Genomic DNA, 72,089 nt, shown 5'->3' on the forward strand with positions numbered 1-72,089 from the left:
TCCACTCTGCACTAATGAGATATGGGAAACATGTAAGGTGTCTAGGCACTAGGGGTGCCCTCCTTCCTCTATGTGCTTGTTTCCATGCTTCCCTCTCTTACAAACGCCTTGCCTTTGCCACTGTCCACAAGTCCACCCACTTGGTCATAATCTTTGCATTGAGAATGCAAAAGTTATCGACCACTCGGGATAGATTCATATCCATGTTAAGTAGTTTCCCCTTTCCACTTGTCAAGTGTGAAGTCATCCTTGGATCTTCCTCGTCTGACCACATGCGAGGCATTGAGGGATCGTCTTGTGCCAAATACTCTAATATGTAAACAAATGCCTCTTCAACAATCCACCCTTTGGCCATACATGCCTCTGGTTGACACCGTAGCCGCACAAAATCTTTGAGAGTCTTTAAACACCTCTCTAAGAATAACATTTATCGTGCGTGCACTACTCCACATATAGCTATCTAATCCACCACGTGAACCAAGAGGTGAATTTGACCATGAAGGAGTAATCAAGGAAATGCATCTTCAATGGCACACACAGTTTCTATTGCAAGTGTTTGAGCAGCAAGGATAGCATCTATTTCGATTTCCTTGGAGCTCACAAATCTCCAAGAAAACACACAAGGATCCACTAAGCGCTATTTGAAATTATTGTGTACATAAAAAAGGTGTAGTTGAGTGGAGTCTTGTGGTGTACCTTACTAGCTCTCCTAGTTTGAAAATAGCATCCCTGACTTTCTTGTCCCGGCATATACACATACTCACCGACAGAATGAACTACATTGTAAATCAAGGAAAGGGAAGTGAGTGATAGTCATACACACAATCTATAGATAGAATAGGGAGTATGAAGATTACCTGAAGCATCTTGTGTCAATCATGGGACTTCAACCCATACAATTGAATACTTCCACCCTTCTTCTCTTTTGTGAAGCTCCCTTTAGCGACCTCATGTATCCTGTTGGTGTGCGAATAGAGGTGATGGTACCCTTCACCTTGTCTAATTCTTCTTTTGCTAGCATCCATGGTGCTTTAGGAAGCACAATCTTTCCATTTGGGGCACGCCGTGGAGTAGCAAAGGCAGGGAGACGTTTTAAAAGCCTCAAATCCTCCCTCGCACCCAAAGAGTCCTTCTTGCCAATAATGTGGTCCCATAGTGTTTGGGCTACATTTTTGAATATGTGCATAGAATCCAAGAGGTGTTGTATTTTAAGTCCTTCCAATATGGAAGCCTTACAAATATGGAAAACCTTGACATACCTTTTGGTGGAGGACACGGATCCGGATTGTTGTTGTGGTGTTCCTCCCAAATGGTTGCCCAATATGTGATCGTAAGCTTTAGAGGGGCCTTCCCATTTGTTGAAGCCTTGTGCTTGTTATGCCCTTGGGGTAAGAAACGATGGTTGTTTGGATAGATTACCTTGCGCAACGAATCCGGTCTCTCCGTCACCAATGATGGCCCGCAAGTAGGACATGCATTGTGCCCCAATGTGGACAACCATACATACATATCATATGGTTAGAGAGATGAGTGAACTAAAGTGAGCTAAAGGGAGAGAGGGAAAGAGAGAAAGAGAGATAGAGGACAGCGGGTTACCAAAAATCTCTCCAAGCCCAAGATAGCCGTGCATAGTCCACATAAGGATTCCCCTCACTTGGGCCTCTCTCCCCCCCTTTGCAAGTGAGACATCGACAATAGGAATGCCTCTCCATAACTCTTCCAACTCCTCGATGAGGGGCTCGAGGTAAATGTCAATATTTGACACTTTGTAGTCCCTAGCACAAGCAAGAAAAGAAGTATATTGCCCTTCTTGATTGTCTCCCATGGTGGAATATTGTAGTTGACGATCACCACACGCCAAGTGCTCCATGAAGTAGACTTAGTGCTAAAGGGGTTGACACCATCACTTTCTAATCCAAGCTTCAAGTGTCGAGGCTCCAACCCAAACTCTGGCCATTGAGTTTCGATGTGCCTCCATGCAGGTGAATCGGCAGGGACACGCATCATTCCATCCTTTGAGCGATGTTTTGCGTGCCACACGAGAAGCTCCACGATAGATCTGCTTTTAAACATGTGTTGAATGCGAGGATTAATGGAAAATGTCTCAATACCTTGCGGGGTAGGTATACCCCGCTCACTCATGTCTTGTATCGTGCCTCCCCGCACACGGGACATGAGGTAGCATGTGCATGCTCATTACGGTATAGCATGCAATCGTTGATGCACGCATGGATGTGCTCATACTCCATTCCAAGTGCAGTGACATACGATCTAGCTCGTCGATGATCTGAAGGCATGTGGTAATCTTCTGGCAACATTTTGTCCATCAAACTACAACAAACATGCGTATTAGTATAATTCCTAGAAGACGCCACCATAAAGAAAGAGGGAAAGAGTATATAAAAGCCACATTCCATACTTACAGAAGTAGCATTGACACTTGCATTACATTAACCGAATTTTTCTTGCAAGTTGAGTACTTCCAACAATGCTCGGAGCACCGAGTACCATGCACCGTCGTAAAGAGGTGTTCGGACACTCGTCATCAATCTATCCTCCGTTTCGGCAGCCCGTTTAGTGCAGGGCTTACAATCCTCCTCGCACACGTCGCTCTCAGGAGCTAGTAACTCATCACACATGTCAAACATGTGCTCATCCTCTACCTCAAAGTGCGACGAAGACGCCATAGGAGCTGCCAACGTAGAGCCAACGGGAGGATCACCATGCGGTGCACCAAAATCGCCCAGTCGCTCTTGCCTCTGTCGTTCGGCCTTGCGCGCCAGTGCACCACCATCGAACACATACCAATGGGACACCTCCTCAAGCGACGGGTGAGTCGCGCTATCATCTCTCCGAGCGCTTTTTCGAGGATGCCAAAGCTCTTCGTTCTCCACGTGCTCCAAAGCAATATGCCTCAAGCGCGATGAATTGCCCTTTTGCACTTGGTGCAAGGACAAGGTAGTTTTTCCTTGAGCCAACGATCTCACTCTAGGCCTCCAGGAGGACCACGATCATCCCATTCCATGTCTTGCACACGCAAAAGGTTGTTTATTTAGTCATGTGTCCTAAAAAATAAATAATTAGAAAAACACTTAATTCCATTAGAAAAATTACATATAGTTAAAGTCAAAGGGAATAAATGACAATGAGTGTTAAAATTATTTTTAACTAAAAGAGATTCTAAAAAATGTAATTAATAAACATCTAAAAGTACTACAAAATAAAGTATCCATAAAAAATTAAAAATCTTCATCAAAAAACTCAAAGGCTAAAAAATGAAATAATGTATAGCTAAGGGTAGAGGGGGTGGTTTGTATCTCTCCCCCCCCCCCCCCCCCCCCCCCCCCCCCCCCGTGCAACCTCAAATTTACATGTATCTATTTGAAATGATCGGCCGCGGTAATTGGCGCGGTAATATCCACGGTAATAACTGGCACCTATAAAAGAAAAGAAGACAGAGTATGCCGCGTTTTTGCAGCATACCCTACGTTCTTGCTCTCCACTATCGCTCCCAAGCTTCCCCTCCTCCATCCCCCCCTCCCCTACCCTCTCTCTCCTTCAACAAGCCCCCCCCCCCCCCGGCTCCCTTCCCCCTCTCTCCTTCTCCAAGCTTCTCAAGTTTCGTCAAAGAGGGTTTCGTCCAAGTTTCGGCAAGGGGGTATTCCGCCATCGTCTTTGGAAGCTCAACCTAATCGAAGCTCAACCTAAAAAGAGAGAATTAGATAGAGAGGGAGAGAAATGTTAGATAGCGAGAGAGAAATAGATAAAGAGAGTGAGAGAGAAAGAGGGAGAGAAATGTTAGATAGAGAGAGAGAGAGAGAGAGAGAGAGAGAGAGAGAGAGAGAGAGATAAAGAGAGTGAGAGAGAAAGGGGGATAGAGGTAGATAATGAGAGGGATATAAATGTTGATAGAGAGATAAAGAGAGAATGAGAGAAATAGGGAGAGAATTAATGAGAGGGTAGAGAGAGAGAGAGAGAGAGAGAGAGAGAGACGGAGAGATAGAGATAGGGATAGAAATAGAGAGAATGAGGGATAGATAGAGAGGGGGGGGGGGGGGGGGAGAGGCAAAGAGAGAGAGAGAGAGAGAGAGAGAGAGAGAGAGAGAGAGGGAGGGAGTTAAAGAGAGAGAGTAGATAGAAAGGGAGAGAAATAGATAAAGAGATACAGAGGAATAGAGAGAGATAAGGGGAGAGAGGGAGAGAGAGAGAGAGAGAGAGAGAGAGAGGGGGGGGAAAGAGGGAGAGAGAGAAAGAAGTTAAGGAGATGTTAGTGGTTGTATAGTGGACCCCTAGCCTGCAGACAATGAGACTATAGCAATTACTCCATCCAAGCCAAAAATGAACCCAAAAGCCATCCATGCTGCTACCGTTGGACCTTCCCACACTACAAACAAAGGTATTGTTGCACTTTTAAATGAAGTCCCTGCAAGCCATTCTGTTGTTTCCAGTGCTACTGCTAAAATGTGGCTCGTAAGCAAAATGGGTATTTGGAATGGACTACACCAAACACCACACGATAGAAGCAACCCAAAGGAGAATGGAGGTGGATGTGCATTGAGCCATGAAGTGTACATATGCCATTACACAAAGCAACAATAACATTTTTTATGCATCTTCATGTCTTTGTGTATATCTTTCGATTGCAAAATGTCCATAGAACACCAACAACATGGATTTGCAAACAAGACGGTGTGATAAATAGCTTCCTTGTAGGTGGATGGGGAGCCAAGGTGGTCAAGCACCATGGAGATAATATTGAGGCCTATGTAATTGGGGAGAAATTGCCCTATAGAAGGTGGAAGCACACTATGGGAGTATGGAAGGCACTCTACTTTGATATTGTTGCTCAAGAAATTGTTGACCTTCATTGAATGTGTCTCCACTTGACACTAGCGCCCTAGCCATCTTCACGAGTATCTCAATGTGAGATATATTTCCCAAGTTATACCTCTTTGTTGTTAATGACAAAGTTACTTTTTCTAGAAAAGAAAAAGGCTTTCTTTGTGAGGGAATTATGTTCTTGCAATGTAGCTTGTTTTATCAAAGAGAAATAGTGTTTTGTGTCTCAACTCTGTCCATATTTGTTCATTGTCAAGTTTTTTTGAAGCATCTCATTTTCTAATAAGTCTTTGAGAAAAAATGTTTGACTTGATTGAGTGAGAATGAAAACCACTTCAGATGGTGTTTTGTGTTGTTTTGACTAGTGAGATTTTTTTAGTTTATACCTTTTTTGTTATGTTTAAGGGGACTTTAAAAGTTGTTAAAGTGACTTTGGGTATATAAGTCACTTTTTAAGTTTTCGAAGTTCATATCTTTCACAAACCTCTAGTTCTAAGCTATATTGGCATCTTCCTCTCGCGAATCCCATGGCAACATCATGTGTGGGTCACATAGGACTCTAGAAAATGTTGGCCTTGTAGATCGAGCACGTGACTTGTTGAGTGTGTGTTCAAGGGCTCTATCTACATGTAGGCCACTATCAACTTATATGCAAAGGCCTTTCAAAGCTTTCTTGATTACATGGCAAAAGCTCCTGACTAAACAATATCCTTTACACATTTTTCACCTACGTAAATGCAATAATTCTAACATCAAATTGTAAATGCATGGATGCTAATACGACAGATATTGCAAGCAACTTTCCATTACAAGTTTCAGGCACTAACACAGTTGCTCCTTTACTCCTTCGAAAGAAGAGCCTATAGCAATTACTCATGCTTTTTCATCATCTTCAAGAGCCTTAATGGTACTTAGATATGGAACTTGTGTTTACATGTACAAAGTTGCAAAAAACATAGGAAATTCTTATACAGAAGAAATCAAGAACTCGGAAATCTTCCATGCTGCATTTGCAGTCTAATACAGTAATTTTGCTAATAAGGACGGTGGGTTGCGAAGACGAGCCAAATAAAAAAACCAAGTAAATCAAAACTCAGTAACACCACAAGATCCCCAAATAGAAGATATGCAAATGACCCATATGACCAGGAAAATTCAAAACATAGTACAACTGCTGGAGTGCCCCTCTTTAACTGCCTACAGATTTTGGTTTCTCCACTCATCAGCAAACTTTGAAGCATTTCAATCTCAGCATCCAAACCTTCAGTCCTTTCATGCAAAGCCAATAAATTTAAGCACTAGTAACGCAAACGGCCACGAGCAATAGAGGATCTGCAATCTCCAAGGCTGGACCACACAGGTCCAAATCACCAGATGGAAACCATTTGGTTGAGAGACGCAAAATTGCTCACACACACACCAAAGATCACATACATGTGAAACATCATTGTTTTTCAGTTTGAGAATACAGCAAGAGGAGCACATACTTTACAAAACCCAACAGTTTCAATCCAGTCTACGACAAACGAAATTTGTCAACTAACTAGCAGAAACAATATGAATTCAAAATTGGTAACACACTAGCACATCAAATAAACAGCAGGCCCTAGCAAAATCAACACACATGATCAGCAATGGGAGCAGAAAAAGCCAAACCAGCTGGGCATGAATCCGATAGTGTGAGAATTTGCCCAAGAAAGAAAAATCACTTCTGAATGCCCCTTCAGAGTAATGTACTGACAAATTATGAATACAAAGAAGCTTGATATCTGACAAATTCAAAGAGATGTGATACCTCAAATGGAAAGACGTTCCTTTGAACAAGCAAGCGCATTGCTGCCATTATCCAATGTTACTTACCTCTGACTACATTTCCTGCGAACTATCATCTATGGGGGGTTCATAGGACCTTAAAGCTTGCAGATCTTGAAAGTGGCTTACTCCCAAATCAAACGAGCCTGTTGATACTAAAGGTTGACTGTTTAGGCCATGAGAAGCAGAAGTCACCACCTGCATTAAATCCATCGTTGGCTTCACATCTTGCGAAATGTCTCCCAACCTGACCTCTCCATGAAACATGGAGTACATAGGGACACAGTCAAACCCTGCAACACCATTGAGACCATGTGCAAATGGTCCTTCAAGATGGTCCCTATCCATTGACATTGATCCAGTCTGGTAGCCAGCTGTTGTAGACGATAAACTCTGTAGACTTGTAGCTGCCGACAGCAGCTTGTCATGTGTCCACTCGAAATGATGCTGGTGCCCACCACTTGGTATGAGAGGTTGGGCAGTTGGTATATGACTACTTTGCAGGCCTTGATCTGTTATTATATTCGAATGAGTTGTAATATCTGCAACCATGCCCTGCGTAGAGGACAAGAATTGCATTGTTGACTGAAGAGAGAGAGCACGCCCAGAGTCCGAGACTCTTGGAAAACCCTGACCGACGGGTATAGCCTCAAGTCCTGTGTGCACTCCAGCCCCTGAGGAAGATGTCAAAGACAAGCTTGGACCCAGGGGATTGACAGATCCTTGGAAATACTGATGCGTCTTTGGGCCACTGCCCACATCAGAAGAACCAGGAATCATGCCTTTTGGACTTTGAGGGGAAAACAATGTTGACCTGTCATTTGGGTGGGAATAAAGACCTGTGAACAATGGCCGCTCTATTCCTGCACCTGCTGGAATCGAACACTCATATGCCGCTTGGTCCTCGAAACTTATCATCTTTTGCTGTTGCCAGTTTCCTTTCTGTTGGTGAGAAGGGTTTCCATCATCCCAGTGCGCTGACACACCTGGAATTCGCATCTGTGGGAGAAAAGATGACCTATCTGCAAATAGTTGGCCCAGCCTGCTGTTATCTGTTCACACAATTTCTCTTTTAAGCCTATCGAAAGGATAAGACACATTACATGCCAAAACCACTATGAATCTGCACAATCCCCCGCTTGAGGATTCCTTTCAATTAAAGTTACTGGAAGATTATATACCTTGAAAAGCAGGTAAGAACCTTGCACTAAAACCGAGAGGATCGGGCTGGGGCTTCCGACGCCGCTTGTTGTGCCCTTCAAGGCGATTTCGACAGCTTCGCTTACCTTCATCAAACGCATCTAAGCCATGAAACCTGTCAAAGCATTATCAAGGCAGCAGACATGACACATGCATCCATTAAACATGGCCCTCTTGAAAACACAAATATGTACATCCAAATTCAAACTAGCATGCCCCTAATGAACAAAATTCAGTAAAGAATGTGTTTGTGAGCATGCACACGTGTGCCATTCCATTCAAGATTAGGCACGGCCAAGTCTCCTTAGGAATGAGCAGCCGGTCTAACTCCCAGAAACTGTAAGGTATGAGCAGCCAATACAACTCAGGAAAGTGAATGACCTGCAAAATCGCGATGTCGCGTCCCTAACCTTGAAAAGATTTCCTCATACAAGAGATAGAGAGCGTGTGAAACCCAGTAAGGGGCTGACTTGATCTATGCCACCACAGGCTGTCCACCTACGCGCAACAACAAGATGCACCCCAAAGGATAGGGCCTGCGAGAGAGAGAGAGAGAGAGAGAGAGAGAGAGAGAGAGAGAGAGAGAGAGAGAGAGAGAGAGAGACACCAACTACTGACAATGTGGTAGTCTGCATGCTGAAATGGCAGGTGATGACCAGGCAGCCAAGAATGATGCACCAGCCAGTGATTGTGTGGCACTGTAGCAGCCTTGATGACATAGCCAAACAATGATGGTGTGACAGCAACTGTGAGGAGTGCAAGCTCTTCCCAATACAGATGCTTTTAAGCAGATTGCTATTGTTGTATCTGAGTTTCCTTTTTGATGGTTGCTTTTAGCAAGCAAGAGCCATAAAAGAAAGGACCTAGTACCCACTGCGCACGCACACAGTTTGGTTTTGGACACTCTGTCTTCAGAGAATTGTTGTAGCTCTTCTATTGTTCTCACTAGAGAAGCGATCAGTTGATCAAAACATTGATCCTTCGATTTTGACATGCCAACAACGAGGCAGATGGGTCCAAATGAACAAGATTGAGATGATAATGTTTAAAATTTACTGGATCCCACCTATATTGTTGGCTTAGTGCAAGAAGTTTAAAAAAATGCTATTGCATACAAGAGGTATGCACAATTTGTACAAGGAGCTCTATAGTAGGGTAAAAGTACCAGTGAGGAAACAGGCTTCAATCAAAGAATTAACCCTCCCGCAAAGAGCTAACCCTACCACAGTAGACATACGGGACCACATAGCTTCTTGGCTTAGAGCAGCTGCCGTGGAGCGCTCTGATTCGCAGGGATGCTGGGACAAACACCGCATGCCAGTGATTTTGAACTGGCCCATGAGCGGCCTTAACTTTTTGAGGGTAACAACATTACGCATCGAGATTCGTGAGTTCCAATCAAAAAAGTTGCATTTTTCACCGTCGGTAGAAACATTGACATCACTAGAAAGAGCATTCATCAGTGCATATTTTGCGCTTATTCATGCTGCAAATTGTGCTTCGTAGATCAAGCGCTGCTCAGCAGCATTTCGTTGACCTTAAACGGGGGTTTAAGGTCAACCAAAAAAAAAAAAAACCTCCTTCCACTCCAGTGCCACCCAATATCCCACAATGTCACTCTTCCATGGGACGAGTATTCCACAATATGGTCGATTAAACTCCTAAATTTGTAGCTGATTAAGTGCCTCGACCCCTATCTCAGCCATCAATCTAACCCCTCTATTGCCCAACTTCACCAATTTCTCAGATCCTCTCCTTTCATATGCCAGGGATTCTCTCCTTATTAACCCCCTTCAATAATTCTTTGCCCTAAACCTTTCAAATGAGGTGTCGAGGCAGTAGATTTGAGAGATTAGACAAAATCGAGCAATCACACAAAGATGGTTTTTTTTGTCATAAAAGTTGCCAGGCCAATTCAAAACGAATGTGAGAAACAAGGCTTTTATAGGTATGAAGTGGGTTTTGAGAAGCGTTTGAAACATTCGAAACGTGAGCGTAAAAAAAATCATATATGTAGGGATATTTATTGTACAAACGTTGAAATTCTTGGGAGTATGATGCACGTGACAAATTTCGACAACGCTTTCAACATTCAAACAAACACCAACATATTAATAGACCAGGCCACTCTCTCCACAAACCACCATATAGAAGTAAGAGTCAGATCCACAGATGAACAAAAATATAAAAACTCTCACCCACCCTCTCAAAATTATCACCACCATCCCTTGTGCCTAGCCCAGAGCAGCTTCCGGCAAGACTAGACACCGGAGAAGAAGCAATAGAACTGCCAAAACGCTAGCAAGAACAAAGGATTGTGGAAGCGTGAATTCTTGATTCTACTTATTTTCTCAATTCCATTGCAATTGGCAATGGTATTAAAGCTTGTGTTATCCTCTAAATCCTTGAGATTCCCCCCCCCCCCATGTCTGAGTGTGTGTTTGAGTGTTTAGCCCAAGGACATTTCTTTCACTTACATGACCTACCATTCCACGTCCGGCCACACGCTTGAGCATAGGAAATTCAAAGAATGTATATTTGGGGTTTGAATTGTGGTGCGCCTACAAGAGGGTAGTTTGCCTTGATATGAGGCCTTGCATGGATATCTGTAGTCATAACTTCATAGAAATGATAGATCCAAGGTTGATGTGTACATGCTGTACCGGTCGGAATCGTACATAATGTACGTTGTTGCGTACAAAAAAAAAAATAGGTATGTAAAAATATGTACCATTGGCAAAATACCTAATGTAATCAGATTTTTAGCATATTTACAGCCAACATCTTCAAAGACAAAACACATGTTACATTTAGAGGTTATCTACACCACTCAGCATATGTAGCATGTTCAAAACCGCTTTTAAACGACGCACCTCTTTATATTGTCAATATACCAGTAAACAATCACCACAACCATACTCCAAACATCATATGACATAACATGAACTGAAAATGATAGCAACAATAAACGGGTGACAGGCTCAACATAGAACAATAAGCAGCATACAAATGTCTGGTAATGTCTAATGGCAAGACTCAAAAACAAAAACAAGCGGCATGAACTTCCATCGTCTTTGTACAATTGCCAAGGCATCCTCTTGATTGCAGTTTACAAAATTGAAGCTAGATCGTACTACATAGACAACAAATTGCAACACAATCCCTAATATTACGTACTGCCTGGATACGTACGTATTGAATGTTGTTCCGTACATGAACAGTTTTTGTGCACTTAAAAATACTTACCATTGTAAAATAACCTAAACTATCTAGGATTTGAATTTTCTTTATAGAAGATTTTAAAAGCACAAGTTGCCTATTAAATGACCAACAAATATCATCTACAAAGTGTGTCTGTGTGTCACTTGTGACTTCCTCTACTCCCTGCTTGCCCTCACAAACACTGACAATAACCTTCTCAAAGTCTTCGAATTTTTAATAATTCCGTGGGTGGAGTTTCCAAAGGCTCATACAATCTGCAATTCGTATAAATAGGCTAGAAAACCCTCTCAAATCCACGGCGTCTATCACGAGGCTGTGGCAACCACTAACCTTAGTTGTTGGTTTCTTTTCCTTGATTTTTAGTTAATTTTTGGGACCCTCTTTTTGAGGTCACAAATGGCCCGACATTGTGCAACGACCGACGATCGAGAGTTTCACACGCAGTCGAGAAGGGCAGGTCACCACGAGCCAATCGGCATTGGAATCCGAGTAGTAAAAGGGTGAGTTCAAAGACATTTAGGCCCCTCGCTGCACTTATAAGTCGGTGGGTACTAGGAATTAACTCAAAAGAGGCAGATTGGACACATGCCGGCTCAAGGTGCACTTGTCAGGCTCATCCCAAGAGGGGGCGACCATTTTGAGAGAGGGGACTGATTTTTGACTACACATGTGGCTACAATGTGTGTGTGTGTGTGTGAGAGTAGTGGGTGCAATTGATCACATCTTTAATGGAAAGCTTGTCTTCTCCCTTGTCTCATGTAGCGCGACGATTTGCTCTCACGCATCTCTCTCCCCCCTTTGCACATATGGTAATGCCCCACTAGCTGGGCTTCTCAGTTGACCATGTACAGTTCTGGGGGTTTTATGCGCGTTTGCCAAGGCAAGAGTCTTCTGTACAGGAACCGGATTAGCTAATTGCTAATCCCCCACAAGTACGCACACTCCCATCACGAAGGATTGCAAAAACGGAGAGTTTTCTCGCATGAAAACTCGTCCGTTTCAAAGGGGAATTGTCCCATTGCATGCAGGAGCACCTGAGACACGCGTACACATGCTCGCTCTACCCAAAACGATCCAAAACAGATATTTACAGCCCACTGTGTTTTCTGTAGGTTTAGGGTTTCGCACCTAAACTAAAAGACATCGCCAAGGGAGCCTCGGGAAAGCCTTGGAATGCTTAAACAGGGCTTTGAGCACCTAACAGTGACAAAACAGGGAATTACAGCACGCTGAAATTGACCTGCAGCTCACTGGAAAGCTTCCAAATTGCAAGGGAGAGTGTCCTTGATATGTACTTTTGACCAGCATGGGTTTTTGCGCCGTTATGCTGGTGAAATTGGGTCAAAAACCTGCCATTACAACCATAGACAGGTTTGAACAGCTTGGTGTGAGTTAGGTGAAAGTGTTCGGAATCGTCCATTTGCAAGAAGAATAAAGAAATACCAAAAGGGGCGCCAATCTTTGGGGCCTACAAGGTGGTGTTGTCTGCTTGGGAGCGCTCTAGCTACCAGGCCGTGTTTTGTTTTTAAGTGTTGAATTCCAATCACAGGCTTATTCGTGGAGTTCCTTTGTGTCGTGGTGTTCAACTAAAGTTTGTCAAGTAAAGATTTGGGTGAAAGCTAAAGTCTACCGCCCTACGGGCCGATTTCATGGTTCCGTCGTTGGGGCAGAGTCACTTTTTCCTTAAAGAGTGAGCCTTGGTTGGTTTGCGGCGAAGACACAGAGCATAGGAACTCGGAATTACATTATGGCTGACAGAACAAACGACGCCAAGGAGGGTTCCTCTTCACAGGACATACAGGTTGTTCTTCCAGTGTTCAAGCACACTTTCAAAGTTATGTGGATCCAGAAAAATTTCATTTATGCCACTTGAGGGCTGTGATGTGTTATTGGGTATCCCATCATCCATGGTGTTACACCTTGCATGCTATGGTGGATACTTACAACAAAAAGATTACCCTTGTACATAGAGGAAAGACACATGTCCTTGACGTAAAGCGACACCGCAGATCAAGCCCCAAACCTCGCACATCTCACCTTCTCGCAACAGAACCTCCAGATGAGCCAGAGTTTGAAGATTCAGCCCGCTATTCGCAGATTTCAGCATCTGCATTTTCAGCGCATCGTCGTCGTGTCATCATCATCACCGTCATCACCGACATAGAGTCAGAATTCAACAGATACAAGATTTGCAGATTTCAGCCCCTTTTTCAGATTTCAGCCCGTCTCATCGCCGTCCTCGTCGTCAGCAAGTCCACTGCAATGTAGAGATTTGTGCAATCAATAGTAGACCGCTCTCGGAGGGTTTGACAACATTCTGGTGTCATATTCTTCTCACTCTATCTCTCAGTCTCAGCACCTTCATTCACAGTGTTCATCCACTTTGTTTGTCATCACTTGCACTCTCTCACTAAAGGAACGGAAGGCTCTCCCTTCCGTAAGTAAAAGGAACCCTTGAGCACAGTTCGGAGCACTCATCTTGAGCAAAGTTCAACATTCACATCCGTTGCACCTTACATTGGTATCAGAGCTTTGGCAGTGTTTTGTATCACTCAAGTAAAGAAGCACAAAAGAAATTTTGCTTGTTGCGGTCGCACGTAACCCAAGTCCACTTGGGCGTGTCGATTCCTAATCATGTTTTTGAAGAGTGACAGGAAACCCAAGAAAGAAGGGCTTGTCCAGCCTCCCCTTGTTTCTCTTTTCACTCATTGAGAGCGGACCGTGCACTAAGCGGCCGGCCAATTGACGTGAGGTGGGATAAAGCAACCTTGGTGTGAGCCCAAGGCCACCAAGGGGTGCGCCCACGGGAAAGAGAAGAGCTCGGGTAAGAGAAGATCCTTCTCTAAAACAAATTGCAAGCAAAAGAAGAACCTCAAGAACCCAAGTTCCTCGCGAACTAAAGAACCCAAGACTTCAATGTATGGTCATGGAAGTCGCGAAAAAGAATTTTCCCCACCAGGAGGTTTTTCCGACCCTCCCCGCTCCCCATCTACGCCAAGGATTGCATCAAATCCTATGGAGGCTTTGGTCAAGACAATGATGGACATGATGTTACAACAAGAAGCACAACGCGCTGCATTGGAGCGGGAGCGCGAAGAAAGAAAAGCAATCTTGGGTCGCGAGCACGAAGAAAAAAAAAGCAGAATTGGATCGCGAGCGCGAAGAAAGAAAAGCATAATTGGATCGCGGACGCGAAGAAAGAAAAGCAGAAAGAAAGGCCGACTTGGAGCGTGAGCACGAGCAAGCGCGCTTGGCGGCGGAAGAAAGAAGGGCAGCTATTGAGCTTGAGCGTGAGCAAGCACGCGAAGCCCAACGAGTAGCGGCTGAAGACAAACGAGCGTCCTTGGAGTTAGAGCGTGAAGCGCAAAGAGACCAATGCATGCAAGAGTTGGTCCTACAGGTACTACCTCAAAACCTGAGCCGGCCAAAGATGTTGGGGGTTCATCAAGTGGCGCAAGCCAAGATTCGGACTCCAACAACCCCGTCATTGAGAAGAGCACGTTTAGTAAGTATGACGGTAAGATCGATGCTAGTGTTATTCTTCTTGGTTGTATCAATTTAATGCTTATTTTGCAGAGTTGAAGTGGCTTCCAGAGCGCTCGCTACTGCTGTTCGCCCCCCCTTGCTGCGCCATCGCTAACCCCCCCCCCGCGCCAGCCCTTACGCGCTGCCCCACAGCCTGCCCGCTGCCCCCCCCCTTTTTTGCGCTACCCCACAGGCCGCCCGCTGCCTCCCTTTCGCGTTGCCCCCCCCCCCCCCCCCCCCTTTTCCCCGAAGCCTCTTGCAAATTGGCTCTTGCAGCACTGTCTTTTTTGGCAGTGCTTGGCGCGCTCGCTTGCCAGCAGACACAGATAGAGACACAACGCACACATGCACAGCCACCCTCTGAGCCTGAGGCTCCAACGAAGGGATGGCAGCAGGCCCGTGATAGACGGCGACACGAGCCACAACGTCAGCCTGGCACTCAGAGTGGTCCTCAGGCGCCTACTCAGCAACAGTGGGTTCCCACAGGGAACCAATTTGGTCCTCTTGAGCAAGATGAGGTCCCTGCTCCAACCCCCACCCCAGCTCACCCTCACACCCCCCCCCCCCCCCCCCCCCCCCCCCAAGAGTTCCCCCCCTCTTTCTCATCCTCCCCCCCGCCTCTTCCCCCCGCCCCTCTTCTCCACCGCTCCCCCCAGCTCCTTCTCCCCCCCATCCTGCTTCAGTTCCACAGTCGACCCAAGGGGCAGGGCCTTTTCCGACGGCTAGGAGATCTCTTGGCAACGCCTTTGCCACGAGTCTCTTAGCGAGAGAGGGACAGCCTTTCTTGCGACCCTCTCTACAGGTACAGACATCTCCCCTTGCAGCTATCCCTCGTGGTCTGACGAGCATTGACATCCGGAGCCAATGGGACTTCTTCGACTACGGCTTCACTCGTTTTCTTGGCGACCCCTCAGCAGACCATGAGGCAGCCTGCGTCAGGGTCCATGTTCTGTTCCTTGCCGCTAGGGGGACAGAGGCCTTGGACTCAGCAGTTGGCTTCTCCTTCCCCCTTTGTGGCAGGGACCAGACAGAGTGGACTCTCGACTCAGTGTTGGGATGGTTGTACACACAGGTCCTAGAGTTCTCTCACCACATGGGAGAACTAGGAGTTACAGACATGCTCCAGACTTTGTGACCATTGGCCAAGTTTGCGGTGACACCTCCAAACTCAGCAGGATGTAGACACATTGTGGTTTACTTCTTTGTCAATACACAGTGCTTGCCATGTTATGTATACATTCATGAGGACTCCTGGACAGAGGAGGTTGCTTTACGTACGGCTCACTCTGCTTGGACTTTGGGCCAGGCACTCGTTTGCAGTAACGCCTATCTAGAGGACGCTCGGATGCGGATTACTCCTCATCCAAGCCAGCCTCGAAGATAGCCCGTCTAGCTGCTGCGGCAGCATCTGTTCTCTCTCGCTCCCCATGAGGATCGTCTCATGTAACGTGCAGGGACTAGGTGGGCCCCAGTTTCAACGTCAACGGGGCCGACTACGTCAGGAACTTCAGCGCTGCCTTGTGGGAGGAGAGATTGATCTCCTTATGCTTCAGGAGCACCATCTGTGTGAGAGCCGCATTAGACGTTGTGGTCAGCTCTTGCGTGGACGATATGATACTTTTTGGTCAGCTACTTTTGGACCTGGAGGCATCCAAGGTGGGGTATGTATGACTATTGCGGACTCTTTGCAGTAGGCCATTATGGACAGAGGGATTATTGTGCCAGGCAGGGTTCAGTGGTTTACTATGCAGGTTCAGGGTGGCCTAGTGGGTTTCCTGAACATCTATGCGCCCAATGTGGCGAGTGCTCGTGCAGAGTTTTGGTCACAGATAGTTGAGTCTCTGTCACAAGCAGAACACTGGTGCATAGGAGGGGACTTCAACATGTTGGAGGACCCTTCTGAGGATTGGTGGTAGCCATGCTACTGTGCATGGAGTTGAGTTGGCAGCTTGGGAGAGGTTTTGTATGACTCTGAGGGTTTCGAATGTTTGGCAGCACTATGGTTTTGTGAGGCCCCCAGACAGCCTTGCCTTCGCTCGGTCGGACCGTAGAGTGGGAGGAGTGAATCTATTGCGGATAGATCGCTTCTACACTAGTGACCACTTCAGTGACTTGGGAGAGACAGTGAGCATTCTAGCAGAGACCTCCTTCTCGGACCATGCACCAATGATCCTCACAGTGGCAGACAGGCAGAGGAGTGGGAGCACGATGCTTCGCATCCCAGAGAGGGTCTTGTTGGACTCAGCACTCAAAGAGCGGGTAGAGGCTCTCTGGACAGAGAGCTTGGACAGGCAAGATTCTCTTGCTGACAGAGTGGCCTCAGGCCTAGCCCAGATTAGCCGCTTTTTTCTCCATGAGTCTCTGGCTTGCCGGGCTGCAGCGAGAGAGGAGAAGCAGCGTCTCAAACGGGGCATTGCTTTGTTATAGAGGATGCAGGAGCAGCATCCAGACAGTCCTTGGTTGGAGGAGCAGTTACACTAGGCTCGACAGGAGCTTGCTAGCACAGAGGAGAGGTGACATGAGTTTGCTTTCCACCGACAGGCATCTAAGTGGACCCAGGTGGGCGACAGAGTGACTGGTGCTTTCTTTGAGACAGAGGGACCTCGGCACTTGCATGCCAAGGTCAGTCAGTTGAGGAGGCCAGACGGGTCAGTTGCTTCTGAGCCCGAGGATATACGTACAGTTGCTACTGACTTTTAACGTGAGTTACTGTCTGCAGAATCCCAGTCAGAGCGTCAGGATGTGTGCAAGGAGCAGGTTTGGGCACAGATGCCTTGTCTTGTGATTGAGGAGATGCGTCAGAGGCTTGAGCTACCACTTCAGTAGTGCTTTTCAATACATTTTGCACACAGGAGTGATGCCTGATAGCATGAGGGAGGGTCTGATCTACCTCATTCCCAAGGAGGGTGGCTCCTTGGATGAGATTCGACAGTGACGCCCCATCACCATCCTCAACTCAGCCTACAAAATTCTTGCCAAGGCTCTAAGTTTGAGGATTCAACCACTTCTAGAGAGCCTTATACATGAGACTCAGACAGGTTTTGTCAGTATCCTTGACAACATCTTTACTTTTTGGGATGCTTCTGCCCTGGCACGGCTCCATGGTGAGGACCTCGTGATTCTTCTTCTCGATTTTGAGAAGGCATACGACAGAGTTGACTGAGACTTTCTAGAGGGCACTCTACGCAGGATGGGCTTCTCAGATGCTTGGATCAGAGGGGTGTCAGCTCTATACAGACAGGCTCATAGTCAGGTACTCTTGGCAGGAGGTAGAGGTGATCGCTTCATGCTTACACGCTCGGTCAGACAAGGCTGTCCTCTTGCTCCCTTCCTCTTTCTGTTCTATGCGGAGGCGATGAGCAGGTTTTTGGTGTCAGAGCAGGTTGGTCTACAGGGCTTAGCACTCCCTATTCGGGGAGATGAGCTAATGGACGCTGAGTTTGCCGACGACTTAGCCTTGTACTTCGATGGCCAGGAGGCCAACCTTCACAGGTGTGAGCAGGCTCTGGAGACCTTCTATTGTGCATCGGACGCACTGATCAACTGGAGAAAGACAATGGCTTTCTCGGTTGGTAGTGCTCTTATGCCCGATTGGATGCCGTGGATTCCCCCAAGGACTGCAGTTCGGTACTTGGGTTGTCATGTGGGTTTGGACTTGTCTCCGGAGCAGCAGATTGCCCCCCTTCTCCTGTCTATCAGGAGAAAGTTGTTACATTGGATCTCAACACGACTTTCTTTGGCTGGCAGAGTAGTAGTTGCCAACCAGGTGTTGTTGGCGACTATGTGGTACATCACTTCTTGTTGGATCTTCTCGAGTTCTTGTATCAGCCAGGTAGAGAGGCTGATCAGGAACTTCCTTTGGTCAGGACGTGACACTCAGATAACCCGAGCCGAGCCAGAGTGGCTTGGCAGGTCATCACTCTTCCTTGTTCACAGGGAGGGCTTGGGATCATTGATCCAACACAACAGAGCACAGCCCTTCTTGGGAAGTTCATCGTCAGAGGACTTCTTCCAGGTGAGGAGCCCTGGAAGGAGTTCTTGCTACAACAGCTTCGTGCTAGGGTGCCTCAGGCAGAAGGCCCTTGGCAACCTTCGACCAAATGGATCTTTACAGAGATGCGCAGAGTTGGTTTGAGCAGGAGACTGGAGGACCGCTTCGCTGTGAGTTTGCTTCGATCTTGGGAGCTCTTGCGGCGGGGCTTGGAGCTAAGACAACCTACGTGCACGGAGGAGCACCTACGGCAGCCCCTTGTCTGGAACCCCATGGTTAGCACTCAGAGGGGCCACTTGGCTGGTAGTCTGCCTCATGTTTCCTGGGGTCCCATGGCAGCGGGTCCAACGCGCTCTTTAGGTGACTGGCTAGAGTTCAAAGGTTTGTCAAAGGAGGTGCAGGGTCTCCAACTACAGGGCATGAGAGGGGTGCAGAGCATGTGCCAAGACATCTCAGAGTCAGTTCCAGCTGAGTGGCTCACGCCTCTCGAGCCAGTAGCACCCCGATCGATGGGAGCCTTCACACGACTGGAGGTTCTCATCTCAGTCAGGGCTTGCTCAGAGACTGTTCCATCCCTTTTCTTCGAGCTTCAGGGTGGGGGACGCCTTCAACGAGTTGCAGTAGAGGCCCCGCAGGTGGCAGAGTGCTGTTTTCAGAGGATCCGAGTAGTGGGCATCTGTGGGAGGACTTGTGTCATAGATCCTGACCCAACAGCTCTTGAGACTGGACACTGGAGGCTGTGGGCTTGGGAGTGTTGTCCACTGGCACAAGTACAGTGGGAGCCTGGTGAGTGGCTATGGAGGGATCCCTTCTCTTCTGCAGACCATCCAAGAGTCCCGTTCTTTCAGTACACAATTCGTCTGGGACGTTATATACCAGCAGCACACAGAGAGGCCCGCCCCGCTACAGCACCTCATTGGCAGGAGAAGGGTCTCACAGCTGAGTTCTTGGCAGCATTTTGGAAGAGGTTGTGGAACAGTCACCTTGTTTCAATGGTTGGTCGCACACAGAGCTACAACAGTTGGGAGCTGGCTAGTGCATAGTGGTCTCTCGACCGCATGTGCAACTTGTGACCATCTTGTGGAGAGTCAGCGTCACTATCTTTGGGACTGTCCCTCGGCCCAGCAGGTGTGGCTACGAGTTCTTCGCTTGATGCCTACTCTCTCCACGGCTCGACAATACACTTGGGAGCAGCGGCTTGGTCCACCCTCACGGGCCCGGCACTTCAGTTTGAGCTATCCTCCACCAGAAGGATGATGCAGGAGGGGCGACCTACACTTCAGCCTGCTACAGAGCTTACTCCACAGGAGTGGTGCAGTGAGAGAGAGGAGTGTTGGGAGCTCATCAATGGCCTGACACTCTGGTTCATCTGGCGGGCCCGTTGTTTCCGCATCTTTGAGGCTCACCCTGTGCCACCAGCAGAGACTGTACGCGATTTTTGGCTAGAGCTGATCCACATGACAACTGGAGGGACTACAGGGCAGCTCCGACCGCATGCAGGAGCGCAGAGAGGCTTTCCTTCGACTCTGGCGTCCTGGGCCTTTCTACACCATGGTCCAGGGTGTACTCCGATGGCACTACCGACCACCTGTGTGGCTTTTCCCTCCCCCTATTTCTTGATTTAGCCCCATTGTACATATGCTGGTTTTTTCATTGGGAGAGTCTCCCACCATGGTTGTTGTAGCCCTCACTTGAAGAGGTGGTTGTAGCCCTATGGGCACTTTCAATAACTAATAGAAGAATCTTTTTCTCGAAAAAAAAAATGCTTATTTTGCAACAACTAAGAAGACGGGGAATAGCAAGGTTTTGACGGCAGCCATGGACCCCAGTGATGCCATCAATTGGTACCACGCATGGTAAGAGGCACAGTTGGCCGCGCACCTAGAGGAAGCCGACAGAGATGCGCCCCTTTCCTTCAATTGGGCCGACTTCCAAGACAAGCTCAAGGCGCGGTTTATGCCTCCTGAGTACCTAGAACGATTGAAGGACGATTGGCGCAATCTCAAGCAAAATGGTTTGTCAGTTATGTCTTTCTCTAATCGTGTTTTGCAGCTCGGCACCCAATTACGCAAATCGAATGATGAGCGCAAAGAGGCTTTCATTTTCGGTTTGGACGACTATATCAAGTTTGATGTCCAAGTCCTCAATCCCGTAGATCTCAACAAGGCAGTAGCGATTGCTCTCGCATAGGAGATGAAGCACAATAAGGGAAAGCCTAAGGAGAACAAGACTTCGCAAAGTACCTCTCAGACTTCTCAGAACCCTCATAACGGTAAGAACAGTAAGAATGGTAACTCTTCTCACCAATCTTCCACTAGTCTCTCAGAAAAGAACTCTCCAAATGAACCTAAGGGTAAAGCAAACACAATTGCTAAACCTAAGCTCACTCCAGATGACAAAGCAGCACAAGGAATTTTAGGAGGATACAATCAAAAGAACAAAGCATTTATTCTAAGGAAGGTCGATGTAATCATTGTCACATCAAGGGTCACATAAAAAGAACATGTCCTAAGCTTGACTCTAATGAATCTAAAAAACCCACAGAACCCACCTCCTCTGTCAATGCAATAAAACACGAGTGTGACCCAAGTTTCTCATGATCCTCCCATTGATGAGTCTCTCATTAAGTGTTATGGTCATGTGAAGGGTCGGCGTTTTGTTATATTGTTTGACAGAGGCAGTATGCATGATGTGATTAGTGACTCTCTTGTCGAAAGAGCCCGCTTGGAGGTTAGCAAGACATCTCATTTCAAGGTGTCAGGCTTCGCTCCCGGTATGGACTCTCTCATCACGCAAGAGTGCCTTGATGTGTTGTTCACTGTTCAACAAGCGTCCTTTCGCAAGAAATTTGTAGCCTCTCCTCTTTCAGGATGTGATATGCTTTTCTGCATTCGATGGTTTCGTGAGCATAACCCTCTCATTCATTGGACAGCTAATACTTTCACTTTTAATGCCAAGAGTGACTCTCCTATTGTCATTCGTGGGGAGCAAGTTGTTCATTCTTCATCTCTCATTTCTAATGTGCAAGCGAAGATTGAAAAGAATCAAGAGAAGGAGACTCTCTCAGTCTTGTCTTCTCCAAAGCACGACACATATGATTTGCATGATAAAGATGTGATTGTTCACAAGGATGATGGTTTAGTTGATACTTTGTCTAGTGAAGCTAACCTCATTGCAAATTCGATCACGAAGAACTGATGTTGGCTCTCGAGTCGAGGTCCCAAGAACCCCCATAGAAAGTATTATGTGTGTGCATGATTAGTCAACACGCATTGTTCGAGTGTTTCATTCGTGATGGTTTCCTATATTTTAGTTACCGTCCTTATGTGATCCCTTTTCATAGGCATGACATATTGTACGTTGAACATGATTCACGCATGGATGAGCACTAATGTATGAAATGTTTGCATTTAAGAAATTCACATTCCATGTCTCTTCCTTGGCATGACACAGTATCCGAAAGAGCACAAGAAGGATTAAGCATTAAGCATAGGCATTTCCATTGTGACTTGCCACAGTTGATTGATTAAGATCAGAAAGACAAGTTTCGATTCCACTGTTTGCGTGCGTTTGATGAACGGTTTGGCACTCCGTCTATATGTTCATCTACATTGCATGCACAATCTTTAAAGAAGACTAGAATTTTTTCAGTCACTTTACATGGAATGGGTATGTTCATGTTTTTGTGTTGGAAGTGGTTTCAGGAATTTTCCTCCTCAGAGATTCTTGAAGAAGGTAAACGCATGACTATAGACGAAGTTGACGCATTGAAGGAGCCACAGATGACTTTGTGTCGCTTTCGGCTCGGCCCAAAGAAGCAAGCGTTGCAAACCTTTATGAAGTTCAAGTATCGCATGACCCACGCATCAAAGTGGGCCGACGAAGAGTCCTTTCCAATATTCCAAACGCTGTTGGCGATCTCCCTCGACACCATACAATTTGGTACCAATACCTCACTTTGAAAAGGAGAGGATGTCACGTGCACATCTAACCCTATGTGTACGTGGACAAGCTACTTCATGACAAGGGTTCATTTAGCCTAGCTTAGGAAGTGTTCTGGCACTTTTGTGAGTCTGTTCGCAGACCGTGCATGTCCAGGCACTTAGTAGACGCATATCCTCTGGTTGCACACACCCTGATCGTCAGATTACCGTCAAAACCCATCAGGAGCATTTTTACAGTGCACAGACCTATTTTCCCTATTTTAGCCATTTTTCACTTATTATTATTAAGTGACTTTGTTGGGAAACTGGGTAGGACAATTTGGCTAAGCAGATATATAAGAAAACCTAGCGCTAGCACTTTCTGGCAGAAGAGGCAGCAGACGCCATTTGAAGTGCACCTTCTCAGCAAGACCGGCAAGAGACCATAGCGTTTTCAACCAAGACGAAGAAGAAGAAGACTTGATCAGCCCTAGCGTTTTACACATTGCAAGATCTGCTAGCGTTTTTCAGCAACAAAACCAAATCTGTCGTAGCGTTTTTAGATCAGCCTCAAGCTCTAGCGTTTTGTAGATTTCACCCTTACGACATTGTGACATGGTCCTTGCGGTAGCAGATCTTCACCGCATCGGTTCCCCCGCGACAGATCAGCCCTAGCGTTAGCAATGTCCAATAGATCAAGCTTGACGTTTTTGCAACTTGCAGAGCCTTGAGCGTTTTGCAAATTCCCAACAATAAGCACCTCCATTCCATCAATGTTTTGCATTTCCAGAACTTAGACACCGCATGTCAGGTGCACGGAATTAAAATGGTGAAGATCTAGTTTTACACTTCCACAAAAATCCTTTCCTTCTTTCCTTGCGTTAGTGAATACTTTGTGCTTCAATGAATGTTCCTTTTATATTCCTCTGAAGAGAGGGGTTGAGAGAATGCACTAGAGATGTGTAGCGGGGGAGAGAGAGAGAGAGGGGGGGGGGGAGAGAGAGAGAGAGAGAGAGAGAGAGAGAGAGAGAGAGAAGAAGAAGAGAGCGACACCCGATGGGGTCCCAACCAACCCTCTCAAGGGCCCCCCACACCGTTACGGATGTGGTATTTGCTTTAGATTGCGTAATGGAAAGCATACACAATGCAATACCTCAATGCAGATTCTATTGACTTGACGATGACAAATCACCGCGGTAACTCCTCAAGAAGAGGCACCTCCGGTGCTGATCTGATGTACCTTTGAATCCTTCTCGATGTGGGATTGCGGATGGCCACCACGGATAGATTTTGGGCTGATTTGCGCTCCCGATGTGAGAGGAATGAAGGGGCAAATGATGGCTGCAAAAACGCAGATTTGCGACAAAAAACGCAGTAGATCTCTCGTGTAGAGCAGGCTGAAAACACAGATCTCGATGACGGCGATGATGGACAGCAATGTGAGCACTCGATGCCGGCAAGGGAATGGCCGAGGAGATGACGGCGATGATGGGCAACAATGTGAGCACTCGATGCCGGCAAGGGAATGGCCGACGGGAGGGCTCGATAGGCTACCGAAATACCGGACCCGAGCCGTAAAGGTTAGCGTTTGCAGACCTCACGCGCACCGCGCCGACGAAGGGCTGAAAACTGAAAACGTTGCCTATTAAGCAGGGCTAAAACACCAAGGGCTGAATTCTGAAAACGCAGACTGCTCTTTTTTACAAACGCTGGGCTGATCTGCAGTCCCTAATAATGAGAATAGCGCTAGCTCCACTGTTCCCTTTATAGGTGAGGAATAAGCCTCAAGTAGTTATTAAGGCCTAGGTAGGGCAATTGTCCATCAGTTTTCCCAACAAATAAATCATAAAATGATTTCTTAAACATTGGTCCAGATTTGGTAAGATTGTCGCACATCTGCCCACCTGGGAATCCGATCGCGTGGCACACAGTCCGGCACGTCGAATTCGTCTAACCTAGAACTACATGCTCGTCATGCGAGATGCCCACCGTAGTGTAATAACATCTGTCAAAACGCGTATACAAACCATTTATGCAAGAGGGTTCCAAACTGGAAAACCTAATCTAATGGACTTGTCCGGACATGAAGGTCCTGCGAACAGGCTCACAAAATTGCCGGTACTAATCCCTCCTACGATTCTAGACATCCCTATCTAGGAAGAAGGGGAAAACTGGCTCTGGAAGTCGATGAAGTATGTCCACGTGGCACACAAAGCCATGTGCACGTGACATCCCCTCCTCCTTAAGGTGAGGTACGAGTACCGATCTGCATGGCCTCCTTGTATGAAGCTAGCAAATCTGGATAGTGGATGAAAAAGCCTTCGTCCACCCAAGCATCTTCATGTGTCCCTCGATCCTTGAATTTGAGGAAATGTTGCTTTGCTTCTGTCTTATTGCCAAACTGAAATGGAAGCATTCGAAAACGCTTCAACTTGGTGACTTTGACTGGAACAATGATCTCATGTGGTGGTTCTTTTGGATTGCTCCTTGAAAGTCCACCCTTGTGGCGACTAACTCGACAGGTCCACTTTGGAAACCCGTTGTGCCTCCTGTGGACGTTGTAAAGGAACGACCATGTGAGGTCTCAGCTTCCGAAATTTGACCATCCTTGACTTGAGTGCGCATCCTCTACATTCTGAGGCTCATCTTCCTGCTCATCTTGAGCAAGACCCGCGTGCTCTTGGTCATCTCCACCTAGGTCAACCACATCAATTTGTTGCGCCACTTCCCGTGCGCGATATGCCTCCCAAGCAAAATCAAGTGTCATATTGGCGATGGTTGTGGGTTTTTCCCTTCGTCCATTGGCCCACAGGAGCAAGGCCGTGATCTCTCTCTCTATGTGTATTAAAGTCTTTATTCCAAGCTCGGTTCGTGCAACATAGCTCACAAAAGTTTGTGTACAATCACTTTCTTTTATCGCAAATGACTGCGTATGTGTCATCCCTCTCCATGCTTGCTGACAAAAGAACAAAGGAGAGCAACACTTGCAATCAACCCTCGTGATGAGCGTGTGTGTAGAACAAGACGACACTAACACGCAGACGCTAGCACTGCCTGCTGTGAACGCTACTTATGACTGCTTTGAGAGAGATAGAGATAGCACTAGCAAAGCAGATCTCTCTCTCTCTCTCTCTCTCTCTCTCTCTCTCTCTCTCTCTCTCTAAGCAATCAAGAGTAGCGTTCACAGCAAGCAGTGCCACCGTCTGCACGTTAGTGTCGGGTTGTTCTACACACGCTCATACACGAGGGTCGACTGCAAGTGTTGCTCTCCTTCGTTCCTCTGTCAGCAGGCATGTAGAGGGATGATACATACGCAGTCATTTACGATAAAAGGAAGCGATCGTACAAATACTTTTGTGAGCTATGTTGCAGGAACCGAGCGTCGAAGAAAGACTTTAATACACACACAGAGAGAGAGAGAGAGATCACAGCCTTGCTCCTGTGGGCCAATAGACGAAGGGAAAAACTCACAACCATTGCCAATATAACACACTTAATTTTGCTCGGGAGACATACCGTGCACGAGAAGTGGCGCAACAAATTGATGTGGTTGACCTAGGTGGAGATGACCAAGAGCATGCGGGTCTTGCTCAAGATGAGCAGAAAGATGAGCCTTAGAATGTTGAGGACGGGCACTCAAGTCAAGGATGGTCAAATTCCGGAAGCAGAGACATCACCGTACCGTTCCTTTGGAGCGTCCACAAGAGAGACGACGTGTTTCCAAAGTGGACCCGTCGAGTTGCCGCCCCAAGGGTGGACTTCCAAGGAGCAATCCAAAAGAACAACCTGAGATCATTGTTCCAGTCAAAGTCACCAAGTCGAAGTGTTTTCGAATGCTTCCATTTCAGTTTGGCAATAACACAGAAGCAAAGCAACATTTCCTCAAATTCGAAGATCGAGGGACACATGAAGATGCTTGGGTGGACGAAGGCTTTTTCATCCACTATCCAGATTTGCTAGCCTCATACAAGGAGGCCATGCAGATTTGGTACCCGTAACTCACCTTAACCAAGAGGGGATGTCACGTGTAAATGGCTCTGTGTGCCACGTGGACATACTTCATCGACTTCCAGAGCCAGTTTTCCACTTCTTCCTAGATAAGGATGTCTAGAATCCTAGGAAGGATTAGTACCAGCAATTTTGTGAGCCTGTTCGTAGGACCTGCATGTCCGGACAAGTCCATTAGATTAGGTTTTCCAGTTTGGAACCCTCTTGCATAAATGGTTTGTATACGCGTTTTGACAAATGTTATTACACTACAGTGGGCATCCGGCATGACGAGCATGTAGGTTCTAGGTTAGACAAATCCGACGTGCCAGACCGCGCGTCCATCGAATTCCCAGGTGGGAAGATGTGCGACAATCTCACCAAATCTAGACCAATTTTTTATAAATCATTTTATGATTTATTTGTTGGGAAAACTGGTGGACAATTGCCCTACCTAGGCCTTAATAACTACTCAGGCTTATTCCTCACCTATAAAGAAAACCCTGGAGCTAACGCTATTCTCATTATCACGGACTGCAAATCGGCCCAGCGTTTGTGAAGAGGAGACCCCAGCGTTTTCAGAATTCAACCCTTGCATTTTCAGCCCTGCACAACAGCCAGCACTTTCAGTTTTTCAACCCTTCGCCATCACGGTGCGGGTGAGATCTGCAAACGCTAACCTTCACGACTGTGGTCCGGTACTTCGGCAACCCATCGAGCCTCCACTCCGCCATTTCCTCGCACGCATCAAGTGCTCACATTGCTACTCATCATCGCCGTCATCGAGATTTGCGTTTTCAGCCTGCTCTACGCGGGAGATCTGCTGCGTTTTTCGTCGCACATCTGCGTTTTTGCAGCCATCATTCGCCCCTTCATTCCTCTCACATCGGGAGCGCAAATCAGCCCAAAATCTACCCCTGGTGGCCATCCGCAATCCCACATCGAGAAGGATCCAAAGGTGCATCAAATCAGCATTGGAGGTGCTTCTTCCTGGGGAGTTACCGCGGTGATTTGTCATCCTCAAGTCAGTAGAGTCTGCATCGAGGTATTGCATTGTGTATACATTCCATTTATGCAAGAGGGCTCCAAACTGGAAAACCTAATCTAATGGACTTGTCTGGACATGCAGGTCCTGCGAATAGGCTCGCAAAATTGCCGGTACTAATCCTCCTAGGATTCTAGACATCCCTATCTAGGAAGAAGGAGAAAATTGGCTCTGAAAGTCGATGAAGTATGTCCACGTGGCACACAAAGCCATGTGCACGTGACACTGCAAATCACGCCCCAAAACCTTGGTGTGAGCGCAAGGCCACCAAGTGGTGCGCCCACGGGAAAGAGAAGAGCTCGGGTAAGAGGAGACCCTTCTCTAACACAGATTGCAAGCGAAAGAAGAACCTCAAGAACCATAAGAACCCAAGTTCCTCGTGAACTAAAGAACCCAAGACTTCAGTGTATGGTCATCACTCGAAGCGGAATGGATACTTCGCATGGAGGTGATGAGCATGGAAGTGGCGAAGAAGAATTTTCCCCACCAGGATGTTTTTCCGACCCTCCCCCCTCCCCAGCTACGCCAAGGATTGCACCAAATCCTATGGAGTCTTTGGTCAAGACGATGATGGACATGATGTTACAACAAGAAACACAACGCGATGCCTTGGAGCGCGAGCGCGAACAAAGAAAAGCAATCTTGGATCGCGAGCACGAAGAATGAAAAGCAGAATTGGATGGCGAGCACGAAGAAAGAAAAGCAGAAAGAAAGGCCGACTTGGACCGTGAGCGCGAGCAAGCGCCCTTGGCAACCGAAGAGCAAAGGGCAGCCTTGAAGCGTGAGCGTGAGCGCGAGCAAGCGCGCTTGGTGGCCGAAGAAAGAAGGGCAGCTATTGAGCTTAAGCATGAGCAAGCACACGAAGCCCAACGAGTAGCCACCGAAGAGAGACGAGCGGCCTTGGAGTTAGAGCGTGAAGCATAGAGAGACCAACGCATGCAAGAGTTGGTCCTACAGGTACTCGCCTCAAAACCCGAGCCGGCCAAAGATGTTAGGGGTTCATCAAGTGGCGCAAGCCGAAATTCGGACTCCAACAACCCCGTCGCAAAGAAGATCACGTTCGATAAGTACGGTAAGATGGACGCTAGTGTTATTCATTCTTGGTTGCATCAATTTAATGCTTATTTTACGACAACTAAGAAGACAGGGAATAGCAAGGTTTTGACGGCAGCCATGTACCTTACCGGTGATGCCATCAATTGGTACCACGCATGGCAAGAGGCACAGTTGGCCGCAGACCTAGAGGAAGCCGACGGAGACGCGCCCCTTTCCTTCAATTGGGCCGACTTCCAAGACAAGCTCAAGGCGCCGTTTATGCCTCCTCAGTACCTAGCACGATTGAAGGACGATTGGCGCAGTCTCAAGCAAAATGGTTTGCCAGTTATGTCTTTCTCTAATTGTGTCTTGCAACTCGGCACCCAATTACACAAATCGGGTGATGAGCGCAAAGAGGCTTTCATTTTCGGGTTGGACGACTATATCAGGTTTTATGTCGAAGTCCTCGATCCCGTAGATCTCAACAAGGCGGTAGCGATTGCTCTCGCACAAGAGATGAAGCACAATAAGGAAAAGCCCAAGGAGAACAAGACTTCGCAAAGTACCTCTCAGACTTATCAGAACGATAAGAATGGTAAGAATGGTAACTCTTCTCGCCAATCTTCCTCTAGTCTCTCAGAAAAGAACTCTCCAAATGAACCTAAGGATAAAGCTAACACAATTACTAAACCTAAGCTCAAGGGTACATCTCCGCAAAGTGCCCCAAAAAGGCACAACGAGGACAGATTGAAGACAAGCCAAAGAGTTCTAGAGCAACGGAAGAACGTGGCAGAAAAGGCAAGATGAAAGCAAGACTGGTACCGGATTGCATAAGAACCGAGCCAAGCCAGATGGATGAAAGTATGGAACTCTGCCACGCATGGGGCAAAGTGAAAGATCAGGAAGCCCTTATCTTTTTTTATGGAGGAGCCAAGGCCAACTTCATTTCATCTGAATTGGCGACGCGGCTTGAGATTACGTCCAACAGGATAGGGCCACCAATGGAGGCAATTCTAGCAACGCCCGAACGGGATGTAGCGATTACGCATGTCATTGGCAAACTTCGTTTGCATTGCCAGGGGTGTATTTAGGACACGAGGACTTTTACATCATGCCTTTGGAAGGGTGTGACATCCTCCTAGAAATCCCTTGGTACCATAAGAACAACGCCGTGGTCGACTATTGGGCCAAGAAAGCGACTTTGACAAATGAATAGGCCAGGAAAATTGTACTTAATGTAAAATTGAAGGGCAAGTCCGTCCCTATTGTATCGGCTTCGACCATTTCAAAATTAATGAAATCCATCCTCTTTGTTTACTCGATCTAATTGAAAGAATTGAATGATGAACAACAAACGAACATGTCTGAATTGGACAAAGAGCGACAAGAATTTTTGTGCACACGCTGACTGTTTCTCAAAAGGCCCGCAAAGCGAGTTACCTCCATCTCGTCACGAGGACCATACTATTGATCTGACTCCTAGAACCACACCACCGAACCGGCCATCTTACCATGTTACTCGAGCCAAGAATAAAGAAATCATGAACCAAGTGAAAGACCTTCTTGAAAAGGGTCTCATCCAGCCTAGTACTTCACCCTACTGTTCTCCGATTTTGTTGGAACTAAAGAAAGACGGATCTTGGAGAATGTGCATTGATTATAGAATTCTCAATAAAATCGTCATCAAGAACAGATTCCCGATTCCAAGGATCGATGATATTTTTGACAAACTTCAAGGATCCTCTTGTTTCAACAGGATTGATTTGAAAAGCGCATATCATCATATCAAAATTGCTCCGGGACATATCTACAAGACAGCCTTTTGGACCAACTTTGGTTTATACGAATTTTTGGTGATGCCTTCTGGACTTACCAATGCTCCAGCAACTATCAACCAAATGATGGATAGAATTTTCCGAGAGCATCGATCTTTTGTGGGCACTTTCTTTGATGATATTATAGTTTTCTCCAAGGATGAAGCAGAGCATCAACACCATCTGCTACAGGTCTTTCAGGCATTGCATGATCACAAATTGGTTATTAATGCCAAAAAGAGAGTATTTCTTATCGGAGATACATTTCTTGGGACACATCGTCTCAACAACAGGAGTACAGATAGACTAGGCCAAAATTGAGACTATCCGCGATTGGCCAGACTTGAAGAATGAAGTTAGAAGCTTTTTGAGCTTGTGTTCTTACTACCGGCGGTTCATTCGGAAGTTTGAAGAGGTAGCTTCACCTTTGCACTTATGGACTCAGAAAAGAGTCCCTTTCTCGTGAGGATCGATAGAGGTGACTGCCTTTCAGACACTCAAGGAAAAATTGACTATTGGACGAGTGTTGGCTTTCACCAGACTTGCAAAAGCCATTCGAAGTTTATTGTGATGCTTGTGGTGGTAGTCTGGGAGCGATCTTGATGCAAGAAGGCCATGTGATTGCTTATAAAAAGCAGAATGTTTTCAAGGCCAGAATTGGTAGCACAAATTTATGAGAAAGAACTATTGGCAGTGATCCATGCTCTTACACAGTGGCGACATTATCTACTCGGAGCCGATTTCACGGTCTTTACTGATCATCTACGCTACTTCCTGTTGCAGAAGCAACTTTCAGAAAAGCAGATGCGGTGGGCTAACATCTTGTCGCAGTGTCACTTCCAGATTGACCATGTTCAGGGACAGAAAAACTTAGTGGCTGATGCATTGCCCCTCGTCTTGGCTATTTCCGCGATCCATCATAGAAGCTTCGAGGACATTGTTGACCAGTACACCATCGATCCGAATTTACCAATGTTTGTACTTGGATACAGAATAGGGAGACAGTGCCAGGATATTCCATACGGGATGGCTACTTGATGAAGAAAACAATGTTGTGTGTTACACAACCGTTGAGGGAAAAGGTTTTGACAGAGTGCCACTGTCCACCACTTACGGGTCACCGCGGCATCGACACTGCCTTCAAGGGGGTGGAGCGTTATTTGTAAGGTGCAACGGAAGTGAATGTTGAACTTTGCTCAAGATGAGTGCTCCAAACTGTGCTCAAGGGTTCCTTTTAGTTACAAAAGGGAGAGCCTTCCGTTCCTTTAGTGAGAGAGTGCAATGGACACAAACAAAGTGAATGGACACTGTGAATGGAAGTGCATGAGACTGAGAGATAGAGAGAGAAGAGAATACGAAACCAAAATGTTGTCAAACCCTCTTCTGAAGGCCCCACTCTCTATGGCGATAGCGGTCTACTTATGAATGCACAATTGTCTACAATGCTTGGACTTGCCGACGATGTCGACGACGATGAGGACGACGACGAGACGGGCTGAAATCTGAAAATGCTAATGGCTGAAATCTGCAAATCTTTATTTGCTGAATTCTGACTCTATGTCGGTGACGATGTCGATGATGACGGTACGACGACGACGTGCTGAAAACGCAGATGGTGAAATCTGCGTTTTTCGGGCTGAATCTGCAAACTTCGCGGGATCTGACCGTGCGGCGAGGATCTCCTGCGGAAAGGTGAGATCTGCAAGGTTCGGGGGTTCTACTGCGGGTACTGACTGCAGAAAACTGAAAACGCTGAGTCTAGGGCTGATTCTGTCGTGAAGATCTACAAAAGGTGTCTGGCAGATGCAAAAACGCTCGGGCTGATTTCTGTCTTCTGCTGCTGCCGGTTGTCTTGCAATGCAAAACGCTAGGCTGATCTGTTGTGGTTCTGTCGCCACGCTGATGTGGAAGCAAAAACGCTAGCTAATCTGAGTTCTTGTCCAAAAAAACGCTAGCCCGTCTGCTATGGAGCAAAAACGCTAGGGATCTTGGGGTCCTGCTGAGAAGTTGCCTGTGAACACACTAGTTCCTGCTGCCCCTTCTGCCAGAAAGTGCTATTGCTGGTTTGCTTATATATTATCTTAGCAAAATTGCCCTACCTAGTTCCCAACAAAAGTCACTTAATGAATAAGTGAAAAATGTCAAAAATAGGGAAAATAGGTCTATGCACTGTAAAATTCCCCTGATGGATTCTGATGGGAATGCTGATAATCATGTTGTGTGCAACCGGTGGATATGCATCTACTCTACGTGACTGGTCATGCACGGTCTGCGAACACACTCACAAAAGTGTCGGATCACTTCCTATTCTAGACTGACTTGACTAAACTGGACCTTGGTCATGCTGTAGCTTGTCCACGGACACATAGGGTTGGATGTGTCACGTGACATCTCCTCCTTATCAAAGTGAGGTATTGATACCGAACTGTATGGCGTCGAGGGAGATCCCCAACAGGGTCTGGAATCCTGGAAGGGACTCTTCGTCGGCCCACTCTGAGGTGTGGGTCGTACGATACTTGAACTTCATAAAGGTCTGCAACGCTTGCTTCTTTGGGCCGCGACAAAAGCGACACAAAGTCATCTTCAATGCTTCAACTTTGTCAAGAGTCATGCATCTACCTTCTTCAAGAATCTCCGAGGATGGAATTCCTGAAACAACTTCCAACACATAAACATGAACATACCCATTCCATGTAAAGTGGCTGGAAAATACTATTCCTTAGAAAAAACTGTGCATGCAATGCAGATGAACAAAGTGACGGAGTACCAAACCGTTCATCAAACACACACAAACAATGAGCTCTAATCTTGTCTTTCTGATCTAAATCAATCAACTGTGGCAAAACACAATGGAAATGCCGATGCTTGATGCTCAATCCTTCTTATGCTCTTTCGAATACTGTGTCATGCCAAGGAAGAGACATAGAATGCGAGTTCCTTGGATGCAAACATTTCAGCTTTTCATGAATCATCCGCATACATCCCTGCTCATTCATGAGTGAATCGTGCTCAGTGAACAATATGTCATGCCTGTGAAAAGGGATCACATAAGGACGGTGACAAATTAAAAATACACAATAGCATTACGAATGAAACACTCAAACAATGCGTGTTGACTAATCATTCGTACACATAATACTTTCTGTCGGTTCTTTGGACCTTGACTCGAGAGCCAAGATCGGTTCTTCGTGATCGATCAAATCTTCCTGTGTGGCAGTTCTGTGGACCTCGACTCGAAAGCCAAGATCGGTTCTTCGTGATTGATTGAATCTGCAACGAGGTTAGCTCCGCTAGAAAAAGTATCAACTAACACATCATCCTTGTGAACAATCACATCATCTTCATGCAAATCATCATGCTTGTGAGAAATCACATCTTGATCATCATGCAAATCATCATGTTTGTCATTCAAATCATCATGCAAATCCTGTGTCATGCTTGGGAGAAGAAGAGACTAAGAGAGTCCTTTTCCCAAATCTCTTGCACATTAGAAATGAGAGAGGAAGCATGAACAACGTTCTTGCCATCCAATTCTGTTTTTCTTTTTGCGAACTTGCGATCAAATTCTTTGGCCTCCAAGCGTAATTGCTCGCGCTCGCGCTCCATGGCTGCCATTCTTGCTTCGTGCCACGTTGTCATCATGTCCATCATCGTCTTGCATCAAGCCTCCATAGGATCTGATGCAATCCTTGGCATAGATGGGGAAGAGGGAGGGTCGGAAAAACCTCCTGGTAGGGAAAATTCTTCTTCGCCTATCTCATGCTCATCACCTCCAAACGAAGTATCCATTCCGCTTCGAATGATGACCATCCACTGAAGTCGTAGGTTCTTGTGGGTTCTTGTGGTCTTGGGTTCTTAAGTTCACGAGGAACTTGGGTTCTTGGGGATCTTGATTCTTGGGAGTCTTGATTCTTGGGGTTCTTGAGTTCTTGAGGTTCTTGCGGGTCTTGAGGTTCTTGAGGTTCTTTCGCTTGCAATCTGTGTTAGAGAAGGATCTTCTCTTCACCCGAGTTCTGCTCTTTTCCGCGGGCGCACCCCTTGACGGCCTTGCGCTCACACCAAGGTTTCTTTTTCCCACCTCACGTTGATTGGCCGGCCGCTAAGTGCACAGTCCGCTCTCAATGAGTGAAAAGAGGCACAAGGGGAGGCTCGACAAGCCCTTCTTTCCTGGATTTCCTGTCACTCTTCAAAAACACCATTAGGAATCGACACACCCAAGAGGTCTTGGTTTACGTGCGACCACAACAAGCAAAAAAAATTATGTGGTTCTTTTGGTTCTTTCCTTGAGTGATACAGAACACTGCCAAAGCTCTCATACCAATGTTAGATGCAGCGGAAGTGAATGTTGAACTTTGCTCAAGATGAGTGCTCCGAACTATGCTCAAGGTTTCCTTTTACTTACGAAAGGGAGAGCCTTCCGTTCCTTTAGTGAGAGAGTGCAATGGACACAAACAAAGTGAATGGACACTGTGAATGGAAGTGCATGAGACTGAGAGATAGAGAGAGAAGAGAATACGACACAAGAATGTTGTCAAACCCTCCTCTGAAGGCCCCACCCTCAATGGCGAGAGCGGTCTACTTATGATTGCACAAATCTCTACAATGCTTGGACTTGCCGACGATGAGGACGACGACGAGACGGGCTGAAATCTGAAAATGCTAATGGCTGAAATCTGCAAATCTTTATTTGCTGAATTCTGACTCTATGTCGGTGACAATGTCGATGACGACAGTACGACGACAACGTGCTGAAAACGCAGATGCTGAAATCTGTGTTTTTCGGGCTGAATCTGCAAACTTCACGGGATCTGACCGTTCGACGAGGATCTGCTGCGGAAAGGTGAGATCTACGAGTTTCGGGGGTTCTATTGCGGGTACTGACTGCTGAAAACTGAAAACGCTGAGTCTAGGGCTGATTCCGTCGCGAAGATCTACAAAAGGTGTCTGGCAGATGCAAAAACGCTAGGGCTGATTTCTGTCTTCTGCTGCTACCGGTTGTCTTGCAATGCAAAACGCTAGGCTGATCTGTTGTGGTTCTGTCGCCAGGCTGATGCAGAAGCAAAAACGCTGGCTAATCTGAGTTCTTGTCCAAAAAAACGCTAGCCCATCTGCTATGGAGCAAAAATGCTAGCGATCTTGGGGTCTTGCTGAGAAGTTGCCTGTGAACACACTGGTTCCTGCTGCCTCTTCTGCCAGAAAGTGCTATTGCTGGTTTGCTTATATATTATCTTAGCAAAATTGCCCTACCTAGTTCCCAACAAAAGTCACTTAATAAATAAGTGAAAAATGTCATAAATAGGGAAAATAGGTCTATGCACTGTAAAATTCCCCTGATGGATTCTGATGGGAATGTTGATAATCGTGCTGTGTGTAACCGGAGAATATGCATCTACTCTACGTGACTGGTCATGCACGGTCTGCGAACAGACTCACAAAAGTGCTAGGCACTTCCTATTCTAGACTGACTTGACTGAACTGAACCCTGGTCATGCTGTAGCTTGTCCACGGACACATAGGGTTGGATGCGTCACGTGACATTATTTCTTTTGGCCGAGACTCATGAAGGATATGGACGACTTTGTTCGCAGTTGTTTAGTATGCCAAAAGGTCAAGTTTGACACGCATAAGGCACAAGGATTACTATAGCCTTTACCCATTCCCACCCGCCCTTGGGAAAGTATTGCAATGGATTTCATCTTTGATCTCCTGAAGACTCAGAGTAGGCACGATGGCATTTGGACTGTCATTGACAGATTTAGCAAGCAAGCTCACTTCATTCCAGTGAAGAAAACAGTCAAGCCGGACCATTTAGCAGAATGTTCATTGCATAGATATTTCGATTACATGGCATGCCTAAGACAATAGTCTGCAACAGAGATCCTCGATTCACGAGTTTGTTTTGGAGGGCTATTTGGGAGAGCATTGGTACGCGGTTGCAGTTCTCGTCATCATTCCACCCACAAACAAATGGGCAATCTGAGATCACAAATTCAGTTGTTCTGGATTTATTGAGTCTTACATCTCTGATTAGAAGACTCAATGGGAAAAAGATTTGCCTTTGGTGCAATTTGCCTACAATAACACGGTTCACTCTTCGACCGACGAGGCGCCATTTGAGATAATTCAAGGTGTTCAGAAGGTTCCACCCTTTCTCAGCACTAAAGACAAGATTTTTGAAGCCCACTAGTACACGAGGGACTTGGACACTGCTTTTGCCAAGGTCCGCGAGGCTTTAAAGAAGTCTCAAGAACGACATAAGAAGGCAGCATATCAACATCGACGAGACTTGAAACTAAAGGAAGACGATTGGGTGGTCTTACGTTTTGGGAAGACACGCCTAAGGAAACAAAAAGAAAAGAAGCGGCTTTTTCCAAAGCTTAGCATGAGGTAATATGGCCCTTTCTAGATTAAAGAAAAGATAAATGATGTCTCCTTACAACGACTAAAGCTGCCCGATACTTGGAAGATTCACAATGCATTGCATGTGAGTCTCTTGAAACCTTTTAAAGGTGAGGTGTCAGTTGATGTGGAGCCTGATAAGCAACCCGAAGTGGAAGAGAGCGAGGAGATACTCGTTCCTAAACATATTTTGGCACACAAGGAAAGAAAGTTAAAAGGTAAAGTGATTCGACGATTCTTAGTTAAATCAAGAACTATCCGGCATTAGATGCAAAGTGGATGGAGGAGGATGACCTAGCAGATACTCTTCAGATTTTGGAACTTTACCTTGAAGCATTCGGTTTAGCTACGTCTACTCCAAGAGATCCCGCAAATCAGCAAGGTTGAATCTGGTGCAAAGGGATTGCACAAGAGGGGAGTCACTCCGCTCCTTTGTCACACATTACCTGGATTGAACAGAGTCACTGATGTCCCCTTTGGGTTTCACGGATACTGCTGGGTTGACAGTATTTTGTTGTATTGACTTTATGAAATGGAATTCCCAAAATTGAATATAAATGATTTGTACTCTCTCATCTGACTTGTTTAAATGCAGGAACTAAAAGACGAAATGACTATAGCATTTTGGTCTCATAAATCTCTTGTTAGGTGCAGCGGAATGAATGTTGTATTTTCTCAAGATTAGTGATCTTTATTGCTCAAGGTTCCTTTTAGTTCTTAGGGAAAGAGAAAGCTTTTCGTCTTATGGAGAGTGCTATGATCACGAACAAAGTGAGTGCATATTGTGCGTGCAAGTGAATGAGACTGAGAGAAGGAGAGAGAAGAGATACGACACCCGAGAGGTTGTAAAACCCTCCTCCGAAGGCCCCACTCTCGTCGGCGAGAGTGGTCTACTTTGATTGCACAAAGGTGTACAATGCGTATGCAATGGACTGATGCAACTTGGACTATGCCGATGACGATGAAGGTGATGATGACGATGACTTGGTGGCTGAAATCTGTGGTCTTCTAACTGCTGTTTTTCGGGACTATTTCGATGGCTGAAAATGACTGTTTTGGCTGGCGTTTTTATGGCTAAAAATGGGGGAACATCTGCAACTAACGTGGGATGTATCTGCTTCTATGTCATAGGCTGAAAACTGTGTGCATCTGCGGTGGTTAGGGGATGAAAGTCAAAACGCTGAAGCTACTTGCTGAAATTGCTAATGAAAACACAAAACGCTAATGCATCTGCTTCCAAGTTTGGCTGGCGTCTTTGCAAAGAAAACGCTGGCTGGTTCTGTAGCGTTTTTGCAAGAGAAAACGCTGGGCTCTCTACCGCTAGCGCTGGGAGGAATCTGCAATGCTGGGGGATCTGGGAGATGAAGGCGATATCTGCAAAGCTGAAAACGCCAAGGTTGAGGGAGGTGTTGATGAAGATGAAAACGCTAGGGTTACTACTGGGGTCCTACTGAGAAGGTGCCTGTTGAGCATGTGCTCCTGCTGCCTCTTCTGCTAGAAAGTGCTAACTTGGGTTTGCTTATATATTATCTTAGCAAAATTGCCCTACCTACTTTCGTTGGAAAGTCACTTAAAAATAATAAGTGAAAATAACCAAAAAATAGAAAAATAGGCTAAATGCACTGGAAAATTCCCCTGACTGAATCTGATGGATTCTGAAAGGAATACTGATGATCATGTTGTGTGCAATCGGAGGATATGCATCTATTGCTAAGTGACTAAGCATGCACGGTCTACGAATAGACTCACAAAAGTGTCAGATCACTGCCAATCTAGACTGACTGAACCCTGCTGTGGTGTAGCTTGTCCACGGACACATAGGGTTGGGATGTGTCACGTGACATCCCCTCCTTTTCGAAGTGAGGTACTGGTACCGAACTGTATGGCGTCGAGGGAGATCGCCAACAGCATTCGGAATCCTAGAAGGGACTCTTCGCCGGCCCACTCTGATGTGTGGGTCGTGCGATACTTGAACTTCATAAAGGTCTGCAACGCTTGCTTCTTTGGGCTACGCCGAAAGCGACACAAAGTCTTCTGTGGCTTCGTCCTTGCTTCAACTTCCTCTAGAGTCCTGCTTCTTTCGTCTTCAAGAATCTCCATGGCTGAAAATTCCTGAAACCATCTCCAACACGAAACCATGAACATACCCATTCCATGTAAAGTGAAGGAAAAAAATCTTCTCTTCTTTAAAGACTGTGTATGCAATGTAGATGAACATATAGACGGAGTGACAACCCGTTCATCAAACACATGCAAACAATGAGATCGAATCTTTTCTGTTTGATCGAAATCAATCAACTGTGGCAAATCACAATGGAAATGCCCATGCTTGGTGCTCATACTATCATGTGATCTTTCGGAAACTGTCATGCCAAGGAAGAGACATGGAATGTGACTTCCTTACATACAAACTTTTCAATGAACAATCCGCATACATTCGTGCTCATCCATGAGAGAAATGTGCTCAACATGCAATATGTCATGCCTAGGAAAAGGAATCACATAACGATGCTGACTAAAATACAGGAAACCTTCACGAATGAAACACTCGAACAATGCGTGCGTATCAATCATGCGAACACATAATACTTCCTGTGATGGTTCTTTGGACCTAAGCTCGAGAGCCAAAATCGATTCTTCCTGAAGGGGTTCTTGGGACCTAGGCTCGAGAGCCAAGATCGATCCTTCGTATTTGATCGAATATACAACGAGGTTAGCTTCGCTAGAAAAAGCATCCACTAACACATCATCCTTGTGAACAATCACATAATCTACAGGCAATGCATCATGCTTGTCTTTATCATCCAAATTTTGTGTGTCATGCTGTGGAGAGAAAGAGACTGAGAGAGTCTCCTCCTCCTGAATCCTTTCAATCTTGTCCTGCATATTAGCATTGAGAGATGGAGAAGGAGCAATGTCCACTCCATGAAACACAGTAGGAGAATCACTGTTAGGTGCAGCGGAGTGAATGTTGTATTTTCTCAAGATTAGTGATCTTTATTGCTCAAGGTTCCTTTTAGTTCTGTAGGGAAAGAGAGCTTTCCGTCTTGTAGAGTGCTGTGATCACGAACAAAGTGAGTGGATTGTGCGTGCAAGTGAATGAGACTGAGAGAAGGAGAGAGAAGAGATACGACACCCGAGAGGTTGTAAAACCCTCCTCCGAAGGCCCCACTCTCGTCGGCGAGAGTGGTCTACTTTGATTGCACAAAGGTGTACAATGCGTATGCAATGGACTATGCAACTTGGTCTATGCCGATGACGACGACGGTGACGACAACGACGACGATGACGACGACGACGATGGCTGAAATCTGAGATCTTCTAATCGCTGAATTTCGGGACTGTTTTGGTGGCTGAAAATGACTGTTTTGGCTGCGTTTTCTTGGCTGAAAAATGAGGTTTCTTAGGGCTGAAAACTGATGGTCTTTACGGGCTGAATCTGCTACACTTTAGGTGAATAATGCCGGTCTTAATTTGTTGCTGAAATCCAAAAACGCCAGGGCTGAAATTGGTCCTTCTGTCGCCGGGGTTCTGCAAATGCAAAAACGCTAGGCTGATCTGCTGTGTCGTGATAATGCCGGGGCTGATCTGCTGTGCACAAATCGCCAAGGCTGATCTGATGCAAAAACGCTAGGTCTTCTGTGGAGAAAACGCCAAAGTAGTCGCGGGGGTTGGTCTTGCTGAGAAGTTGCCTGTTGAGCAAGGTGCTCCTCCTGCCTCTTCTGCCATTTAGTGCTAACTTGGGCTTGCTTATATAGAAACTTAGCAAAATTGCCCTACCTACTTTTGTTGGAAAGTCACTTAAAAATAATAAGTGAAAATACCAATAAATAGGAAAATAGGCTAAATGCACTCAAAAATTCCCCTAACTGATGCTAATGGATTCTGATGGGAATTCCGATGATCATGTTGTGTACAACCGGAGGATATGCATCTATGCTAAGTGACTGGGCATGCACGGTCTACGAATAGACTCACAAAAGTGCCAGATCACTGCTAATCTAGGCTTGACTGAACTGACTGAACCCTATTGTGGTGTAGCTTGTCCACAGACACATAGGGTTGGGATGTGTCACGTGACAATCACTTTTGGCATTGAGAGTTAAAAGTGTTAGCCTCCCAATCAACGAGAGGGTTCAGTTCACAAAACCATTTCATGCCTAAAATCATATCACATCCTGTGAGAGGAGAAACAACAAATCTTCTAGTGAACGCAGTCTGTTGAATTGCAAACAACACATCAAAGAACTCCTCCGTGATGAGAGCGTCCATACTGCGACGAACGCAAGAGACCTCAATAGGAGATCTCGGACTAACTTCGAGGCGGGCTCTCTCAACAAGAGAGGAACTGATCACATCATGCATACTACCTAGGTCAAACAATATGACAAAACGGTGCCCCGACGTACGACCATAACATTTAATGAGAGAATCATCAATGGGAGGGTCCTGAGAAACTTTGGGCACACCCGTGTTATCATTCATTGCATTGACAGATGTAGTGGGTGATGTGGGTTCTTTAGATTCATTCGATTCAAGCTTAGGACATGTTCGTTTTATGTGACCCTTAATGTGACAATGAAAACAACGACCTTCCTTAGAATAAGTGCTTTGTTCTTCCGACGTGATGTATCCTCCTACAATTCCTTGTGCTACCTTTTCATATGGAGTAAGCTTAGGTTTAGCGGTTGTGTTAGCCTTACCCTTAGATTCATTGGAAGAATTCTTTGATGAGAGACTGTTGGAAGATTGGTTAGAAGAGTTATCATTCTTACCATTCTTACCGTTCTCAGGGTTCTGAGAAGTCTGTGAGGTACTTGTGGAAGTCTTGTTCTCCTTAGGCTTTCCCTTGTTGTGCTTCATCTCTCCTATGTGAGGGCAATCGCTACCGCCTTGTTGAGATCGATTGGATCGAATACCTCGACATCGTACTTGATATACTCGTCCAATCCAAAGAGCCTCTTTGCGTTTATCATCCGACATGCGTAATTGGGTACCTAGCTGCAAAACACACTTAGAAAAAGACATAACTGGCATACCATTTTGCTTGAGAGCGCGCCAATCGTCCTTCAATCATGCGAGGTACTGAGGTGGCATAAACCGCGCCTTGAGCTTGTCTTGGAAATCAGCCCAACTAAAAGAGAGGGACGTGAAATCGTCGGCTGCCTCTAGGTGCGCGGCTAGCTGTGCCTCTTGCTATGCGTGGTACCAATTAATGGCATCACCGGCAAGATACATAGCTGCCGTCAAAACTTTGCTATTTCCTATCTTCTTAGTTGTCGCAAAATAAGCATTAAATTGATGCAATCAAGAATGAATAACTGTAGCATCCATCTTACCGTCATACTTACTGAAAGTCAACTTTTCTGTGACTGGATAGTGTGACTGGATGGTTGGAATCCGCATCGTGGCTTGCGCCACTCGATGAACTCCCACGATCTTTGGGTGGTTCGGTCTTCGAGGCTAGGACTTGGGCAAGCAATTCTTGAGTGCGTAGCTCTCGTCGAGCTTCACGCTCAGCCTCCAAGGCTACAGCTCGTCCTACCGCTTCCTCCTTTCGTAGTTCTTTTCTTTCTTTTCTTGCGTCGCGCTTGCGTTCTAAGGCAATGCGATTTTCTTCTTGTTGTACAGCAAATCTTACATTTCTTTCGTTGCGCTCGCGGTCCTTGGCTGCTTGGTCTGAGGCCATTCTTGCAATTCTGTCGTCGCGTTCACAGGCTCTTTCGACACGCTCACGGTCCTGAGCAAGGCGATTTGCTTCTTGTCTATCCATCATGGCCCTCGTCTGCTTGACCATTTCCTCCATAGGGTTTGGTGCACTTAGTGGCGTAGATGGCGAAGGGGGAGGGTTGAAGAAATCATCTCCAGGTGGGGACGAGTCTCAATCGCCTCTCTTATGCTCATCACCTGTATGCGAAGTATCCATTCCACTTCGGGTGACGACCATGCACTATGATCTTGGGGTCTTAAGCTCGTGAGGAACTTGGGTTCTTGAGGGTCTTGAGGTTCTTGATTCTTGAGGGTCTTGGGTTCTTGAGCTTTTCTTTCGCTTGCAAATCGCATTTGAGAAGGATCTTCTCTTCACCCGAGTTCTACTCTTTTCTGCGGGCGCACCCCTTGGCGGCCTCGCGCTCACACCAAGGTTGCTTTTTCCCACCTCGCGTCGATTGGCCAGCCGCTAAGTACACAGTCCGCTCTCAATGAGTGAAAAGAGACACAAGGGGAGGCTGGACAAGCCCTTCTTTCTTGGGATTCCTGTCACTCTTCAAGAAAACACGATTAGGAATCGACAAGCCCAAGCGAACTTGGGTTCGTGCGACCGCAACAAGCAAAAAAATTCTTGTGATTCTTGTGGTTCTTTCCTTGAGTAATGCAGAACACTTCCAGAGCTCTGATACCAATGTTAGGTGCAACGGAATGAATGTTGTATTTTCTCAAGATTAGTGATCTTTATTGCTCAAGGTTCCTTTTAGTTCTTAGGGAAAGAGAGAGCTTTCCGTCTTACGGAGAGTGCTATGATCACGAACAAAGTGAGTGGATATTGTGCGTGCAAGTGAATGAGACTGAGAGAAGGAGAGAGAAGAGATACGACACCCGAGAGGTTGTAAAACCCTCCTCCGAAGGCCCCACTCTCGTTGGCGAGAGTGGTCTACTTTGATTGCACAAAGGTGTACAATGCGTATGCAATGGACTGATGCAACTTGGACTATGCCGATGACGACGACAGTGATGACGACGACGACTTGGTGGCTGAAATCTGTGGTCTTCTAACTGCTGTTTTTTGGGACTGTTTCGGTGGCTGAAAATGACTGTTTTGGCTGGCGTTTTTATGGCTGAAAATGGGGGAACATCTACAACCAACTTGGGATGTATCTGCTTCTATGTCATAGGCTGAAAACTGTGTGCATCTGCGGCGGTTAGGGGATGAAAGTCAAAACGCTGAAGCTACTTGCTGAAATTGCTGATGAAAACACAAAACGCTAATGCATCTACTTCCAAGTTTGGCTGGCGTTTTTGCAAAGGCTCTCTACTGCTAGCGCTGGGAGGAATCTACAATGCTGGGGGATCTGGGAGATGAAGGCGATATCTGCAAAGCTGAAAACGCCAAGGTTGAGGGAGGTGTTGATGAAGATGAAAACGCTAGGGTTACTGCTGGGTCCTGCTGAGAAGGTGCCTGTTGAGCATGTGCTCCTATTCCCTCTTCTGCCAGAAAGTGCTAACTTGGGTTTGCTTATATATTATCTTAGCAAAATTGCCCTACCTACTTTTGTTGGAAACTCACTTAAAAATAATAAGTGAAAATAACCAAAAAATAGAAAAATAGGCTAAATGCACTGGAAAATTCCCCTGACTGAATCTGATGGATTCTGAAAGGAATACTGATGATCATGTTGTGTGCAACCGGAGGATATGCATCTATTGCTAAGTGACTGGGCATGCATGGTCTACGATAGACTCACAAAAGTGCCAAATCACTGCTAATCTAGACTGACTAGACTGACTGAACCCTGTTGTGGTGTAGCTTGTCCACGGACACATAGGGTTGGGATGTGTCACGTGACATCTCTATAGACATGATCGCAATAAAAATTAGTTAATCCGGCATCAGTGAGGTCTGGGATGGATCTAGATGCTGTTACTAAATACGTTGCTGGCAGTCATGGTCTGAGATTTGGAATGAATTTTTATGTGATTGATTTGTCATGTGATGCCCATGTCATGTGCAGTGATGTCACTGTCGTCTTTGTACAAGTGCTAGATGTGTCGTGTCTAGTGCGTCGGTACTTAAGAGTCAGTGTCTGTCTAAACGGTTTATGGCCTCTGTCTGTTTTGCAAGTGTAATCAAGGGCAATTACAGTTCTTTTAAGAGGGGGGTATGTCACAAACTAATGCCCTGGCATGACCAATAAGCTGTTCCAACTTATGGACAATTGCCGAGGGGCCTAAAGCATTAAAAAAAACCACAAGATTTGCTGACATGGCTGCTATACGGACGTCCACAATTCACGTTGCTGACATGGCTGCTGTACGGACGCCCGCGATTCACGCTGCTGACATGGCATGCTGTACGGACGTTCACGATTCACGCTGCTCACGTGGCATTACTATACGGATTTCCGCGAGCAACGCTTGCTGTTTTTTTGCCTTTTGCTTTTGGGTTTACATGCTTTTGGCATCCCTTGTAAAAATAAATTAACCCAAGTGAGTGTCACTTCTCAGAGCATCTGGACGCAAAGTCTAAGAGCGAGCACCTGCGAGAGTTGTACTTTGCTCAAAGGTTAATATAAAAAGAAATATGGAAAGGGACGCCAGTCTTTGGGGCCAATCTCTCTTGGCACGGAACTACACCGGGCCGTGTCAACTCTTGAATTGTGAGTTATTTTGAAGTGAATCTTTGTTGTGTCGCAACAGATTCTAGACTTGGGGTGTCCAAGTTTGTTACAGGCGTCCAAGGTTTTGGCGGCCCTTCTCTTACGGAGCCTGTCAAGCTTCGCCACTTGGCGACCACGTCAATGCACGTCCTTGCCTATTCACAATGGCAGAGCTCTTTTGGAAATCTATAGCCACCCTAAAGCAAATACCTCTCTAGCAATAGAGATGGGGCTAGGAGGGGGGTTTGGAACCCCATCTCGTGTTAGTCTTCTCTATCTATCACTCACTCGCAGAACTTTCACTCACAGTATCATTCTCTCTTCTCTCTCTAGCCTTTGCACATCTCTCATACAGTAAAGGAAACTCTCTCATTCAGTAAAAGGGAACCTTGAACACACACTAAGCACTCATCCTGAGCATTCACCATCAATCACTTCCCCTACACATTACACACAGGTTAAGGTGGATCCACGCAATGGGTTAGAACATTGATAATACACACTCCCACAGAGATAACTTGAAAGGATGCCTGTGACATGTAGCTCATGCATATCGAGGTCATACTTGCACACGAAAGAATTGATGCCTTGGTGTGTGGGCTTAGAAGGAACATTCAAGGAGTTCCTAGAAGTAAGGTTCTAGAAGGAGAACAAGTGGCAAAGACACTTGTCAACAAGTCTACAAGAAAGTGACAAATGGAAGGACACTTGTCACATTCCTCTCAGAAGGTGCACTTGTTGCCTAGTGCTTCAACAAGACTCAAAAGAGACACATGTAAAGGACACTTGTCACACATGCGTCAACCTCTTAACATGTGGCTGGACACTTGTTCCCATGCTAACTAGCTTACCCTTTTTGTTCATAAAACAACCCCACTTATAAATTCAGCCCTTTCACCCACATTTCAACGTCTACTTGCTAAATTTTCACTCTACCATTAGCCCAAGAAGCCTCCACGCCACCGCCATCATCTTCAACTCTCAATCACTGCCGAATCGTGAAACAAGCACTCCTAAGTTATTCAAGGCTCGTACACTTCAGTACCCCTCACAGTAATTCCCATCCCAAACTCATGTCAAATAAGTAAAATATATACCTAAAATGATAAAATAAATAAATAGGATCGCATTGGACATGCATACATTTTAACATGAAGCTGATATATATGCACCCAAAACTTTTGGTTGTAGTCCTCAAGGATCTAAGTCGGGAATTTCATTAATTAGTTCCAAGCAAAGAGATAAGTGAAGTGTCATTGGTCGCCTCTGCCGAAGCCAGAGGTGGATTTGAATTTCCCTTCATTGAGTAGGATCGTCCTCTTGTGAGAACAAGAAGACTATTCTTTTGATACCACTGTAACCATCCACTAATGAGATGAGTCATCATAACACTTGAATTACAATTGAAAAACATCACACATGCACTTGTTCGATGACACAAGAGTGGCAAAGTTCTACTCGAAAGAGTATTGGCCCTCAAGTCGAGTGCCCCTATCCGTATTTCTTTATATGGATAGAGAAAATTTACAACTATGCAATACACTCTCTAAAATTGTGTATCTACAACTGAGGCCCACCCTTATATCTAAAGATGCTTGGCCTGAGCAAAAACAATCTAAAATTAGTCCTAACAGCAGTTTCTATCAAAGGTTGTTCCTAAAAGTCAATTGCTTTCAGATTGGCGCCCAAAACTCAACCACATCATCAACAATTTTCCTACAGTAGGCCACATCAACAATTTCACAAATTGCGGCCGAACTGTACTTTTAGTCCACACTACTACCATGCCATCAAGTTGTCACACATAACCAGCGACCTTAACTTCGCGTGCTTATCCGAACAAGCCAATGCACCTACGCATCTTTTTTTGTTTCCACCACTATGTAGGCTAGCATGCCATAGTTTATCTAGAGCCCAATAGAACTTGCCCAGGGGTAACACATACCAAATGTGACTCCACCTCTAACGAAAGAGATCAAACTTTGTATGTCCATTCTCCGTCGACTCCCGACCAAAAAATTTATCTCAAATTGATAGCGTACGCTTGTCAAATACAATCACAATGCCAAGACTACAAACCTCATACTTTGACACCGTATGGTGCCGCAATCAAGGAAATAAGATAGACAAGACGGATATATTCCCTCTCTATCATAGCACATAAACACAATTGACTTCTCAGTCCTATGGGAGTCAATGCATGCATCGTTTTGTTGGACCAATCATCACATGATATGGAAGACGAGAGTGATGCTTCTCTCTGGAACGTTGCATACATGAGCGGCAAATGAGAGTTGCTGCATTCATGGGAAGCACTGGTCTTTCCCAATTAAATCCATGCGGATGGAGGAAATTATAGTTACTCTTTAAGGTTCGAGTATGATAGGTTTGATTCCTGGTATGTGAGTCGAATCGACACTCCCAAATGCCAATGGCATCTAGTCACCCTAATGTATAGATGGAGGCTTATTATGTCTTGGTGTCTTCATCGACGTGAGAGAGACAAGCTTCTTCTTCAGCATGGACCTAACAGCTCCATAGTTGGCTACTCTATCCAGATGCTCATAGAAGGTATGGGAGTTTTATCACCTCTCTTAACAGAACTGCTACAGCCCTGGTAACTCCAATCGACAACTCATAGGGAGTGAGACATCACTTCCGCCACTGCGAGCTTGTTGTGTAGGTTCCCAAATTGGTGTACAATCAAGTCCGAGGATTTGGTCTAGTTTAGGACACCCAAAACAGTGCAAGTGTCTCTTCATTTCTAAGTTTCCTCTCCTTCATTAGATGGTGGGTGATTTTGGGGGAATCAGGCAACCACCCTAGCCCCCTATATGTAGAGGGCACAGGGTACCCATTAAAATTATCACAGTGCATATGAGCTAGAGGGCCAGTGTTTTTGTCATTCTGTCTCTAGTTTGCATTTTCTCTCCACAACCATACTGTTTTAAAGAAACCGCCGGCAAAATACCATACCTTATAGAGATACATTATTCCTCTCTTGCTTGTCCCTAGAACCAGCTTGTTCCTCGCGTAAGGTACCTAAACTTCATTATTCCATGGCTACCTTTTTTCCAGAAGCATGTAGCCTGCATGAGCAACAACAAATGAAAGAAACTCTTTTGCGACATACCTGCTACATTGCTGACAGAAACGCTGTTCCTCGCCTCGCACAATCACACGAGGAGCCTTTGAGTGGGTAGGACATACTTTGTGACGGCGATGGTATTCTTTACTATCTTTAGCAGAGGTAAGGTCGCTTTTGCATCCTTCTACCTGACACCCTGGAATTTGTCCTGCAATGCGGTGTTTTCTAGGAAGAGAGGGACCCGAGGCTTGAGAGGCCATACCACTAGCACTGCCCTTAAAATACATGCTTTTTCCAAGGTCTAAGCTAAGCATTGTCTCATTTGAAGCCACAGGAGCACCACCGTAAGGTCCATGCATATCTACCTTGCTCTCCTTTCCGGCAACCGAAATAATGCCTTCTGGTGTGGAAACCCCGGAACTCCACTGCATCGCTGCAGACATTGCAACATTCAGAGGCATAACTGCATTATGGCTTACCTTGAAATCAGTGGCCTCATTAGCCTCAAAAGCAAAGATCTGAGTGCCTCCTTCGTTTTGCTCCTCCATTTCAAACCCTGCATTGCTCGTGTAGGCATAGCTGCTTGGCTTCTCAGGCTTATTTGCCATATGTCAGAGCTCAATTGTCCTCAGCAGAAACATGAACAGCTCTCAAGGCACTGCATTCACGTGTTCTCTCCCGCCACTGTGCGATGAAGGCGAGAGATGCTCTGGTGACGCCTCTGGCTCCATAGTCATGGCTTCTTCAGGAATCAGCTGCATGGTGAGCTCTTTACAACTTGCTCTCTTTGCAATAGCGAGGCTTATTCAGGATTCAAACACATCAAAATGACCGCAAAGCATTTTATCGAGGCGGAATGCCCTTCTGTGTGCATGGAGACATGGACTGACATGCCATAAAAGCTAGGACTTTGCTGGGAGCTTGAGACTGTAGCAGGGAGACGAAGGGGGCCATGGGAGGACAAGCAGAGACATGGCTATGGAGGGGGTAATGTAAAAGATGGGTAAAGGAGGACAAACCTGATACAGCTGTGAGCAAGGAAAACAGGGTGTGTGTATGTGGGTGCGCGTATGTGAGAGAGAGAGAGAGAGAGAGAGAGAGAGGGCGCGCGCATGTGAGTGTGTGTTTGTGTTGTCACTGTGTCTACGAAGAGACAGAAAGACCCAAGACGAGGAGACCATGTAAATGTGATACCTATTGTGTATGTGAATTGTTAACACTGCGTCACGTCAGGGAAGAAAAGACGGGAAGAGAGAGAGAGGGGGGCATGAGTCATGACTCGTGAGAGAGAGACTGGTCACTGGAGCTTTAAAAGGCTGCCATGGCTGCGGGAGAAGGGGAGCGAAAGCGTACCTGATGAGAGCGAAAGGCGCTGGAAGCCTGGAAGTGGAACTTGAAAGGGCATCTAATAAGGAGAGGGTGGGCTCTAGAGAGAGAGGAAAAGCTGCAGAGTACTGTAGAAATGATGATGATGAAGAGGCGGTAGAACTAGAAGAGAAACGGAGAGGGGGTGCTTACCGAAGGGGATGTTTCATGCTTGTCCCCTTGCAGAAGAAATCCTTGACACGTCTCTCACCTCTTCTTCTGTCTCGATTTCTCGAGTCTCTCTCATCAGCTGGGTAGGCAATGCAGCGCACTTCTGCTCAAATCTTCAAATCTCTCTCTACACAAATGCCCAACTCTTTTCCATCTATGAGCATCTCTTTCACTGCACTCTCACACATCTGCTTAGTAGTTCTTCCTTCTCTCTCCTCCAGTGCAGCTGAAAGCTTCAACATCCACCTCTAGGCAGCCTCCAGAGTCCCAGGCTGCTCTCTCTCTCTCTCTCTCTGCTCTCTCTTCCGTCCTCACTACCCGTGTGATTCTAGAGAGAACCGATCGCCACACCTCTGCACTCTTTCAAATGCGCTTCATTTTCTGCACTTTCGAATGCCTAAAAGCAAAACGTGTTGTGTATCCCACACGTGCACGAGTTAAAAAAATAGACACATTACTTAGGCCCAGTGTTTTGGAAAAATCATTTTTCCAAACATACAAAAATCCTTTCCTTAAATTTACCAAGAGGAAAGTTTAGAAAATTAGGTTTATTTTTTGGGTTTTTGTACTATTTTTATCTATTTTGGGGCAGACTTTTCTTCCTGCCCTCAATCGGCATTTTTGGCCTGCTCCAAAGGGGGGAGGCCTTAGTGGTCGTTTCCCTTTATGCTAATTGAAATTGAAAACGGCACAATATTTAGCTAAGACACTTTTTTTTCGAACATTGCTTAGGCCTAAAGCAAATATTCTCTTGCTCGGCGTTCGCATCCCTCGCTTTCCCTCGTCACTAATTGACACCTCAATTTTAGAGGAAATCTATGGCTAAAAATCGGCATTGGGTGTCGGTGAAGATCAAAACCATTGATCTCGAATGTGAACTTGATGTAAGCTAAGTGTAAACTTGGGCAAATATGAACTCGTGTTGAACTAAATATGTGAACTCTCCAAGGTATGTGCATTGCATTTTGACACTGTGAACTAAATGTGAACATGGTGTAAACTCGATGTGAATTAGGATCGCAAGCAACGTAATATAATGTTATCTTTCCTTTGTGTAACAAAATGTGTGCATTAGTGTAGTGGTAAGACATATGCCTCACGATGGGGAGGTCAAGGTGTCAAACCTTGCCCAATCCATATTTTTTCTCCAAATGGATCGGATGGTCCACGATCAACAACGATTTGGGGCCATAGATCCCCTCCAAAAAAGAAGGTGTCAAATACTACCAAGGCTCGCCTCCTTTGCATGGATCTCACCTCTACCGCACTCCCCTTTCCTCTGCCTTCGAGTCTTCCACGTTCTTGCCCCCCTATATATGGAGCATAGCACCACCAAGCACAGCACAGCCGTTCATTAGTAGCAGTCTCCATGCAAATTCTCTCCCCCAAGTCAAGGTCCCGTGTAAGGCTTGTCCCTTTCTATTTCTGGCACGATTGTCTTCTATTTTACAAGAAAATTTCAAACCATGGAATCAATGGGTGACTTGCAATGTACTAGTTCACTCATTGATCTGATTGGGTAGACTAGCCATGGATTTGTAATGCCTAACTAAGACACACTCAAGCACAAACACCCTAGCCCCACATCTTTGCAAAGGATGTTTTGGCACCAAGGTTTGCTTGCAAGGAGAAAGTCAAGAGACTCTATGTAGGCGCAAGCTTTGTGGCCATCATCATGTCTAAAGGATCTAGGATGAAAAAGTGAATGAGTTGCCGATTTAAGGAGCCCTCAAACGACAAATTTTTTCACCCTTCCAAACCACACAAGCAAGACTAACCTAGAGGTTTTGTTGCGAAGGTAAGGCAAGCATTGCAAACTATTTAAATTATGAAACTTTGCATGCTCGATGTAGTCTTTCCCTTCTTGTAGCGCTTTCCCAAAGACGACTCCTGAGCTTATTTACTCTATTACATGCGAGTGCATGCCCTACTTTGTGTATGTGTACTTGATGTTACGTATGTGTGTCTTGCTTATGCCTAAATTTTTTGTCTCTAATCGGCATCAATTACATGTTTGCATATGTATGGCATCTCGTCTGTTAGTTATTGGTACTAGTCTGAGAGAGAGAGAGAGAGAGAGAGAGAGAGAGAGAGATCCCACCATGGGATGTGTGTGTGTGTGTGTGTGTGTGTGTGTGTGTGTGTGTGTGTGTCGCCAGGCTATAAAGCACACGTGTCGGATGCATCTGAGAGTGCAACGTGGCACGCGCGGCGGGGGGGGGGGAGGGGGCTAAGCTTTAAAAATCTAAACTCAGGATCCCAAGTTTAGTTTTAGCAAATCGATGGTCCATATTGATCCTTCACTTGGGACCATTGATCCCATGGTTGGGACCCGCGGCACTTAAAGGGGAGGGGGGGGGGGGGGGGGGGAGGCTAAGCTTTAAAAATCTAAACTCAGGATCCCAAGTTTAGTTTTAACAAATCGATGGTCCATATTGATCCTTCACTTGGGACCATTGATCCCATGGTTGGGACCAGTGGCACTTAAAGAGAGGGGAGGGGGGGGGGGGGATCAAAGGAGGCTTTGTAAAAGAAGCCCATCCCAAGATAAAGGCCCTTTTATGAGCCATTTTACCTTGGAGAAAGAGCCAAGGGATCATTCTAATGGTCCGGAAAGGAGAAAATTTGCATTTGTTACAAAAATGAAAGGTCTCTATAGAGCAAAATTCTTTATACTGCTTGGTAACCATAGTGTGCCCTTTTGCCCATTAAAACACATTTTTGTACTCTTATATCATGAAGAGAAATTTCCCTCTGCAACAGCGATAGGATAATGTTTTTGTCCTCTCGTTATACTTTTGGTCTTTCCATAAAATATGATAGCATCTTTCCACTCTCGCTGTCTAGAGACCTTCTCTTGGAGTAGTATCTATCTCTCAAAGTGGTGTCTATACCATTATTGTGCAAGTTCCTATGAGAAATGTGGTGTGTAGGTTTACTTGTCACAATTATACTTTCTTATGATAAATGTGATTCGAGGGTTTACCTGTCAAATTATAACATATGTTGTTTTTGCCCAAAGTATATATGATGTGGTAACTTGTCGTTGTTTTTGGACCTTTCGGTTTACATATTATGAAGTTGAAAGTGCTAGTAGTCAAATGATTCATCTAAAATGCATAAATAACCTTAGTATGGTTGTTTGGTTCTGTGCGCCCATGAGTGAGTGAGTGAGAGAGAGAGAGAGAGAGAGAGAGAGATTTGTTTTTGGACCTATTAATTTAATATAGGTCTTAAAAGGGGGATATGATATGGTCACTTGTCATTGTTTTGGTTTACATGTTATGTGGATGAAAGTGTTGATAATCATATGATTCATCTACAAATTATAAATTGCCTTCTTCTTCTGTTTTTGTCATACTCGCAATTGTGAGTGAACATGCTCTATCAATCACGAAGGAATTATCTCAAGCACGTTCAGTGCCTTCAAGGATCATATCGTACGGTTTAGAGTTACATAACCTCTAATAGGCAAAAGGTTTTTACGTACTTACATTATGTCCAATTGCGTTGATTGCTTTCCGATAGAAATGATCACTTTCCTGCTTTTTTGATTAATCTCTTTGAAGTTGGCACTTTTCAAAGATATGTTGATTCCTAGACTTCCAAACTTGCAGTAGCGAACAATTTGGGTGCATATTAGGAGGGCTTGATTTTTCCAAATCTTTCCTCCGAAGAGTAGGTCGTTCTTCAAGAATAGGATTTTTTAGGTCTTCTAAATCCATTTGCATACTTTGCCCAAGAGGCCTCTTATAGCAGGACAGTGTTGGAACAAGTGAAGGGGATCCTCACTAGCTGCTTTGCACCCTGAGAAAATATCAAAGCCTATCCCTCTCGTAACTATCTTGATCTTGGTAGGAATAGTACCCCATAGCACCTTCCAATGGAATATCTTTATAGTTGGGGGCCATTGAGGGTCCCATACGTTGCTTGTTACTAACATCCATTTGGATTCTATCTAATGCTTCCACCATTGCCTACTGAGTGGGGAGAACCAATCTAGTTTGTCCATAAGGTTGCCTCCCAATTTCAAGTTTGCCCATCAAGGTGCTAGCAATTTGTCGTGGTCCTTGACCTCTTTCCACGAGCCACCTTAGGAGATTAGCTTCGCTTTGCCAATCATGTCTCGTGTCATGATGGTCATGTCTAGTCTTGCTTGGCAATTGAGGCCATAAATTTAGCACATTGGGGCTTTGTCATGTACTGTAGGGTCGAGGATCCCAATAAGTATAAATTACCTTTGTGTGTGTTTGTTTTACCAAACATCGAGCAAAATTTTTCGAGCACACAAAATATCGAGCGAGCCATACATCTAATCAAGGAAAAGATTGATTAAGAAATGGGATTTGTCCACTTGTTTACAAAAGGAGGATAGTGTATATAACACAATTTTAATTTGTGTTGATACTGCCATTGAAGAGATGTTGTGAGATCATGACATGAAACTCAATTATCAAGCTTGTTTTGGGGAGAGGAGAGACTACTCGTACTAACTAATGTGCATGATGACATTGAAGAGATTCACGACTCATAAGCCATCTCTCTAGAGACAGTAAAGACTGCAATATAGAATCCAATTTGCAATAAAGTATATTTCAAAAATATTTTACTTCAATGTTTAGTGAAATATAAACTAGCAATATAAAATTTTAACTTTGATCTCACATTTATATTATGTGGACGCACTTTGTTCAAACACTTCATGAAAGAAGTGTGGACCTGACCTAAAATCTTGCAAGGTATTTTGCGTCAAATTATAGAGTTGATTATTACAATATCATGTGAGAGAGATAAATATTGATAATTTTGATATGTCACTTTGTTTGAAATGCCCATAGATCCTACAAAAGACTGTTGCATTGCGATGTCTCAAAAACCTTGAAAGTAAATATCCATATATTTTATTATGAAAAAAAAGCTTCAAAAAATATTTCACTGTTGTGTTCGAAACGCCCCAAAATCCCAAAAATCATTGTCCATAGGCCTCTATGTGAAGACGAAGTTTTGGGCCAAAAAGGGTCTCGAAATTGCCCAAACGAGTCCCGCGCCGACGCGGGGCTCTTTCAGATAGTTTTTAGATGAAATTTCACAATTTTGGCCACATGGTTGCGTTTGAAATAGTCGAAACTCTAAGAAGAACTACCCATACACGATGGAAGAGTCCCACATTGGCATGGGTCCCATTTGGGCAGTTTCAAGACCTTTTTTTGCCCAAATCCCCTTCTCCGAGTGTTAGAATAAGGCATATAGAGAGTTGTTTCTAGGGTTTTAAGGCGTTTCGGATGCAACGATATGGTCAAAATTATCAAATTATTACAACTATAAAATTTAGATTGTTTTAAGGCCTTTTGAATTACTTCATTTTGAGGTCAAAATTCTATCTCTAAACTCATAATGAAACTTATGGATATTTACTTTTAAGATTTTGAGGCATTTTAAATACAATGATATAATTGAAATGATTATATTTTTTGTCTCTCATATTGTCATGTATAAAAATATTCAATGAATTACTTTGTGTAAATATAAATATTTTTAGAGGGGATTATATCATTTTTAAGTCAAACATTTTTTGCTTAAGTGATATATTAAGCACATGGATGCTTCATTTTAAGTAAAAATCATTTCGTTTTTAGCTCAGAGTTATGTTTTCTATTTGTGTTCTTTTAATGATTTTATGTAACACTATCAAGAGAGTGTTGTCTATTGGTGCTTGTAATATCCTATTGTTTGTAGCAATCAAGCATATATAACTTCTAACGGTAATTCATCTTTAATCTTTTGTGTGAGTACATTGTAATATCCTATTGTTTATGGAAATCAAGCTTTTAAGAGTAATTCATCTTTCATCTTTTGTGTGAGCACATTGTAGGAATATAGTGGTCAATAGCAATTTTGTGATGGAACTACTTACTTGTTAAATTTTTTGTAGCAATAACAAAGTCTCTCATCTCTAAGGATGTTTTAATCATACTTGTGTGATTGTCCTTATTTCTTTTATAATGGTACAATGTCAGAGTTTTGATCATCTTCGCTCTAGATTTTACTATGCTCACTTTTTTTTCGCTCAAGCAATGGAAATGTTGTGTGTGTGTGTGTGTGTGTGTGTGTGTGTGTGTGAGAGAGAGAGAGAGAGAGAGAGAGAGAGAGAGAGAGCGAGAGATTGGTTTTTTTGGTCTATTGAAATAAACCTTATAGAAAAAGGGGGTAGACGTACATTTTTTTTTTTTATCCTTGTTTAGTTTGAAAATATAACGACAGTCCCATGTGGAACATTCAAGTCCCAGAACATTCAAAGATCCATTTCTTTCAAAGATCCAAGTGAATTTTCACCTTGTTGATTTCTCCTCTTTTGAAGGCAACGGGGAGGCATGCCCACGACCATAAAGCCTGTGAGATGGGATCGATTGATTGAGAGCTAAGCGTGCGAATCTCAAGAAAATTGGATGCCAAAGAAAAATTGCACGTGCTCGATCGCCTCTGGATTTGGGAATGAGACTTGCATTGTGGCAGCCTAATGCCCTATCCACGTGCTTGCGTGCCTTTTGATGTCCCTACTAGCTAAACAAAAACTTATAAAGTAAACCATTGTAGGCAAAAGTAAACTAAAAACACAAAAAACAAATTTGAACACACTCCTTTAAAATATAACAATCAAGTTTACCTCGCATCTCACTCCCTCACTTCACTATCGTAGATCCCACCATCTGAGCTTCATTAACTACCCCGTGCCCTTTAGTGCTTAGGGAGTCACACATTCTAAAATTTGTATAAATATGTCATTGGACTATTTAGCTTCACCTTTCAATGCACTGCTCTACAAGTCATGTTCAAGATTAATTGTTAGGCCTAGAGCATAGAGCGCATTGGTATAATTATGAAATGTGTGTGTGTGTGTGTGTGTGTGTTTGTGTGTGTGTGTGTGTGTGTGTGGAAGCATGCAAGCCTTAGAACTATTCGACACGGGGTCTTAAAAGAAGACCAAGTGGTGGGATCGAGGGAAGGGAAGTCGGACGCATTTTCTGGGGAGATCTCTGTCATCCACGTAAACAAAGAAACATAAACAAGGACAAATGAAGTAAACAAGGACCGACGCTTACATGGGGGTCTTCAGCGGGGAGTTGGGCCCTGTTGGCAAAGAATGTGATGAGGCGGAGCCTAGGAGTGGCAAGGAATTTTGATGAGGTGGAGCCTGTGAGTGGCGATGAATTTTTAATCGCATGCAGGTGGCTCAAAGGTGAATTTCGAATTGGCGGGGCAATGGGAAGGGGGTGGGTTGAGAGGGGCCACGACCTGGGTGAACTAGCATGGACTGAGAGCGGGTGGGAATGTTGGGGAACCTGAGCCTCAAGGAAAGGAGGATGTCCATGGAGTAAGGCTTCTCGAGCAAGGGGAAACAAGGGCAAATGTGTAAAGATTCAATCAATGGAGCGAGGGAACAAGGTACATTGGGTGTTTTTAAGCTCTTTTCACTATTTCTTTTTGTCTGTGTTTGCAATCAACAAATTTGCATCGAGTCTGATGCATGCTCTCTAAGCAATTATGGGCACCTGCTATGTCATTGGACTATTTTGCTTCACCTTTCAATGCATTACTCCACAAGTCATGTTCAAGATTAATTGCTAGGCTTAGAGCATAGAGCGCATTGGTATAATTATGAAATATGTGTGTGTGTGTGTGTGTGTGTGTGTGTGTGTGTGTGTGTGTGTGTGTGTGTGTGTGTCTGTGTGGAAGCATGCAAGCCTTAGAACTATTCGACACGGGGTCTTAAAAGAAGATCAAGTGGTGGGATCGAGGGAAGGAAAGTCGGGCGCATTTTCTCGGGAGATCCCCGTCATCCACATAACAAAGAAACATAAACAAGGACAAACGAAGTAAATTAGGACCGACGTTTACATGGGGGTCTTCGACGGGGAGTTGGGCCCGACTGGCAAAGAGTGTGATGAGGTGGAGCCTAGGAGTGGCAAGGAATTTTGATGAGGTGGAGCCTGTGAGAGTGGCGATGAATTGTTAATCGCATGCGGGTGGCTCAAAGACAAAATTCGAATTGGCGGGGCAATGGGAAGGGGGTGGGGTGAGAGGGGCCACGACCTTGGTGAACCAGCATGGACGGCGAGTGGGTAGAAATGTTGGGGAACTTGAGCCTCAAGGAGAGGAGGATGTCCGTGGAGTAAGGCTTCTCGAGCAAGGGGCGACAAGGGCAAATGTGTAAAGATTCAATCAATGGAGCGAGGGAACAAGGTACATTGGGTGTTTGTAATCTCTTTTTGCTATTTCTTTTTGTCTGTGTTTGCAGTCCACAAATTTGCACCGAGTCTGATGCATGCTTTCCAAGTAATTATGGGCACCTGCATTTTGCACAAAGTTTGCACGATTTTTGAGGCTGTGCTTGAGGAGCACCTTCTAGAGGCAAATGGTGCAATTTTATGAATTTGGAGTAGCCTTGAAGATATCTGGACCTAGTAGAGGGAAGAGGGCCCTATCAAAAATTATTGGAATAGTATCATAAGAGTGGTCCTTCTTCATATATGTTCATGATCAGAGTGTCGATGGATAGCTTGCATGAAAAAATCTCTAGCTATACTCGCATGTCCACCCATGATGCAAAAAGCGGACTCTAGGAAGCTTGTCATGTAAAATTTGGGGGTTAATGCACACAATTTGGGGGACTAGAAGGGCGCAAAGAGCGCACGCGTGCGCATGTGTGTTTGTGTGGTGTAGCTGTTTTACCATAAATGATATGACATAATTGAACTTTTTACATTAAAAAGACAGCTGGCTTTAGAAGAAATGAAATGATAAGTACAAAAGTAACTCAATCTTAGAATTAATTTTGTACAATGTTTGTAAGAATGAAGCCTCATTCCAGTATACAAAGTGACAGAAGAACTTCCCAAGTAGTAAGTAAATGTGTAATCCAGAGTAGGACAGCTAACCAAAGCCAAAGAAAACCTTCCAAGACAAGTCCTTACCTGCATTCATCCAAACAAGACAACAGATATGTTAGCCTTGGATGTGTTTTACACGTATCAATGGACTATACCAGTTGTTATCCATGTCAATCTTTTTTTTTAAAAATCAACTTTGTACAAGCTTAGTCCATAGTCAATGTTTTTATACCCAAAAATTTCCATTTATAGAATAATTTTACATCATTTTGATTAGAAGGCCATTACCCCTTCTAATCCAAGTGTCACTCCCCCATATTTAGTCACAGTTCATCTTTTAGTGAAAGCACAAGTTAGTGCAGTAGGTTTTAAATAAATCTCCTTTAGTAGTCACAGTCTAGCCCATAGGCTAGTTTAATGTTTGTTTTAAGGTTGGGCAAAGTTTTTAGGCCCATCATGTTACCAGGACTTACCATATTTTGTAACTTTTTAGCCTACCTTAATCATCCATTCGGGCACCCCAGGTAGTCAGGAAGCCCTTGCAGAATCCAAAAAATTTAAATGCTACATAGTAAGCAATCTCACATGAGAATATACACAGGAGATCATTGTAGAAATTTTCTCATGATGGTATCAGCCATTTAACAAATTACTAAGAGAAGTGGTGTTACCATAAAACACCCATAAGTAGTAGGTTTAGGCCATATTTACACCAATATTTACAAGATCATAGTGCCTAAGTAGCAGCCGAAAGACAGTGTAACAACCATATTTTTAGGAAACCATCACAGAAGCAGTCATGGCGACAACCAATACCATAGTGATGTAAATGGTAAACCATCCCCTTTTTTTTCAACAATCCTTCCTAAGCATTAGTCGGCAGTTAACAACAAATAACCAAGTAAAGGGGCCAAGTAAGTGTTAGTGAGCCAGCAGACAGAGCGTACAGTTTTGCCATTAAAATAAAGCCATAATTCGAAACAGTGACAACATGCTTCCTGGCCAAAGAATACGCATTACTAGTGTGCGGAAGGTGAAGCAACACCCCACTTTTCCAAGCTCTCCAGCAATAAAATATCATGAGTCTTAGCCCATCATAGAGTAATAGTCATGCAACAAGGCACCAGACAGCGTGCCTTCCTGCAGCTGAGATAAGTAGGCAAGAGGAAAAAAATTTAATATGTCCCTGTTTGTACCAGTTTACCAGGGCAAAAAAGCAACAACCCTAGCCAACCCAGTGATCAAAACACCGATCCATTTAGGTGGATTTTTAAAAAAAACCAGTTTTTTAGTATTGACAGTAGGTTGTGAACCATCAATAATCATGCAACGCAGAGCACCCCCATGTTTGGGATTAAAACATTGCAGGAAGAAACAACCCATAGCTTCTTATTGAATTTGTGAAAAAAATCATTCTCTCAGAGTAACAAGCCTTCGCAGCAAAAACATATAGCCATACAACAATTAAAACAAACCAAAAAAAGGCATGTGTTACTTGGGTTGAGAGCTCCATGCATCAATGCAGTGGAGATTCAGATATGCAGTCACTAACTTTATGCAAACAAACAAAGTACAACCAAAGCTAAGTGAGGGGCAGAGATGCGCCTTGACGACGGAGGTAGGTTTCCATAGCTGCATATCGCGCAGTTACCCAAGCACTAGGAGATCTCCAGAAGAGATGGCGAGGCTGCCTACAAGGCGCAATGAAGAGGCAACCAGAAGTATTCACGGTCGGGTTTCACCCGAGGTTTATACACTCATATAATCAGAAGGGCTACATCCCATGGTAGTGCCAATAGGTGGTGGGTTTTACTAAAGCCCCAAGAGCCAAGTAAGCTCGGGATCGGAATACCCCCAAGTTAGGTGGTATAGTATGAGTGTGTGTGTGTGCGCCTTTTAATCAAAAAATACCACCGTCTTACCAAGCCTTTAGTAGTTATGAAGGGCCAAGTCCCATAGTGGAGACTCAAACACTTTGAAGATTTTTTTAAAAAGGAAGGAAATTAGGAATTTATTAATTAATCACAGTGTGTGTGTGTGTGTGTGTGTGTGTGTGTGTGTGTGTGTGTGTGAGAGAGAGAGAGAGAGAGAGAGAGAGAGAGAGAGAGAGAGAGAGAGAGAGAGAGAGAGAGAGAGAGAGAGAGAGAGAGATGGTCGCAAAAAAAAGAGCCATGTTGTGTTTTCATAGAGAGAGTGGATGGACCTCAATGTTCCTTTTCATGAAGATATCACTTGTGAGACATTTGCCGAGGGTGAATCGAGTGAGGATCTTGAGATGTACAACCCTCCAAAGTGACGAGGTTGAGGTCAATGAAGATCCCAGCCCTTTGGGAGATCCCAATTACCTAGAGCAAACCTTGAACCAGCTTGTGTACATCTCAAAGACCTTCTTTTCATTCGATGAGAAGTTGTATTTATTGATGCCAGCAGATTTGCAAGGCATAATTAGTCACTTGATGTGTTGGAGTCATATTATGCACAAGGAGTGATGGATATAAAGAAATGGAACATGGTTAGAGAAGACTTGAAGCTAACCACAGAAGGAGGCTCACAACAATGCTACATGTGCATGAAATCATATGCTTGAAGGTACCCTACATTCAAGGCTAGGAGCATATAGTGCATGCAACCCATTCTCCTTCAAGGGGTGGAAAACACTTAGGAGTTGTTGCCACCATAAGTGCAATCCAAACAGAATGGTGCATGGACCAAAGAAAGCATGCCATTTCTCTTTATTATGTAAGGGACTCAATTATTGCTTTTGGTTGCATGCTCAAAGGGAAGGCTATTTACCATGACGTTTCTTCTTGGCCCAAGAGAAAAAACTTCAGGTCCTCTTCAAGTATTTCAATTGAGACATGCTTGTCTCAAGTAGAGCAAAAGCTTACAACTATCATGATCAAGTATCAAATAAGGTTGGTGCTAGTTCGGCCAACAAAGGCTCACAGAATGGGCATGTTGCTACAAGAATACATGTGTCATCGAGGTGGGAATGCAAGGAGGAATAGCAATGAAAACAAAAGGCATGGGTGTCCATTCAAGGTGGTTCTGCAACACTTTCATGATGGGGACAAGGTGATTATCATGGTTCATGGCACTCACAAGGGGCATCGGGCCTGGTTCTCGCAACCTCTACCACATCCGATCGTTGTTGCATGTTCCATGAATGACTTGTTTAACATTGGAGCATGTCGTCATGTTGCAAAACTCTCGCGGTCAAAGGAGGCTTTTTACATAGAGAATTCATCTGACCTGTATCACACATTCTATTGCTTTTTTATGATTCCAAAAGAGGTGCAGATATTGCTAGATCAAATGCTTGTACAAGGTACATCAATTGGCCACAGACTTTTGTATCAAAATGTTTCATGGATAGTGAGTGTTCAACTGCGTACAAGCTTCAATTAGGGATGATGCTAAGCTAGGATTTGGTGTAATTTCAGGAGGTTTTGTAGATCATGATTGGGTGGAAATGCTTGCAGAAGTTGCTCAATTGCAAGAGATGAAGAGGGTAGCGTTGGATGCTCGCCTTCTTGCTTCATCTTCTATTTGTCTTGCTCAATGGAAGCATGCCATGTATCAGGTGCTTTTGTGAAACCGTAGAATTAGGAAGCATCTAATGAAAGTAGACAACCCTTCATCTTCATCATCAAGATGAGTGGATGTTGGAAATGGCTCTTTGCTTCTCACAACACAATGCTTGGGCTGTAAACAACACATTCAAGACAAACATCTTTGGGTTGCCTCTCTATGCCGTTGTCTTGCCCAACCAAAACAGTGTGGGGATTCCAATAATGCTGATGTTGTGCACAAGTGATGTGGGCACTAGCCAAGAAAAATGGACCTTGGAGTTGGTGTTTGCAAGGCTAGGTGCAGTTCCACCCGCTGCCATTGTCATTGACAAGAATCAAAAGGAGCTGGAAGCGATTCTCAAGGTGGTTCATTAAGATCTTAATTGTTGGATTCAAGATGAAGAAGGCAGCAACAAGTAGCATGACATGTGTCGCTTTGTTGGTTCCATGTGAAGAAGGCATGGGTGGAGAATATCTTGCCATAGGTTTGTGATTCGTTAGTTGGTCAATATTTTCTCTTTTTTGGCATGACATGCAAATACAAGATGTTATCTACATTTGTGTCAACTTGTTTGCGTAGGTCCCTAAAGACAAGCAGGATGATGTGTATAATTTCTTGTCAAACCTAATTCATGCACCACTCAAGGAGATGTTCGATAGGGGATACACGGACTTGTTACATACATACTGAGCACTTGAGATTATACAACGTTATGTCTCAAATGGCTAGTGTGGTTCAACGTGTATGTGGCGGAGAAGGTGGCCAAGGTTCGGGTGTTTATTTCCACATACTACAAACCTAGTTGAGAGATTATGGCAGTATATCAAGTATACTTTGCTAGATGCAAAGATAAACATGTCAATTTTGGTTCTCCTGCATGCACTTGTCTGAGACTCGCTACATGGAACGACCATCGATGGAACATTGTTGGAGTTCTTCCGGCAAAAGAATGAGCTTGGTAAGAGCCAACACATAACATTGTGATTTCTTGCATTTGCAACCAGGTTGGTTCTAACTCTCAAGTTTTTATGACTTTTGGCTCTTACTTCAGCGAATTCTGGCCGTTTCAGCCGTTTGGTCGGAGTAAGCAACACACAACTAGATTGGCAGCAAGTGAAGCAATCCTCAAAAGATTTGAGAGTGACTCCTCCACACTTGAAGTGATAGATGAGAGCACTCTTTGCTTCAAAATCCTTATCATGTCATCTCCATTGCAATGGTATCATGTGAGCATGCAATGCAACTACTTTGATTGTCCAGATTGGGGATCAGAGTGCAAGCACCTTTATGGGATCTGAATAATAGTTGAAAGGCACTTCCCTCAAATGCGAGATGTTCTCCCAACCCTTGATAGTTCACATGCTCTCAGCCCTAGTAGATGTACAGTACATTGGTGGAGATGAGGATTAAGGGTCTCCATCTATAGAGGCACCACAAACCATGGTGATTGGGGAGACAAATTGAGCATTGATGAACATATCGGTGGTTGCATCTATTACTTGAGAGGTCTTCTACAAACCCTTGGAGGAGGGCATGCACAAACGTGACATCAAGCCGAAACTTGTAATTCTAAGTCAGTTGCGCATCTGAAGAAATAGAGGATGATTGTCCCTAATGAGATTGAAATGCCAGCAAAGGGCTCGATTAGAGAGATTCAGGCTCATGTTATTATGACATGGCTTGGTCATGGGGTGCATTGAGTAGGTGGTGTTGATGATGGAGAGGGGGCTAATCGTGAGATGGTCTTTATCCCTCTGGCTAGAGCTTCTACTACATGTCTTTTAAGATACAAGCATCAATGTGGAAGGAGCTGAGTCCGCTTCCAGAGGAGAAGCCGGATATTTTGTCCTCATTGCTGTAGTAAGAATATTTTTTTGGATCCAATGGAGAGAAACTCATGCCACACATGCCATGCATTGCTCCCCCTATCACGAAAGGAAGTGCCCGCTGGTTCGGAGTTGCCTCTTCTTCATCGGCATGCTACAGTCTTTGTTGACAACGTTCAAGAGGGAAGGAATATTGATTGCACATATAGTCAGCTTGAGACAATGGAGAGAACCTTCAACAGACGGCCCGACCCTTGAAATGGTACTTGCATCACAAAGGCAACTAGTTTTGTGTACGTGAATTGCTTGCAGTGTTTTTCTTATTGGTGTGCTCGTTGTCTACAAACTTTTTGCAATAGCTGAAGGTTTAGGGTAACACATGCAGGTAGCTAAGCAGATGGGTTGAATTACATGCATCAGAGGGTATCATGAGGGAATGTATTGGTATCAATGGTTATTTGGACAAGAGCCCCGTGCGGACATGAATGCACATACTCCATTGTTCTGGGCGTGTATATTTGTGGGATGTACCATAAGCACTTTGTGGATATGAACAATAGTATACTATATGCGTAATATAGGGCTTGTAGCTTCTTTGCCTATTATATTATATAGCAAGGATGCTTGTATAAGGTCTCTTTGACAATGCGTACTTGTGGCGGATGTTTGAAGAGCTCAATTTCAATGCATGGCAATCTTCTTTGCTTGTTTGTATTTGGGTTCGGCAAAGGACAAAATGAGCACCAAAATTGTGACGAGATAGTTTTGGGTTGTGTTATGTTGGTGCATTGGATTTGGGTATATGCTCCTGGTAATGATTCTCTGTGGTGAAATTGACATGAGTTCCATTATTGTGCATGAAATTCTATTTCACTTGTGTGTATTTGGGCTCTCATGCACCATAAGTGCACCATGATTGTCACTGTACAATTTAGCGAAGGTTGTGTTATGCTAGTGCATTGGATTTGCTCATACATATGCTGGCATTATGTGCATCTTGATCTCACCTTCCCCATTTACCATTTATTGTAGGGTTTAGGGTCTCTCTCATTGTCTATTTGTAGCTACCCAAAGCCCCATAGGAGGCAAGGTAGGAAGTGGTGGCAATCGTAGACCTGAATAGCCAAAAATTAGGCCCTAAATACAACATGAGGGCCAGTCGTGGACAATGTGGCAACATTATGCAAGCCTTCGCTCATTAGACTAAACAAGCTGAGCCTTGGCTTCTGTGAGTGCTATCCTTGCGAGAGGGAGGGAGGGGTAGGATCTATGTCTTGCTTCATCTCAAAGGTGTCCTTTTCCCTAATGTGCCTTTTGTTGGTGCTCACATTATGGAGAGACAGACCAAAGAAAGTTTTCTCAGAGGTGAGCTGGCTCGAGGTGCGGATCATTATGGCAAGCTCCACTCTGGTTAACATTGGAAACTGTGCATAAACCCTAACACAATATATGACAAACATATTCATGAAAGGAACACATATATTACCATGTGCACCTCGCACCAAATCAGAAAAGAATAACAATGTAGTGAGAACTTTGCCGTGGTGGAAACGGCCCTTGTGACATAAACCAACAAGCGACACAAAAGCACAAAACAATCTGACCTACCGACCTTGGAAGCTTTGCTTAAACACAAAAAAACACACATTGGTGACTCTTGCACTTATGACAGGTACTTGCAACCCCCCTTGTGCACCTCCCCACCTGTGGTGACCCTAGCATGAACTTTGAGATGTAGATGAAGGCAATGCCGCTATGATAAACAATGGCAAAATTTAAGTAGACAGTGACAACCGAATTTTAGTGGACAATGAAAACATTCGTAACCTTAAACTTAATGGATAGGGATGGCTATAATGTAAACTCAAGCCACGTGCAGGTAGACATAGACGAGGACTATGTTGCACAAGGGAAGGATGCCAATTTGGAATGAACAATGATAATATTCATATCCTTCAATGCAATGAATGGAGATGTATTTTAGCAAATAAACTCAAGGCATGTATGGGTAAACATGAACAAGGACGGTGTGCAATAGGGAACGACATAAAGACAAATTTGAGTAAACAATAGCGAAAAGTTATAAGTAGACAAGGGTGGCCATAAACAAGCGTGTGTTTGGGAACCTTGAGAAGTAAGCATATCCCTGTCCCATATAATCGACCACAACCGAAGGTAACTTGGGAACATGCAACGTAAGCACATCAACAATCAATGACAATTTCACACTTTACGGCCTTTTCTCTTTATGTAAAACCAAACAACAACTACTTCCCAACTTTTGTTCAAGTAAATGAAAACAAGGAATACTTCATAGTGTTAAGTAACCGCATTTTATAGAATGGTAAGAGTCACTCGTGCTACATTATGCAGCCGTACCATCACCAATTATAGCCAAATGAGACAAAGTAGCCAAAATGTGTGATGGGCAAGTGAATTCATATACATACGAGTAGTAAATATGTGATGCATACATAATATACAGAGGGAGAACTATGCCGACGTGTACACCTATCCCAAGAAAACAAAACACGACATCTATCAATGTACCCAAAGCCAAAACAAGCTCTCATTGTGTCGAGCCCTATACACCACCATGTAGACGAAGTACTAGCCATGGTTGATGAGCTTTAAGTTTTTGCCCAAAAAACATGAGACGGCATGTACCAATCAAACCGCCAAACCAACTAGGATGGAGCTTCAAACTTTTGTTAGGCAGTGCATGCACCAATCATGCAACTGCCTCTTAATCTCGCAAACATCACTGTGCTTGAACCTATTCTTGCTTGGTTACCCTATAAAACCTCCCAAAATTTTGTCACTACAAAACAAAGAGGGGCTAATTAGATTGCATAGTCGAGAGTAAAACCGCAAGATGGCAATGATGATGCACATCTAGTGTTTGGATGTACCTGGAAAACTTCCTCACATAGAACCCACAATTGGGGCCATTCGATTGCCGTGGAACATCTATGACCTTGAGCTCAAGTGCTGAAACACCCAAGGTCAATGCGCATTGGATCTCAGCATCGTGCATCACATGTGCAAGGCTTTGTAGGCCACTACAAAACATCAACAAAAAACATTATAAGAGAGTACATTGATGTTGGTAGATGGGTGATGAAAAACAACACACTTGAGTGCGGGGATACATGTGCACTCTCTTGCGACACTCGAATGGGTGTGAGGCCTAGAGAGTCAAAGTACAACAAGTAACTCTTCTTTCCTAGCAGTCGAAGAAGCCTCACACCCTTGTTTACATAGATGCCTACAACAAACCAAAATGGTTACTTGCACTGCTTTACAATTGGCAAAAAAGAGAAAATCACATGATAATAAATAATAAATGCCATTGATGCTAGCTTGGAAACACACAATGAGGACTCAACACAAAGATAGTAGATGGACCTAAGAAGACACAAAGGGCACATGGTAGCAATAATGTTCCCCCACGTGGTAGTAACCCTACCATTCTTGCCCTCTGGGGCACACATGGGACCCCGATGCAACACCAGGGTGATGTGAACACATCTACAGAAATGTGGGTCTATTTTCTGGTTCGAATGGGGGGCTTTTCTCGACGTCTCAGAGAAACCACTTGCTTCAAAACGAGCAGTAGAATTAGCAAGGGAGCAAACCTAGAACTAAAAATTTGCAATTACCAAAAATAAAAATCTAAATATCTAAAATGTAACCAACAAATGGAAACAAAAAATCAATAATTGCTATCAAATAGAAAGGGTGAGCAAGGGAAGTATTACCTCATCGTACTATTGGCAAATATCGATGTTAAGGTCATTGAAGCAAATCTAGTAAATGCATCTGTAGTTTGCTGATTCAATGAAGACATGGGCTGGACATCCTCAATCTCATCCCCAAACGGTGGTAGCGGAACATCCTCGATACCCTTGGCTGGTTGCTCGCTGGCACTATGGTTGGCTGCTTGATGGCAGCATGTATGGCTAGCTGCCCCATCAACACTGTGTATGGCCGGCTACTCATCGACATGTGTGGCCGATGACACCTCAACCTAGTGAAAAAATTGACTAGGACAAACATTGATCGAGCCATGAAGCATGGCAAAAATTCATCAGGCCAAACATTGATCAAGCTATTGATATACCATATACAAAGAGTCTTCCATCTCTAAACAAAGTGTTTCCATCACAAGGGAACTAGGCTACAAGATTTCAAAGAAAACGACAACTTCCATTAAGCAATTCACAAACAAAATGTTTCCATTCAAACAGTTTTCCATCTATAAACAAAGTGTTTCCATCACACAAGAACCAGACAACAAGATTTCAAAGAAAACAACAACTTTCAAAGACAGCTAGTGGGAGAACATGGCTACCTAGTGGCAAACAAGACCAACGGACCCAAATAGCTAGACAATGCTAGGGGGGACACACGCAAGCAAGGACGGGTGGGCGCAAGGGATGCCATTTAAACAAGGTCAATCTAGATGGATTTAGGCAGACAAGGAAGACCAAAGGAGAGGTAGAGAGACAACCAAGAACGGTATGGATTGATGCAAGTAAACAAGGCTAGACAAGCACGGTGTAGACTTATGCAAGTAAACAAGGCTAGACAAGCACGGTGTAGACTTATGCAAGTACAAGCACGGTGTAGACTTATGCAAGTAAACAAGGGTAAACGATGGCTAAAACAAGTAAGCAGGTCTTTGACTAAACAAGGACGACTTAAATAGCACATGTAAACAAGTAGATAAGGACACCCAAAGGAGAGGTAGACAATCAAGTACGGTCTAGACAATGTGGCTAAACAAGGCTAGACAAACACATGTGAACAAGGGGCAACATCCTAGACGTATGAGAAACAAATGAGCACGTCTTTGACTAAACAAGGACATGGCCAACTGCAAGCAAGTAGATAGACACAGGCAGACATGAGTAGACAAACATGGGTAGACAAGGTCACCTACATGCTTTGTGAAGAGTACAAGCAGACATGGGCTAGACACACCGAGAGAAAAGAAACCACTGGCTTTGTGGAGAATACAAGTAGACATGGGCTGTAACGGTGAAAAAGTAGGCAGTGGCAACCACAAATAAGTAGAAAGACACATGTAAAGAAGGCTAGCCTAGATGCATGAGAAACAAGTAAGTGAACATGTCTTTGACCACACAAGGACGACCTAAACAACACAGGTAAACAAGTAGACATGGATGATAAGTTTCAATCTACGAACTAGTAGCCAGACATAGGTGAACAAGGTTGGCCTAGATGCTGCGGCACCTGGAGACATGGACAATCATGAACAAGTAGAAAAACACATGTAAACAAGTAGACATGGGTAGTCACTGTGAACAAGTGGGCGTGGGCAACTGCAAACAAGTAGACATACTTGTACATGTAACTAAGGCCGGCCTAGCTGCATGCCTAGATAGGGTGATAACCATGAACAAGTAGATAGACACATGTAAACGAGTAGATGTGGGCGGTAATGATGAAAAATTAGACATGGGAAATTGTGAACAAGTAGACAGACAGGTAAACAAGGCTAGCCAAGATGCATGAGAAACAAGTGAACACGTCTTTGATCAAACAAGGATGGTATAAACAGTGCGGGTGAACAAGCACAAGGACAACCTAAACGGCACATGTAAACAAGTAGACATGGACGCTAACCATCAACCTACAAACAAGTAGCCAGACATAGGTAAACAAGGCTGGCCTAGATGCCGTGCTGCCTAGAAACATGGACAACCGCGAACAAGTAGATTTGGGGCTGAATTGTGCTCCCAATGTGAGAGAAATGAAGGTCTGAAAATGTAGATCTCGATGTTGCGATGATGGATAACAATGTGAGCTAAACTGACTACTCAACAAAGCAAAGCCCTTGCCAAGGCCGCCCTGGGTAGTCATGAACCACTTCACATACTCCTAGACAAGGGAAGACAACATTGGGTAGTAAATAGACATGAACTACTTACTTAGAAGCTAATACAAATCCCTCAATAGACATGATCCATCTCACCTAAAATAGGCTATAATAAACAAGGCAACCCTTACGGCAAAAACATGGCCTCACATGGTGCACTTTGCATACCTCAAGACGATGAAAAACAACATGAACTAGATGTTAGCTACCCATGAAAACTTTGATTAAACAAACAAAACCACATGCAAGGAAGGAAACATAGAAGCGTGCAAAGAAGCCCTATAGCAAACACGAACAACTACCCATAATCCACAACACCTCTTAGCAAATAAAGACACCACATGCAAATACAAAAGTATGTATGTCCATTATACGACTAAGAAATTTTCCAAGTTGAATGCAAGATATGCTAGGGCTCACTTTTTAAGGGAAGTGCAAGATGTGGACCCATGGTAGTCATCCATAGTTCAATAAAACCATTGGCTCTATCGTGCGTAGTATTGACTAAATACCATGACATCCTTACTAACATCATCTTGGCCAAATAGTGGGTGCATAACTAGGTACTAATACATATGCCAACATACATCAATGCAAAGCTTTGCATACTGAGTTTTCTCCCATAGCTCTATAGATGCAAGGTAGACTCAGCCACAATAAGGGTGATTGCTAAAAGGGGCATCAAGTGGGGCAGGTTAGCACAAAAATAAGGTAGTTGCATGTTCACCATGGAAAGTAGAAAGAATTAACACAATATCAGTTGATCATAACTTGGGCAAAAAACTCACAACGTGAAGTATACATGTCCGATTTAGGGTCTTGTCCTGTTTAGGTCTAGGAAATAAACATAGATGAATCAAGCATATGCCTAGTCTTCTCTTGACAACGTGTTTTAGGGAAAATCTAGCTAGACAACTAGGGATTGTGTCAAAATCTAGTGTATTTGCTGGATATACCCATTTTTGGACCGTGAAAATCAAGCTCTGATGTAAGTGTAATCGGGGATTTTTGTCTTTAACTAGGATATGTTGCCTTCAAACCGGGATATGTGAGCACTAAATAGGTCTATGTATTCAATTTTGGTCGTAATTCCAAGAGGTGCAAGGCACACTCGACATGAATGAGCCTAGTTGATAGGGTTGCGTACTACGAAAGGTAGAAAGAATTAACACAATATTAACTAGGGTGCAAAACTTTAGAATGTAAAGCTTGCATGTCTGCTATATGACTAGGAAATATACCTAGATGAATCTAGCACGTGCCTAGATTCACCTCTAAAGGGAATTCTATATAGAGACTCATGGTTGTCATCCATCGGTGGTCACGTAAGAATTTTGTGACTATCACATGAGTATAGCAGAAGGGGTTATTAAATTTCATTTTTCTCACATTTTCACGTACAAAAGGGTATCATAAATAATATTGGGAAAAAAATTTACAGATTGAATAGGAGAAGGGTGTATTTTATTTGTAAAAAATTCACAGATAAGGAGTTTTCAAAATAGTCATTGAATGCAGACAATATACAAAATTTATACATAGTGACCTCTCGAGTGTCATCCACATGTCGATATAACCATCAACTCCCCACTAATGTCGCCAAGTGCCCAATAGTGGGTGTAGAACTAGGTTCCAATATATGTGCATTCTCAAACACCCACACCACACATGTACACACACGTGAGCATACATCAATACAAAAATCTATGTACTGATTTGTTGTCATAGTTCTAGAGATGGAGTTTAGATTCAGCCACAATGAAGCCTAGCATTGAAAGAAGTAGTAAATAGGAAATGTTGGCACAAAAACGAGGTAGTTGGTATGACGTGCACACCACGGGAGGTCAAAAGAATAAACTCAATATCAACTGGTTGTAGCTTGATCAAGAACATCACAATGGGAAGCCTACATGACCAAGAAATATAAGTAGATATGCCTAGATTCACCTCCAAAGGGAAGTGCAAGGTATAGAGTCATGGTAGTCATCCACAACATATGGTAGTCGTCCATATGTCGATATAAGCATCAGCCAATTTACTAAACATATCATGCATAGTGTTTACTAAATACTACATCCCCACTAACATGGCCAATATCCCAATCGTAGA

General features: G+C 44.5%; 1 protein-coding gene across 1 annotated transcript; it reads right to left on the bottom strand.

Moving 5' to 3' along the window:
- Positions 1–6,533: 6,533 nt before the first annotated feature.
- Positions 6,534–50,138, bottom strand: LOC147452040 (squamosa promoter-binding-like protein 3). Its single transcript, XM_086517868.1, has 3 exons — positions 48,298–50,138; positions 7,833–7,966; positions 6,534–7,703 (listed from the first exon to the last, which is right to left on the bottom strand). Exons 1-3 carry the CDS (start codon positions 48,858–48,860, stop codon positions 6,706–6,708), a joined length of 1,695 nt encoding a protein of 564 aa, XP_086373994.1. The 5' UTR covers positions 48,861–50,138; the 3' UTR covers positions 6,534–6,705.
- Between the last annotated feature and the right edge of the window lie 21,951 nt (positions 50,139–72,089).

This window comes from Adiantum capillus-veneris, chromosome 8 (genome assembly GCF_014529385.1).
Source record: "Adiantum capillus-veneris isolate H3 chromosome 8, ASM1452938v2, whole genome shotgun sequence".
In the NCBI taxonomy this organism is placed as follows: Eukaryota; Viridiplantae; Streptophyta; class Polypodiopsida; order Polypodiales; family Pteridaceae; genus Adiantum; species Adiantum capillus-veneris.

Excerpts from the sequence above, each read along its gene's own strand:
- LOC147452040 (XM_086517868.1), bottom strand. The coding sequence starts at position 48,860 with ATGGCAAATAAGCCTGAGAAGCCAAGCAGCTATGCCTACACGAGCAAT. Across the intron at positions 7,967-48,297 it reads TTCTGTCAGCAATGTAGCAG|GTTTCATGGCTTAGATGCGT; the intron begins GTATGTCGCAAA and ends ATGCTTTGACAG. Across the intron at positions 7,704-7,832 it reads GTTCTTACCTGCTTTTCAAG|ATAACAGCAGGCTGGGCCAA; the intron begins GTATATAATCTT and ends TTGTGTGAACAG.